Source organism: Manis pentadactyla, chromosome 2 (assembly GCF_030020395.1).
Source record: "Manis pentadactyla isolate mManPen7 chromosome 2, mManPen7.hap1, whole genome shotgun sequence".
Lineage (NCBI taxonomy): Eukaryota > Metazoa > Chordata > Mammalia > Pholidota > Manidae > Manis > Manis pentadactyla.
In genome coordinates this window covers 21,085,979-21,158,067 of record NC_080020.1, presented here as the reverse complement: position 1 = coordinate 21,158,067, position 72,089 = coordinate 21,085,979, and the positions used below count along the sequence as shown (strand labels likewise).

General features: G+C 40.4%; 1 protein-coding gene across 2 annotated transcripts; it reads right to left on the bottom strand.

The window, feature by feature from the left end:
* Positions 1-24,500: 24,500 nt before the first annotated feature.
* Positions 24,501-45,730, bottom strand: NMUR2 (neuromedin U receptor 2). Of its 2 annotated transcripts, none has more exons than XM_036879117.2 (4): positions 44,837-45,730; positions 39,955-40,039; positions 37,880-38,005; positions 24,501-24,692 (listed from the first exon to the last, which is right to left on the bottom strand). In XM_036879117.2, exons 1-4 carry the CDS (start codon positions 45,551-45,553, stop codon positions 24,610-24,612), a joined length of 1,011 nt encoding a protein of 336 aa, XP_036735012.2. In that variant the 5' UTR covers positions 45,554-45,730; the 3' UTR covers positions 24,501-24,609. The 2 variants fall into 2 exon arrangements, with proteins under 2 accessions (XP_036735012.2, XP_036735010.2); XM_036879115.2 differs by lacking the exon at positions 24,501-24,692 and adding an exon at positions 33,385-34,902.
* Between the last annotated feature and the right edge of the window lie 26,359 nt (positions 45,731-72,089).

The following is a 72,089-nucleotide window of genomic DNA, read 5'->3' as shown; positions in this document are numbered from 1 at the left end:
TTTTGCTTTTACATTTTATGATCTGTTTTTAGTTGATTATTGTGTAAGGTGTAAGGTTTGTGAGTAGGTTCATTGTTTTTCATGTATGTATCCAATTGTTCTGGCATTTGTTGGAAAGACTACCCATTCCCCACTGAAATGCCTTTGTGTCTTTGTCAAAAGTCAAAAAACAGTATTTGTCTGGCTTTATAACTGGGCACTTTATTTAATGTTCCATTGATATACGTTTCTGTTCTTTTACAAACAGCCCACTATCTTGATTACCATAGTTTACAAGTCTTGAAACCAGGTAGTGTGATGAAACTTCTTCAGTATTGTTTTGGCTGTTTTAGGTCTGCTGCTTTTCCCTGTAAACTTTAGACTTAGTTTGTTGATTACTATAAAGTAGTTTGCACAATTTTTTTTTTTTATTACAGGGCTTCTCGGAACCACTAGTATACTAATGTGAATCACGAATATCTGAGAAGGACATATATTTTGCAGCATTTCCCAAACTTATTTGACTTTAGTATCCTCTTTTTTCCCCTTGAACCTGTACTGCATGACCCCAAAGATAATTCCCTTCTTTTGACAAAAGAAAACACCGAAACTCACAGATGAGGTGTGTTGCTCTTGGCTAGTTAATAATTTTATTAGGAACAAGGCTTGGATTAGAAACATATTTCTTTATTTTGTGGCTATAATTATTTTTTGGTCACATCCATACATGGTATATGTCTCCACTTTCAGATAATTTTATAATTAGTATAAAAGCTCAGAAAAGCATGATGTAGTCTCTTGAAAATATCAGTGATTTGTGGTAGATGAATGGCTTTTCATCCAACTTATTTTCAAATAATAGTGAATGATTAAATGTGATTTTATTTATTATATATAGTATTTTTTCATATTCTGGTGATGTAAAATAATATAATTTAATATTAGAGATGATAATAGCATAGATCTCATTTCCCATGCTTCCAAAATCCATTGACACCCATCCAATCAATAGAGTGGAGTTGGGACACACATTGAAAACTGTAAAGGCAGTGGACTGAAAATACTAAAGCAGGTCTGAAACCTGTCAACCTCACTGAGCCTTGGTTGGCTTAAAAATTCATTCCCTTGGCTCTTCTACCTCTTCTAAGGGTAATGTTTTGTTCCCTTGTTCACTTAAATAGAGCTCTGCTAATTAGTGATTCTGAAAGGTTTCTGAGGAGGGTTAATATTATTGGCTCTTCATTAAATGTTGCTTTTCTTCTGAAGCTCCGTCAGCCTATTCAAGCGCTTCTGAGGGGTCACTGAGGTCATCTTCATGGTGTCTGGGCTAGGCAGTTTACAGAAATGGCAAGGTGTGTGCCTCGCTAATACCTCAGCTCTCTGCTTAGTTTCTGTCTTTTTAGTTAATGTTTTGGAGGTGTTAAAGAACAAAATTCAGTTAAGTAAATTTGAAGATCTATTCAGTTTTATTAAGTCATTCACAAATGGGGCAGCATCCCATCTAGCAAGTAGAGATGCTCCAAGGAGTTGTACTGAGTGGAAGGTTTTTATGGACAGGAGGTTGGGGCAAAAAGTTATTAACATAAGAAGAGATTGGGGATGTTTCAAGGAAGGTCACCCTCTCAGGAGGGGCAAGATATTTTACGCAGATGACCTCACTATGAAGTTCCAAATTGACTGGTTTAAAAAATTCCACTGCTGGTAGAGGCTGAAACTGCAGTTAGGTTGGGCATTAAGCCCCATTTGGTGGCTTGGCCTGGGAGAAGCTACCTGATGTTGGGCCTGTGTTTTTCTTTTTAACAGGGGCAAATTCAAGGGCAGTACCAATGGTTGGTTCTGTTGGTGGACTTGTAATGCTATTTATATAACCTGATTAACAGTACCTATGACCAAGCCTTCTGTAGTGAGTGTAATGGTAGCTTCCTGTAATGGTAGCTTCCTAAAAAAGTTATGTCCAAGTCTAAGCACTTGGCGCCTATGAATGTGACCTTATTTGTAAAAAGGACTTTTACAGATGTCATTAAATTAAGGACCTCAAGAGAGACCAGTTATCAAGGTGGGCCCTAAATACAATAACAGGTGTCCTTAGGAGAGAAGAAGACAGAAGAAGTGGAGACCATCTGTAGTTGAAGGCGGAGGCTAGATCTATATTTCTGTAAGCCGAGGAATGGCTGGAGCCAACAGAAGCTGAAAGAGGCAAAGAAGGATTCTCCCTTAGAGGCTCAGCAGAGAGCTCGGCCCTGCTGACACCGGGATTTTAGACTTTGAGGATTTTGGTCTTCTAGAACTGTAAGGGAATAATTTCTCATATTTTAAACCACCAAATTTGTTGCAGTTTATTATAGCAGTAACAGGAAACTAATGCACCCTCTCTTCCATGTTTTGCAACTTAAGCTTTGGAATATCCAGGGCGTCTTTCAGGCCGGTTAAGGTCTGTCTACCCAGAAGGGTCACGGTGGGACTCAGAGCTCTGGGAGGGCAAGGGCCACATCTGCTCGAACTCGCCATCATGGCCACACACTGAACTGCCCCTGCTGCGATCATAGGTGCCATACCGTGGTTTCTAAGAAATATATATTTGGTCTTTGTCCGTGGTTCCTGACTCACAGCTCCTAAAACCCTCAGAATTTCCTGTGATAAGACTGATAAAGGTTTTTTCCTGCGTTATGAGGTGACTTTTGGAAAGCTCTTAGGAAACCTATGGGGGGTGCCAGCTGCTGGGAGAACCACCCGTGTGGTCACAGGGCTGGAACTTTCCGTCTCTCTGCCCCCAGGAGAGGGTCTGGAGATGAAGTTCATTTACCAATGGCAGAAGATTTAATCGATCAAAGCTTATGTAATGAAGCCTCCAGAGAAACCAGTGGACTGGGTTCAGAGAACTGGGTTGGAGAGCACAGGGAGGTGCTGGAAGGCATGCAAGCTCCGCGCCCTTTCACTGCGCCTTGCCTATGCAGCTCTTCTGTTTGGCTGTTCTTTTTATAATAAACTGGTAATCTAGTAAGTAAACTATTTTTCTGAGTTCTGTGAGTCACTAGCAAATTAAATGAACCTAAAGAAGAGGTTTGGGAACCTCTGATTTATAGCCAGTCTGTCATCGTAACAGTCTGTAACAACCTGGGCTTGCGACTGGTGCCTGAAGTCTAAGGAGGAGGTAGTGGGAACCTCTAATCTGGAGCTGGTGGGTCAGAAACACAGGCAATAACCTGGGCTTGCAGCTGGCATCTAAAATGTATGTGTTTTGGGGGCAGTCTTGTAGGACTGAACCCTTGACCTGTGGAACCTGATGCTGTCTTCAGGTAATGTCAGAATTAAGAATTGTAGGACACCCAGCTGTGTCTCAAGAATTGGGACTTATGTAATAGGTGCTCAGTAAGTATTTGTTGAATGAATGTGTTGGAGATGAAAACTTGTCCTCTGCCCTTCAAGGTTCTTTCAGCTGCTCTAAGGATTCAATTGACATTAGACATATTAACAGGAGAAAAAAAAACAAAGTTTAATTACATGCACATGGAGACCGAAAAATAAAACTTGAGACCCCAGAAGAAGGCAGGCAGCTTTTATATGTCATAAACAAAGAAACAATAAATCTGTGAGGAATTAACAGGACAAAGAAAGCTTATGTTTGGGAGCTTCAGTTGGTAAGGAATTCTAAACAGAATTTCAGCTTGGGTAGTAAATTAGTAAAAGTAACAAGGTTTGTTTATACAGCCTGTAGGCTCTGAATTCCTTCTCTGGCCATAGATGTCTCTTCACCTCATCTTTACAGGGAGAGTACCTTTCACATGCAAGATTTATTTCCTGTTTTTTGGAAACAGTGGCAATGTGGGTGGTGAGAGGACCGTCAGAGTGTCCTTTAGCTGACTCTTAAGTAACTTTTGATTCAAAATCATCAGTATGCCAGAGTGGCCCATTTTGGGGTTGATGGGAAGATAGAGTTCCTGAAAAGGAAAGTGACTTACCTATATATTTTTAACTTACTTACTCATGTTGTTGCCAGGCAATCCCGACTGGCAAGGTCTCTCCTGTCCACTGGGTGAACCCTCAACTCAAATGGGGGAGGGCTCTTGACTCTGATTGGGAAAAAATTCTTGAATAGGTCTGATGAGTGCAGGTAAGAAAGGAATTCATTGAAGTGAGGTAGGAGTGAGTGTCAGAGTTGCTCGGTGTTAGGAAAAGTGGTTCTTTTATTTGTGCAGCCATGCAGACAGTAGGGAGCATAGAAGAACAGAGGGAGGAAAGGGAAGTTCATCAAACTCCTGTTGAGTGTAGGGCAAGTCCCTTACCAGCCCCCAGAGTCAGGGTCACCTGGCGTCCAGGGTCTGCTTGAATCCACACACTGTGGGAACTATGTCCCTACCACCCCAGGATTTGGGGGAGCTGCGGAGCGCTGGATGGAGTGAGATTATATTTAGAGAACTTCTCAAAGCAAAAAAAGGAGACTTTTCAGGCAGGCTGCTAAAGAGCATAGTACAGCTGCAGTCCCGTCCGGGTCACCCAGGCCATGGGAATTTGCAAGCCCAAATTTAGATCTCAGGAGCCACTTCTTTATTTGTCTGAAGAAAAACAGAGGGAGAGAAGAGACTTGTGCTTAAGACTAGAAAATCGAATGAAATAGCAAAGTAGCAAAGACACTTACCGGTGATGGATGCTGGTGGGCTCTTGTCTTTGTTGCAAGAAAGAATTCAGAGACAAAGCAGAGTGGCGTAGGCAGCAGAAAGTTTATTTAAAGACAGAGTACACATTCAGACGGGTGCAAGTGACCTCAGAAGGGAGGCACACTTAAAGGTTTAGGATTTGGGTTTTCAAGGATTTCAAGAATGGGGTAAGGAGCCGGGGGAGCACAGGCCAACATGCATTTTCACGACGACTGTCTCTGGTGGCAGAGAGGTTGTGTCACCATCCATGATCAGTCCTTCAGATGTTCTGTAAGATAAACTTAACAATGAATTTATTAGTCCTGCTCTTCTTCAAGGTAACGGTTACCCTCAGATAATGAAGGCATATTATTTAAAACCGTTCTGCCTCAGGATAGGGTTGCTTGTTGGCTAATCATGATAAAATATGTTAGGAATCTTACCTCCTAACTCCCTGATTTTGAAATGGAGTCTTAGCCTTAAGACAGAGTCTCTCCTGTTCTTACTATGCTGTTTATATCTTGGCATTTTTCATCATAGGAAGGAAACATTAGTCATGATGCTTGTCCCATGCAACTCCACCTCAGTGTTGCCTGATTTACAGGGGTTTATTTTGAATTTGATCATCTTGGCAACGGTGAGTAGCTCATGGATGATAAAATACCTATGTCTATAAGTGGCTAATGGTAGGTTTTAATTGTATATGTGAAATGTGTTTTTTTCTTTTTTTACATATTACTGTCATTTAAAATGCTTACCCCTAGCACTTTGGAAAGAGACTTAAGCTCTGTTGATTAAGTCTCAGAGGCTGAAAACTCTAAAATCGTAAGAAAATATTGTGGTTTCGTAAGCATGCCACTGAAGTACAAAAACAACATTAGGTTTTCTTCATTATTTTCTTCATGATACCATAACCTGCACTGTTGTAATAACCTAGCGATGGTTTCCCTTTTCTAATCTACTTTCTACAAGCTGTTCTACAATATAGACAGTTGAATCTTCATGAATGTCAGCTTTGATCATGTATTCCCCCACTTTCAATGCTTTATCTGGTCTTGAAATGTTTACAAAATGAAACTCAAAGGGCTTGACCTGGCCCTGGCTATTCCTTCCAGCTTTATTCTTACCCCCTGCTTATTAAACATGTATAGAGACCCTCCCAACCCCTAGAAAAGTGCTTCTCAAACTTTAATGCACATATGTGTCACTGGGGGGGTCTTGCTACAATGCAGATTCTGATTTATTAAGTCCAGGCTGAGAACCTGGCTTCTTGCCTTTATAACAAGTGCTAATGTGATGCTGATAAAACTAGTCCAGGAACCACACTTTGAGTAGCAAAGCCCTGACAGTTTATGCCCCCCTCCTATAGGCATTCATCACATTTCACCGTCACGTGTTTATGACTGTCTCACTGAGTATATGTTCCAAAGGACCATAGCAGATCTTTTGGTTTCACTGTTAAATCCCTTGGCACCTATTAAAATGAATTTGAGATTCTTAATCCTCTAGCTTTGGGCAGGACCTAATCTAACCCCTCCTCTCAAGCTACAGGCAGTGAGTTGAATCCAGAGGGGAAAGTGACTTCTCCAGGGTGATACCCTGAGTTATGAAAGAGCTGGGACTACCAACTGGTCTCTGAAATAAATATCTACTGTAACACAAAAGTTCAAGTAAAGTTGTTAGGACAAATAGCCACCAGGTATTTGATACTTAACAGAATTCTCATTGCAAGCCCTTGGGCAAATTGCAAAAATTTGAGAAAAGACAAGAAATATTTCTGGGGTATTTCTCAGAGTCCTGGGAGGCTCCACATTTATACTAACAGATCATAAGATATCTAGAGTGTAGCCAATTGAGAAGGATTGACCTAATTATTCCTTTTTAATTACCTTAATTTATGCATCAGGTATTAATTGAATGACTTAGTGATTACACAGGCTTTCTCTTTCTCCAGCCTGGAATGAAAACAAGTTGCATCAGAAGCACAGGTGGGAGGAAGAGAAGAGATTAGGGCATGGGCCACCTGATAGGAGTCAGCATGGACCCCACACAATAGTAAAAAAACCACTTAATCATTTATATCTGAGTGATGTATTTGTCTGTCTAGTAGTGGGGGAATAGAGGGAATGCCCCCAAATAGCTTCTAGGGCTAGATCAGGGTTTCTTAATTTAGGCACTGTTGACTTTTTGGGTCAGATTATTTGCAGGAGCTGTCCTGTCCACAGCAGGATGTTTAGCAGCATCCTTGGTCTCTATTCACCAGATGCCAGTGGCATCCCCCTCCCCCAAGTTATGGAAACAAAAACTATTTCCAGACATTGCCAACTGTCTCCTGGGGCAGAAAGGGAGAAAAATCATTCCAGCCAAGAACAACTGGACTAGATCGTGGTTAGGCTGAGTATGTCTACAAGGTTGCTGTATATAGTTAGTTACACAAGCTGTGCAGTAACAATTCCATGGAGCTCCATTCTCATAGATTTCAATAATGTTTAGGGCAACTTATTTCAGATTTTGGTAATATCTGCAACCCAAGGCATCAGCCTTTAATAATGAACCTTCGTGGGATAAGAGCTTCCCCCATTTGAATATAATATGAAGAATTTGCAAAAGTGTGTACCCATCAGAATGTCTGGCAATGATAGTATCCAAGAAGATGATCACTGGTCACCTTAATCTCTACTGATATTCTTGTCTTTGACCCCATCTCATCCTAGACTTGGTATCATCAGGAACTGTATCACCCCTGAACTATTCAAGTCTCTTTCTCTCCAATCAGTGACCCGTATGCTTCTGACTTGATTAATCATCTAATCCTTGCACAATATTTTGACCACAGCTTGTTCTTCAGTGCACTGGTCTCCCCATTCTCACAACTGACCGTCCCCCTCTTATCTGTATTTGCCACTTTACTCACTTGTCCCTCATGGTCATCACTCCCTTGTAGAAATCTTCAATAACCTTGCCTGACTAACCCTATGATATAGTTGCCTGGCTAAACCCAATGCAGATTGAATCTCTTTATTTACTTTGTTTGTATCTGTATCTAAACAGATAAACATCTGCACCTTTTGGGAAAAGACACATAAGTATAATGACTAATCCATTGCAGTTTAAATTTAAGGCCACAAACCTCAAATGGGCAGTCACACTGCCTAAATCCCCATCCTGCTAAGCTTGTTTTCTCTTCTCTGGGACAACCCTTTCGAGCTTCACTCCCTCAGATGTCTTAACGCTCCTGTTAACTCACTCTTATCTGATAAGTTTGCCTGAAAAATAGAAGCAAGTTGTTCCCATTGCTTATAAATATACTCTAGTTTCTCATGTCTTACATTACCCTCTCCTGATCTGAATTCTACGTCTTCTACCATGATATTTCTCTCCTCTTTTACAGTAAATCTTGAAGGATTGGTTTACAGTCACTGGATCTGAGTCCTTATCACTCACTATTTAATTCACTTTGGTTTGGCTTTTACTATCATTACTTCTCTAAAACCATTCCTCTTTATTATGTTGCCAAAATGAAAGGTACTTCTTGGAACTTCTTACTCACTATTTACTGTGACCACCCTCTTCTTGAAACTCTTCTCTTGGTACCTAGGACACCACCCTCTCATAATGTTTTTCTTGCACGTCTCTGTATTTTTTGCCCATGATTTCTCCTTAATCCTACCACTAATTATTAGCATTTTCCATTTACTGGTCCTGGACCAATTCTCTGCCTACACATCTATCTACAGTGATCTTATCCACTCCATGCCTTTAAATTCCAAATGGATGAAGACAGCTCCCAACCCTACATTCACATATCCTGTTTCTTTCCTGTGTTCCACATTTATAGATCCATCTGACTTTTTATTACTTATAATCAGATGTACAATACGCATGTCAAATAAGCATTTTCAAAACAGAGTTTTTGAATTTTTCCTACCTCCCCTTTTGTGCTCTCAGATCAAGTGGCACCTTCACCCACCTAATCCCACTCAGATCTCTCTCTTCCTACTTGGAATCCACTCAGGCAAAAACCCCAGGTGTCAGCCTTGATTTGTTCCTTACTTGCATTCCCTACTTAGAATCCTTTATCATGAAGTTTGTGGGTAAAATTGCAATATTTCCAGAATCTCTTGCATGGCCTTAGTGCATCTCCATATCAATAGGTATTTCCAAGAGGTGGAGAGTAGTCATCCATCTCCATAGTAATAGGTGACTACAAGGGTTGGGGGGCAGCAAGTGCATATCTGGACAGGAGAGGTTTGGTGGGGTCCCTTTTTAGCTGGGTTGTGAGAGACACAGGCAAGCAGAAGTGGATGACTGCTTGTAAGCAATAAATGGGTTTCTCTGACTTTATTTCTCCCTTTGACTGATTTTGGTTTCAAAGGTAATTTGCCCCAGGCTGGGAACTTATTTTCCTCCTGGAGTTACATTTTTATCATGATATTTCATTCTATTTCTAAAATATATCTTCTTTCCCTGGTCAAAGAACAACAGTACCAAAAACTTGTTAAAGGTGGCAAGACCGATTTTATTCAGACAACTGCGGTAGGGGAGAGAAACTCCTGTAAAAACTGAATTCTACTCCATCTAAGACAAAGGTAACAGATTTTAAAAGGGAAAACAGAGTAAACAAAAAAGGGGCTATGGGGAAGTGAAAAAGAAGAAGAAAAAGGGATGGGGTGGGGGAAGTGCCTGGGGAAATGGAAAATTACAGGGAGGAGTAAGTGGAGAATTACCAAAAGTGATTTGGCAGTGTGAAGTGGAACAGTGCACACTTTGTGGTTTGGCAGCATTCCATTTTCTTGAGCAAAGACTTGTGGTCACCTTTAGGGACCACATTGCACAGGTGGAAGCCAGGCTAAAATTTAGTCAAGTTTCTTAGCAGTGTTTGCCTGAGCCCTTTTGTCACGTGATTGTTCGTGGTTTACACTCTCTTTGCTGCTACCACCTCGTCTGTCATTTATCGTGTGGACTTCTGAAAGAGCCTCTCCAGTTGTCTTTAGCGTACATTCTTGTCTAGCATCAATTAAATCATGTGTTCATCAGTCATTAGAGAAATGCAAGTCCAAACCACAATGATATACCATTTCATACCCATTGGGATGGCTGTAACAAAAAAAGATAGACAATAAAGAGTGTTGTTAAGGATACAAAGAAATTATAATGTTCTTTCATTGCTGGTAAGAATGTAAAAGGGTGCAGCCATTTTGGAAAACAGTTTGGCAGTTTCCTAAGATATTAAACATTGAGTTACCACATGATCGAGCAACTCCGTTCCTAGATTTGTACCTAAGAGAAATGAAAACATATGCCCACATCTCCACTACAGCTCAGCAGAGGGACTCTGCTTACTGAAGTCACTCAGGGAACCTAGGATGATGAAGCAGCCGCCATTCCTACCAGCAATTGTTAGTTTTTATTTCAGAGGGGAAACATAACTCCTGCAGATCTTGTATCAGCAATTAAGTGACACACAGTACTTCTCACAATTTAGAAGCTAGAATTAATCACAAGTCCCCATCTAACATAAGAACAAGGAAGTGTAATCATTTATGTGTCTGGGTGGTGGAGAACCAGAAATGGCTGGCAAAGGTCCTAAGGACTCCTGCGCCTGTGCCCTGCTGTTCCCTTCATCACCAGGCAGATATGGCTCCTTCTCATCCGTAAGTTCTCAGGCTTCCCTGAGAGGACTTCTGTGATGGGTCTGTCCCCAGCACTGCCTCTCCCTCTTGCGTGATCCCTTTGAGCTCTCTAGCCCATTCTCCAATGTGTTGTGGCCATGAGGCTTACTTCATGATCTGAAATTGTTTGGTGTATTTCTTTGCTTATTTTCTTACTGACTAACTCTTCCCACTAGAACATAAACTTTTTGAAGCTGTAATTTGTGTTCTTCTCTATTTCATTCATTACTGAATCCCAGCATTTAGATCAATGCCTAGCAAGCTCATAATAGAAAATCAATACATATTCATTAAAGGAATGAATGAACATGCTCTCTTAGCTCTGTAGCATTTTTCATGCTATTTCTTTTTCTTCTTTCAAATAAAATACTATGTATTCTCTAACATTCGGCTTAATGTCTCCTTCTTCATAAAGCCTATGCCTAGTCAGAGGTAGTTTCTAACTCAACTGTGCTCTAATGAATTTTTACTTATCCCTTTTCTTATATCAGATATTCTGTCTTATTTCTTTGCAGCTGTATGCATGACTCTCCATCGTTTCCTAGCCTATATTTTGGATTCGACTTACAGAGCTGTAAAGGCTAAATACTGCATCTTATAAATGTCTTATATCCCAATATCCAGCCGATTCAACAAATATTTACTCAACATCTGTGGTCCAGGCAGTGTGCCACATGCTGGGGATAGAGGAGTAAACACAGACGAGTCCCTGCCCTCACGAGACTTATTTTTTATTGGAGCAGACGGACTGACCAACAAATGAACATATGACGTAATTAGGGTGTGATAAGCCCTTTGCAGAAAATGAAAGTAGAATGAGTTGGGTAGACAGTGAAGAGGGAGTGTTGGGCAGGAAAAGCTTTTCAGACATGTGATATTTGAACAGAGGTCTGCGTGAAGTGAAAATGCAAGCCACCCAGGCATCTTGGAGACGGATGCTACAGGCGGCAGGATGGCCAGCAGAGGCCATGAGGTGGGGATGAGCCTTTTGTAATGTGGGTGGAGTGGGATTGGGAGCCAGCCCTGGAGATATTGGGACCACATTTTATGCAGGGCCTGTAGGCCATGTAGTAGTTTTGGGTTTTGTTCTAAGTGTGTTGGCATTTCATTAGTAGATTTTGAACAGAACAAGATTTTTTTTTTTTTTTTTTATTGAAGGGTAATTGACAACAGTATTACATTACATTAGTTTCAGGTGTACAACACAGTGATTCAACATTTATATACATGATAATTCTAGGTACCAGGTATCACCATACCAAGTTGTTACAATATTTTGACTATATTCCTTATGCTATACATTACATCCCGGTTACTTATTTTACAATTGGAAGTGTGTTTATATATGTATATATATATATATATATTTTTTGTGAGGGCATCTCTCATATTTATTGATCAAATAGTTGTTAACCACAATAAATTTCTGTATAGGGGGGTCAATACTCAATGCACAATCATTAATCCACCCCAAGCCTAATTTTCGTCAGTCTCCAATCTTCTGATACATAACGAACAAATTCTTACATGGAGAACAAATTCTTACATAGTGAATAAGTTACATGGTGAACAGTGCAAGGGCAGTCATCACAGAAGCTTTCGGTTTTGTTCATGCATTATGAACTATACACAGTCAGTTCAAATATGAATATTCATTTGATTTTTAAACTTGATTTATATGTGGATACCACATTTCTCTATTATTATTATTTTTAATAAAATGCTGAAGTGTTAGGTAGATACGAGATAAAGGTAGAAAACAGAGTTTAGTGTTGTAAGAGAGCAAATGTAGATGATCAGGTGTGTGCCTGTAGACTGTGTGAATCCGAGCTAGACGAGGGCAATAAACATCCATGTATGCAGAAGATTTCTCTCAGAACATGAGGGGGGAGGTTCTAAGCCTCACCTCTGTTGATCCCCATTTTCTCACCAGATGGCCCCCTGTGACTGTGCCTGTCTTAGGTTGTTCCTTCCTTGAGGAATCTTACCCGTCTCTGGCTAACCAGTCATCTTCCGGGGCCATACAGGGAAATGTAGAGTTGGTAAGTGAGAGAGAAGCCTTATTGTTTGAAAAGGTTAGCTTTTTACTTCTTTGCATATTTATGCCCTGTAGCTTCTATGCCCAGCATTTGTCTTGAGGTGTCTTTACCACTTGGAAGAATTATGATACTCGGTAAATTCGACATGTGGCACGAGTTCTATTTAAAGGTTGTGATTAGGTAGGAAGAAGAAAAGCTATAGAAGTAGCAGACAGAAGAAAACCTGGGAAGATTGATTATTTCTTTGACATATCTTCTTGTAGAGTAACTTCAGCATGGATAGGTTTTAAACTACTAATTAAATTGTGCACACACATTAACATAATAGGAATATAGTTACCTAACCAAAGCATGCCTGTAATTACCAGCCATCTCCAGTGAAACCAAGAAAACCTGTTAGGCACCTTAGGCATTTGTGAAAACTTATCTATGATATGGTGGATATTGTCCAACTGAACTTAAACAGTCTGAGAGAATTCAGATAAACTAGAACAACCCATTCCTGGGACTGTTCATATCACATATGTTCTTTTAACGATAAATAGTCTGTGGTTGTAAGATTTTGGAGTGCTACAATTTGCACTTCTCCTAATTCTTGGTTGAGTTCCAACAGTATAGATCCAGTCAAATTTGTTGTTTTACTGTATGCACAGGCCAGCTTAGATATCTTCTTCCTCCTTCCCATGGCAAGTCCAGGAACTGGTGGGATGAGTGCATCTACAGCTGTAGCAGTGCGTGGATCTTTGTTGGAGTTTTTTTTTTGCTGATCATCTTCTGTCATGAGTCTTCCCGAGAGTGCTGATGTTGGAAGTTCTCTTTCATATCGTATCTTAGTTCATTTTCGGGGTAGCCAAATTAGGCTTTGATCCTCTGTATAAACACAAACAGACCCTTTGCCTACACTTTTATATGCCCTTTATATCATTGTGTAGAACTCATTAGAGGTCACCACATAGGAACTGCTTTTTTTTTTTTTTTTTTTTAATCATTAATCTACACTTACATGACGAATACTTTGTTTACTAGGCTCTCCCCTATACCAGGTCCCCCCTATATACTCCTTTACAGTCACTGTCCATCAGCGTAGCAAACTGTTGTAGAATCACTACTTGTCTTCTCTGTGTTGTACAGCCCTCCCCTTTCTCCCACCCCACTATGGATGCTAATCTTAATACCCCTCTTTTTCTGCCCCCCCTTATCCCTCCCTACCCACCCATCCTCCCCAGTCCCTTTCCCTTTGGTACCTGTTAGTCCATTCTTGAGTTCTGTGATTCTGTTGCTGTTTTGTTCCTTCAGTTTTTCCTTTGCTCTTATATTCCACAGATGAGTGAAATCATTTGGTATTTCTCTTTCTCCGCTTGGCTTGTTTCACTGAACATAATACCCTCCAGCTCCATCCATGTTGCTGCAAATGGTTGGATTTGCCCTTTTCTTATGGCTGAGTAGTATTCCATTGTGTACATGTACCACATCTTCTTTATCCATTCATCTATCGATGGACATTTAGGTTGCTTCCAATTCTTGGCTATTGTAAATAGTGCTGCGATAAACATAGGGGTACATTGGTCTTTCTCATACTTGATTGCTGCATTCTTAGGGTAAATTCCTAGGAGTGCAATTCCTGGGTCAAATGGTATGTCTGTTTTGAGCATTTTGATGTACCTCCATACTGCTTTCCACAATGGTTGAACAAGTTTACATTCCCACCAGCAGTGTAGGAGGGTTCCCCTTTCTCCACAGCCTCGCCAACATTTGTTGTTGTTTGTCTTCTGGATGGCAGCCATCCTTACTGGTGTGAGGTGATACCTCATTGTAGTTTTAATTTGCATTTCTCTGATAATTAGCTATGTGGAGCATCTTTTCATGTGTCTGTTGGCCATCTGTATTTCTTTTTTGGAGAACCGTCTGTTCAGTTCCTCTGCCCATTTTTTAATTGGGTTATTTGTTTTCTGTTTGTTGAGGCGTGTGAGCTCCTTATATATTCTGGACGTCAAGCCTTTATCGGATGTGTCATTTTCAAAGATATTCTCCCATACTGTAGGGTTCCTTTTTGTTCTATTGATGGTGTCTTTTGCTGTACAGAAGCTTTTCAGCTTAATATAGTCCCACTTGTTCATTTTTGCTGTTGTTTTCCTTGCCCGGGGAGATATGTTCAAGAAGAGGCCACTCATGTTTATGTCTAAGAGGTTTTCGCCTATGTTTTCTTCCAAGAGTTTAATGGTTTCATGGCTTACATTCAGGTCTTTGATCCATTTTGAGTTTACTTTTCTATATGGGGTTAGACAATGGTCCAGTTTCATTCTCCTACATGTAGCTGTCCACTTTTGCCAGCACCATCTGTTGAAGAGACTGTCATTTCGCCATTGTATGTCCATGGCTCCTTTATCAAATATTAATTGACCATATATGTCTGGGTTAATGTCTGGATTGTCTAGTCTGTTCCATTGGTCTGTGGCTCTGTTCTTGTGCCAGTACCAAATTGTCTTGATTACTATGGCTTTATAATAGAGCTTGAAGTTGGGGAGTGAGATCCCCCCTACTTTATTCTTCTTTCTCAGGATTGCTTTGGCTATTTGGGGTCTTTGGTGGTTCCATATGAATTTTTGAATTATTTGTTCCAGTTCATTGAAGAATGTTGCTGGTAGTTTCATAGGGATTGCATCAAATCTGTATATTGCTTTGGGCAGGATGGCCATTTTGACGATATTAATTCTTCCTAGCCATGAGCATGGGATGCGTTTCCATCTGTTAGTGTCCCCTTTAATTTCTTTTAAGAGTGACTTGTAATTTTCAGAATATAAGTCTTTCACTTCTTTGGTTAGGTTTTTTCCTAGGTATTTTATTTTTTTTGATGCAATTGTGAATGGAGTTGTTTTCGTGATTTCTCTTTCTGTTGGTTCATTGTTGGTATATAGGAAAGCCACAGATTTCTGTGTGTTGATTTTGTATCCTGCAACTTTGCTGTATTCCGATATCAGTTCTAGTAGTTCTGGGGTGGAGTCTTTAGGGTTTTTTATGTACAGTATCATGTCATCTGCAAATAGTGACAGTTTAACTTCTTCTTTGCCAATCTGGATTCCTTGTATTTTTTTGTTTTGTCTGATTGCCGTGGCTAGGACCTCCAGTACTATGTTAAATAACAGTGGGGAGAGTGGGCATCCCTGTCTAGTTCCCGATCTCAGCGGAAATGCTTTCAGCTTCTCGCTATTCAATATAATGTTGGCTGTGGGTTTTTCATAGATGGCCTTTATTATGTTGAGGTACTTGCCCTCTATTCCCATTTTGCTGAGAGTTTTTATCATGAATGGATGCTGAACTTTGTCAAATGCTTTTTCAGCATCTATGGAGATGATCATGTGGTTTTTGTCTTTCTTTTTGTTGATGTGGTGGATGATATTGGTGGACTTTCGAATGTTGTGCCATCCTTGCATCCCTGGGATGAATCCCACTTGGTCATGGTGTACGATGGTTTTGATGTATTTTTGAATTCGGTTTGCTAAAATTTTGTTGAGTATTTTTGCGTCTACGTTCATCAGGGATATTGGTCTGTAGTTTTCTTTTTTGGTGGTGTCTTTGCCTGGTTTTGGTATTAGGGTGATGTTAGCTTCATAGAATGAGTTTGGGAGTATCCCCTCCTCTTCTATTTCTTGGAAAACTTTAAGGAGAATGGGTATTATGTCTTCCCTGTATGTCTGATAAAATTCCGAGGTAAATCCATCTGGCCCGGGGGTTTTGTTCTTTGGTAGTTTTTTGATTACCGCTTCAATTTCGTTGCTGGTAATTGGTCTGTTTAGATTTTCTGTTTCTTTCTGGGTCAGTCTTGGAAGGTTGTATTTTTCTAGGAAGTTGTCCATTTCTCCTAGGTTTCCCAGCTTGTTAGCATATAGGTTTTCATAGTAGTCTCTAATAATTCTTTGTATTTCTGCGGGGTCCGTCGTGATTTTTCCTTTCTCATTTCTGATACTGTTGATTTGTGTTGACTCTCTTTTCCTCTTAATAAGTCTGGCTAGAGGCTTATCTATTTTGTTTATTTTCTTGAAGAACCAGCTCTTGGTTTCATTGATTTTTGCTATTGTTTTATTCTTCTCAATTTTATTTATTTCTTCTCTGATCTTTATTATGTCCCTCCTTCTGCTGACCTTAGGCCTCATTTGTTCTTCTTTTTCCAATTTTGATAGTTGTGACATTAGACCGTTCATTTGGGATTGCTCTTCCTTTTTTAAATATGCTTGGATTGCTATATACTTTCCTCTTAAGACTGCTTTTGCTGTGTCCCACAGAAGTTGGGGCTTAGTGTTGTTGTTGTCATTTGTTTCCATATATTGCTGGATCTCCATTTTGATTTGGTCATTGATCCATTGATTATTTAGGAGCGTGTTGTTTAGCTTCCATGTGTTTGTGAGCCTTTTTGCTTTCTTTGAACAGTTTATTTCTAGTTTAATGCCTTTGTGGTCTGAAAAGTTGGTTGGTAGGGTTTCAATCTTTTGGAATTTACTGAGGCTCTTTTTGTGTCCTAGTATGTGGTCTATTCTGGAGAATGTTCCATGTGCCCTTGAGAAGAATGTGTATCCTGTTGCTTTTGGATGTAGAGTTCTGTAGATGTCTATTAGGTCCATCTGTTCTAGTGTGTTGTTCAGTGCCTCTGTGTCCTTACTTATTTTCTGTCTGGTGGATCTGTCCTTTGGAGTGAGTGGTGTGTTGAAGTCTCCTAGAATGAATGCATTGCATTCTATTTCCTCCTTTAGTTCTATTAATATTTGTTTCAGGTATGTTGGTGCTCCTGTATTGGGTGCATATATATTTATAATGGTTATATCCTCTTGATGGACTGAGCCCTTTATCATTATGTAATGTCCTTCTTTGTCTTTTGTTACTTTCTTTATTTTGAAGTCTGTTTTGTCTGATACCAGAATTGCAACACCTGCTTTCTTCTCTCTGTTGTTTGCTTGAAATATCTTTTTCCATCCCTTGACTTTAAGTCTGTGCGCATCTTTGGGTTTGAGGTGAGTCTCTTGTAAGCAGCATATGGATGGATCTTGCTTTTTTATCCATTCTATTACTCTGTGTCTTTTGATTGGTGCATTCAGTCCATTTACATTTAGGGTGATTATTGAAAGGTATGAATTTATTGCCATTGCAGGCTTTAAGTTGGTGGTTACCAAAGGTTTAGGGTTAGCTTCTTTACTATCTTACTGTCTAACTTAACTCGCTTGTTGAGCTATTATAAACACAGTCTGATGATTCTTTATTTCTCTCCCTTCTTATTCCTCCTCCTCCCTTCTTCATATGTTGGGTGTTCTGTTGTGTGCTCTTTTTAGGAGTGCTCCCATCTAGAGCAGTCCCTGTAGGATGCCCTGTAGAGGTGGTTTGTGGGAGGCAAATTCCGTCAACTTTTGCTTGTCTGGGAATTGTTTAATCCCTCCTTTATATTTAAATGATATTCGTGCTGGATACAGTAGACTTGGTTCGAGGCCCTTCTGTTTCATTGCATTAAGTATATCATGCCATTCTCTTCTGGCCTGTAGGGTTTCTGTTGAGAAGTCTGATGATAGCCTGATGGGTTTTCCTTTGTAAGTAACCTTTTTTTTCTCTCTGGCTGCCTGTAATACTTTGTCCTTGTCTTTGATCTTTGCCATTTTAATTATTATGTGTCTTGGTGTTGCCCTCCTTGGATCCCTTGTCATGGGAGTTCTGTGTACCTCTGTGGTCTGAGAGGCCATTTCTTCCCCTAGTTTGGGGAAATTTCCAGCAATTATTTCTTCAAAGACATTTTCTATCCCCTTTTCTCTCTCTACTTCTTCTGGAATACCTATGATTCTTATATTGTTCCTTTTAGATTTGTCACTCAGCTCTCTTAAAATTCTTTCATTCCTGGAGATCCTTTTATCTCTCTCTGCATCAGCTTCTCTGCGTTCCTGTTCTCTGTTTTCTAGTCCATTAATGGTCTCTTGCATCTCGTCCATTCTGTTTTGAAGTCCTTCCAGAGCTTGTTTTATTTCTGAATTCTCCTTCCTTAGTTCTTGCATATTTCTCTGCAAGTCCATCAGCATGGTTATGACTTTTGTTTTGAATTCTTTTTCAAGAAGACTGGCTAAATCTATCTCCCCAGATACCTTCTCAGGGGAAGATGTAGCAGATGCCGAAGCTGTCTGGGTTAGTCTTGTCTGGATCATATTTTTTTGCCTTTTCATGTTGACAGGTGCTATTGACTGTCAGCTGGGAGGGCCAAAATTTTCACTTGCTACTGGCCTTTCTTTACTGGGACAACTGCGACCCCTAGTGGCTTGTGTTGGGTAATTGCGTGTAGAGTGGGTCTTTGTGTCTTGCCTGGCCGGAAGGGAGAAATTTCCCTTTCTGTGGGCGGAATTTGTCTCAGGCTGCTTCTCTGCTTTCGCAGCGCCCGGTGGGGTAATGGATGGGGGGGCTGCTTGACTGTTTGCCTCCGTGAGGGGTCTCAGAGCTGTTGCCCAGGGGGTTAGTGCACCCGGTTTTCCCTGTAATTTCCAGCTGCTGTACTGTGACCTGGGTTGTTTCCGTCAAGCTGTTAAGTCCCTGTCCCTTTAAGACTTTCAAAAAGCCCCCGCTTTTCTTTGTCACAGGGGCATCAGCTTCAGCACCCGCTCAGAGGTCTTACTTCCTGTTCCCCCAGTATCCAGGGCCCCCTGGGCACGTACTGTGTCTGCGCTCTGGCCCGGATGGCTGGGGCTGGGTGTTTAGCAGTCCTGGGCTCCGTCTCCCTCCCGCTCTGCCTATTCTTCTCCCGCCAGGAGCTGGGGGGAGGGGCGCTCGGGTCCCGCCGGGCCGGGGCTTGTATCTCACCCCTTTCACCAGGCACTGGGTTCTCGCTGGTGTAGCTGCAGCCTGGCCACTGTCCTGCGTCTTCTGGTCTCTCTTTTAGGGCTAGTTGTGTTTGTTGTATTTTCAAAAGTATATATGTTTTTGGGAGGAGATTCCCACTGTCCTACTCACGCTGCCATGTTGGCTCCGCCTCTGAGAACAAGATTTTTTAATTCATCAAATTAACTATCCATCTGCTGTGTAGAGAATAGTCTGTGGGGGCCAAAAAGTGGAATCAAGAGAAGTAGTTAAGAAGCTATCTGATAGATCAGATATGAGAGCAGGGCTTGGATTAGAGTGGTAGTGAAGAAAGGTTTGATAAGTGGCTGGAAGGTGCATGTAGTGTCTAGGGAACCACGTGAAGAAAGTGTTTCAATAAGGAGGAGGATCAAATAAAACAGTGCTGTGGAGAGGCTCAGCAAAAGGGCTTAGGAACTGCCACCTGGAGTCATCGGTGAGCTTGATGAGTGTGGTTTCCCTGGAGGAGTCGGGGGAACAGTGTGACTGGAGTGATTCCAAGGGAAGGGGGAAGATGAGCAAGTGGAGGCAGAGAGTATATAGACTCCGGTGGAGCTTTGCTATAAAAGAGAAGCAGTTAAATGGAAGGGAAGTGTATAGTGTTCATAAAAAATGATTATTTAATGGATCAAAATGTTCAAAAACACTCGGAAGGAAAAGCAGAGAGGAGTGGCCTTTAGAGTTCCTGGTCACTGTCTGTGACAGTCAATGGAAGCTCGAGTCTGTCCTCTCCCTTTGCCCTCTCTCCATCCCAGAGAGGAGAAGGACCTCCCCTGTGGGCCAGGGATGAAGCGGACTCCACGGATCAGCGAGGCCCCCTTGGCGATGGTAGCGGTTCCCAGAGGAGCATAAAGGGAGACGCTGTGTGTACACACGGGGTAAGGCTCCCTGGGCCCTTGCAGGATCGCTCCCTCTTGTTCCAATCATTTTTTGGCTATGATTTTCTTCTCTCTCATTAGAGTTTCTGTCCAGTTCTTTTAAATTTCACTTTCCAGAAAGCAAGATGTCCTGGCCAGATCTCTTAATTGCAGATATAAAGAGAGAGAGGGAGAGGCAGACAGAAAAATCAGAACAAAAAAAAAAAACAAAGCAAAAACTAACTGTAATTGGTTTGGTTAAAACAATGAATCAATTTTTTTTCTTCTTCTCCAATATTGTTCCTCATCAGGGAAATAAAAACTCAGGTTGTGGACCTAGGAGAAAAGGTAAAAAAAAAATCATTTGACTGTTTATACTAGGGTCAGCAAGTTAATAACCCACAGGTCAAACCTGGCTCACTACCTACTTTTGTGAATACAGTTTTATTGGCTCACAGCCTGTATGTTGCTTCATTTACATATGACTGATGGCTGCTTTCACGCTACAGTGGCAGTGTTGGGTAGTTGTGCAAGAGAGTGCACGGCTGTGAAAAGCTTGAAGTATTTACTATCTGGCCCTTACGGAAAAAGTTTGCTGATTCCCTAGTTTATGCTAACAGTTCCTGAATGTGACATTACCTCAATGGGATACAATGAACACTCAGTCTTGTGGCCTCCACAGTAAATGAGGTTAAGCATATTTCTTCACTGCAGGGCTTTACAGAGGCTTTAATATGCTACTATGGATGTGAGTCTCTAAAAGGGCAATAAAATGGGCCTTGCAGGTTTAAGGATGAAATTTTAGGGGCATTAGGATGGTATGGTTCTGATTCTTAAAAATGCCCAAATTCTGGCATGAAAGACACCTCGTTTTTCCATAGGGTCACTGGACAAGTAATATATATAAGGAAAAATGGAGTGAGAACAAAATGCCACTTTATTAATAGCCACTCAAGTGTCTGATACTCAAATGCAGCCTCCTGTAAATGGCTCTATTGAAACACAGTAATTTATAACTTGAGGCACAAGGAGCTTTCTATTTTCCCTGTGATTTAAATCTTGAAATATCACCTTCTCCTGCCAGGCTCGTGGATAAAGGAAGCTGAAGGGGACGGTTGGGGAGCAATGTGACAGGTTTGCAGAGCAGGCATTAGCTGAGCTTCTGTGTTTGGTGGAGGTGGGAAGAGGAGAAACAGTCCCAGCTTCATCCACACAGAAGCAGCAGTTTCTAAACTGATAAGCTGGGTGGAGGGGAGCTTGTGTTTGTGCTTGTAAGGCCCAGTAATTGTATTGATAATAACAATGGTCTAGTCAGGGTTACAGGACTCTGAACAGTCTGTCTGCAACAGCTCCCTATACACAGCTCCTCTTCCTTTGCTGGTGGTGGGGATGCTTAAAAAGGATGGGCAGCTGGGGACAACTAAAAATGCACTGGCACAGTAAGGCGATGTTGTAGGTATCCTTTCCCTCTAATTTGCTGATTTTTCTTAACTTGTCTGACTTCAGTATCCTTTTGTATTGCACAGAATTCATAGTGAGACCAATTTTCCAGCAATACCCTTGGAGAATGTTGGTTTAAAACCAGTGGTCCTTAAACTTTAGTGGGCATAAGAATTCTTGGAGATTCTTAATAATAATTCATATTTTTATACTCTACCTCAGAGATTCTATTTCAGCAGGTTCTGGAGGCTGCATTGTCTTAAAAAACTTCCCAAGTGGGAACGATTCAGGTAGTCCACTGGATAGTGTGAGGAACAACAGTCTTGACATTAGCTGGAGAAGGAAAAGGAGTCTTTTTTTAAAGTGGTTGCCCTAGAGTTTATGTTATACATTTCTGAGTCTACTTTCACCCTTTTTATTCCTTACTTTGCAGTCTGGTTTGTCTGTCTGAAATTAATATAGTAACTGCTTTCTTCTGATTGGTGTTGGCATGGTGTATTTTTCTCTATCCATTACTTTAAATCTACATGGGTCTTTATGTTTAACAGTTTTCTCGTAGACAATATAGTCGGGCCATGTTGTTCACTCCACTCTGACCATCTCTGCCTTTTAATTGGTGCATTCAGACCATTGACATTCAGTGTGATCTTTAACATAGATCTCTGCCAGCCTGTCCCTCACTGTCTTCTATTTGTTGCCCTTTTGTCTTCTTTCTTTTTTTGTTTTTTTTAATTTGTTATTATTTTATATATTTTTATTACCATATCATTGATATACAATCTTAAAAAGGTTTCACATGAGCAACATTGTGGTTATTACATTCACCCATATTATCATGTCCCCCCACCACACCTCATTGCAGTCACTGCCCATCAGTGTAGTAAGATCTGTAGAGTCACAACTTATCTTCTCTATGCTTTACTGCCTTCCCCATGACCTCCGTACATATGTGTACTGATCATAATGCCCCTCAATCCCCTTCTCCCTCCCTCTCCTCCCACCTTCCCCACCCCCTTCCCTTTGGTTACTGCTAGTCCCTTCTTGGAGTCTGTGAGTCTGCTGCTGTTTTGTTTCTTCAGTTTTGCTTCATTGTTTTACTCCACAAAGAGTGAAGTCATTTGGTACTTGTCTTTCTCCACCTGGCTTATTTCACTGAGCATAATACCCTCTAGCTCCATCCATGTTGTTGCAAATGGTAGGATTTGTTTTCTTCTTATGGCTGAATAATATCCCACTGTGTATATGTACCACATCTTCTTCATCCATTTATCTACTGATGGACACTTAGCTTGGCTATTGTGAATAGTGCTGTGATAAACGTAGGGGTACATAAGTCTTTTTGAATCAGGGATCTTGTTTTCTTCAGGTAAATTCCTAGGAGTGGAATTCCTGGGTCAAATGGTATTTCTGTTTTTAGTTTTTTGAGGACCCACCATATTGCTTTCCACAATGGTTGAACTAATTGACATTCCCACCAGCAGGGTAGGGGGGGTCCCCTTCCTCTGTATCCTCACCAGCATTTGCTGTTCCTAGTCTTTTTGATGCTGGCTATCCTAACTGGTGTGAGGAGATATCTCATTTTGGTTTTATTTGCATTTCCCTGATGATTAGCGATGTGGAGTATCTTTTCATGTGCCTGTTGGCCATCTGAATTTCTTCTTTGGAGAAGTGTCTGTTCAGATTGTCTGCTGCTTTTTGTGGTTTTAGTTGAGCATTTTCTATGATACATTTTCTCTCCTTTCTTAGCATATCAATTATACTTTTTTACTTTTTTTAGTGATTGAAAAAGAAATCCTAGGCTGACCTGTAATTCTGCCCAGGTCAGCAGAGACAGTTGGAGTAAAACTCCAGGCTGGTAAATGCCCGAGTTTCACTTCCAAAATCACCTATCTTTTTGGGAAACTTCTGACACAGATAGGCAGTTGGTTTAGGCTTTTAGCTTGAAATTTTGGCAAACTGAAGTCTCAGAGACATGATTAACAAATTGGATGTAGGAAAATTTGAGACTCTTAAGACTAGGGGTTCTTTGTATGATAGGAATGGGTCAGCCATTTTTCCAAAGGAAGCAATATCTGGAAGGGTTTTTAGGGTTAAGTTCTTAAGACTCCAGACAGGTTAAAACCCAGTTCTCTAGGTTATTTGAATATGCTTTCTGGAGAGTTATAGCATCTCCTTTGCAGGAAGTCACGAAGAACATTCAGAACAGTGTAGATGACATGTAAGATCTTGCATGGTTTACAGACAGTTTGCAGGAGAAACAAAGACTTACTAGAACAACTAAAATGGAGTTGTCTGCAAAGATAATGAGTTGCTGTGGTAGACTGCAAACTTACATAAGTAAAAGTGTACAAGCAAAAGATAGATTGTAGAGGAGATCAAATATCTCACCAGTTCTGGGTTCTAAATTTTTAAGTTCTAAATTTTAAAACCTCACCAGCTCTGAGATCCAGAGTGTGATGTGTATTTGTTGCATACCATTTTTTTGTTGGAAGACAATGCCAATTTTACATTTTTTTCTGTGAAAACAACTTATATGTCCAGTTGGGGGTAGTAAAGTATTTTTTTAGTGTCTCTAGGGAGTCTTCAGTATTTCCTCTGCAAATACATTAGATGTGAGTGAAAACAGTACCAACTAGATTTAGTTTTATTTCTTTTATTTTGTAAGTGACAGTTTCTTCTAGTTTATAAGTAAACACAGCAGGAATTATGGAAAAACACAGATTTCATTTCCTTTTTTTTCCTTTAATGTGCAAAGAGTTAAAAATATGCAAATTAAAATGTTTTATCAGCAATGAATATGCCTAGAGGCTGAATGACATTTGAGTTAATTTTATAATGGTCTCATCATATTCAATTCAATAACAGTCCCCAAATGGTCTGAAAATGCCTGGGTTGTAAAGATATGCTAACACTTGGCTTATTTGCCCCCTTTTAAACAATTTCAAAATTTTTGCACCCTTACTGTAGTAACAGTAACATAACAAATTACTCTGAAATTTAGCGACTTAAAATAACGCGTCTTTATTATCTCGCGGGTTGTGTGGGTTAAGAACCTGGGTGCCGGTAGCTGGGTCCTCTGGCTCAGGATTTCTCATGAGGCTGCTGCCGGAGTATCGACAGGCCTGCAGTCGCTTCAGGGCTTGACCGGCAGAGGGTCTGCTTCCAAGTTCACTGGCATCTGGCTTCTCCAGAGGAAGCTGTGTAAGAGAGGGACAGCTGCCCGGGAGAAAAGCCAGAGAAGTTCTGAAACCTAACCTTGGCAGTGACATCCTGTCATTTCTGTTATATTCTGTTTGTTAGAAAAGCAAGGCATTAAAGCATAGTCCACATGCAAGGGCTGGGGATTACATAGGACATGTGCATGAGTGCCAGGAGGGAGGTGGGGATCACTGTGGGGGTCCATTGTATTGGCTGCCCAACACAGACACAGATATTACAACTCTTAGGCAAAAAAAGAGGCATGAGTGGGTGGACGGAGAGTAAGGCCAGTAAAGCCAACTAGATGGACACACAGTTAGCCAGACAAAACCAGAGAGCCAGAAAGGCCTCACAGAGCCCTTTGCAATGTGAGTTCGTTTCACATGGCCTGAATCTGGGCTGACCTTGAGACTTGCTCTAGGTAATGCAAGTGAGAGGGCAGAGACACGGCACAAGCATCATTAATTTTACCCCCCAAAATGCTAAGATATGAATAGCATAAAAAGAATAGGAGGGATTTATCTTAAGGCAAGGCAAGCAGTCTTAACTGGTATGTTCCCAGTGCTTGGGGGTAGCCACTGTCTTGGAGAGGAATGGGAAGTTTATCCTACAGAATTATCTGGAGGACTGCCTGTATTAATGACATTGTCTCTCACCAGAGACAGACATCATGAGACCACATGACAAACCTATGCCCTCTGACCCTTTACCTTTATCCCATTCTTGAAAATCCTGAAAGACAGAAACCCAGCTTTTAAGTGTACCTCTTCTCTGAGGTTGCCCATAGTCCCCTTTCTTCAAATGTGTACTCTTGAATAAAGCTCAGCTTACTGCATTTTGTCTCTGGCCTCTTCCAGTGGTAAGTGTCTTTGTTACTTTGCTATTTCATTCTATTCTCTAGTCTTAAGCACAAGCCTTCACTCTGTTTCTGTCTTACTTCAGATAAGTTTGGAGGGGCTGCTGAGAGCTCTGATTTGGGCTTGCAAGTTCCCAATGCCTGCGTGACCCAGATGGCACCACAGCTCTCAGTCATGCTCTTTAGTAGCCTGCCTGAAAACCTTTCTTTGCTTTGGGAAGTTCTCAGAAAATAATCTCACTCCATCCAGTGCTCTGTGGCTCCCCCAAATCCTGGGGTGGTAGGGACTTAGTTCCCATGCTGTGCAGATCCAAGTGGACACTGGATATCAGGTGACACTGGCTTTAGGAGCTGACTGGGAGGTTCCCTATGCTGAGCATTTCAATGAACTTCTCTTATCTCTCTGTTCTTCCTTATTCTCTGCTGCCTGCAAGGCAGCTGCCATTCCTTCCTACTCTCGCTTTAATGAATTCCTTCTTCACCTTGTACTCTGACTTCCCTGCATCTCCAAACTGACTATATGATTTTAAATTATTACTCTTTTGAAAAATTACTAAGACAGTGCTCAGTGGTTAATCAGAATTCTGTTTTATGGGTGGGGCAGCTGGAACCTCCTTGCATGGGGGTCAGTGGACACGGGCTCTGCTCCCCCCTTGCTCCGGCCTGCTGCAGCCCCTCCAGCTCTCTGCCTAAGCTCTGAAGCTGTTTCCCTGTCACCCAGGAAGAGCCCTTTTGACGATATGCTTTAAGATCCCTTCTAGTTTGGGCACTGTTTTCCAACAACAAATTCTGTCCTGAAGGAGTCGGAACTGTTTGCCTTCAGACGAGTTTCTCCACCTTGGCACTGTTGACGTTTTGGGTCAGGTGACTCTTCACTGTTGGTGGGGAATCTGTCATGGGCATTGAAGGATGTTGCATGGCATCCTTGGCCTCTACTTACTAGAAGTCTGGAGCAGCCTGCTATTTGCCCCAATAAAAAAAATTCTCCAGAGATTCAGGACCACAGATCTAGGTAGGGCTATACTTAATCTAACATACAGAAATGATTTCCTTTTCTGTGTAAATTTTTTCTAATAAGAAAAAATCCATAAAAGAATTCACAAGTTCTACTAACTTACAAGTATTCATAATTTAAAAGAGAACTGATCTTTTGAGAGAGAAATTCAAGGCCTAGAGATGAAAAGGTATTTCTCATGACTATGCTGGGAGTAAGTGGAGATGAAATGTTAGACATACTGAGCATGAATGATACTTATTCCACAGAAAAAAATGAAGCTGCCAAAAAAATTAAATTATTTCCAGGAGTCACAGAAGTGATTGTATGAAAGTACACGTGAGTCCTATTGGTTAATTACATGTGTCAACTTGACTGGGTCACCAGATGCCCAAACAGTTGGTCAAACAGTGCTGTGGGTGTGTCTATGAGGGTTTTTATGGGCGAGATAAACATTTGAGTCCATTTGAATTAGTAGGCTCAGTAAAGCAAATTGCCCTCTCTAATGTGGGTTGGCCTCATTCAGTGAACTAAAGACTTGAGTAGAATAAAAAGGCTATGAAGGAACTTTGCCTGTTTGATTAAGCCAGGCCACTGGTCTTCTGACCTCTGAAAACTGGGCCATTGGCTGGGCTCTCCTCCTCCTCAGGACGGCAGACTTAGACGGGAGCTGCACCGCCTTCCTCCCTGGGCCTCCAGCTTGCTCACTGGGATCCTGGGGCTTCTCGGCCTTCTTGACCCCATGAGGCAATTCGTTATGCTAAATCTGTGTGTGTGTGTGTGTGTGTGGTGTGGTATCCTCTGGGTTCTTTTTCTCTGGAGAATGCTAATAAAAGACCTGAGGAAATATACAGTAAGAGAAAAGATGGTTCGGAAAGGACTTCTAGGGGAAAAGAGTTGTGAAGGGGATGATGAATGGGAGAATCTTAGCTACATCACAACTTTTCTCAGCATGATACTCCAGGGCCCAGCACTGTGTAAGGCTCGGGAAGCTTCTCCACCTGCCACGGGTTCCCCCTGATGCCATCCTCAGCACCCAAACACTACTGACAAGGAGTCACTCCTGGACCGAACTCTAGTCAGGCTTCTTCAAGCCCGTCTGTTGATGAATCCTCTCCTTGGCCCTCATCTTTGGTCTGTTTGAATCCAGTTTTAGCAAACAACATTGCTAAGCCAGTTTATAGAGCATCTTCTTGCCATTGATATCCAATCAAGCTCTTTTCCTCTGTCCGTTATCTAATCAAGTTCCTCTTAGTAATTTTACATCCACTTCCTCACCCCAACCACTGACCATAAATCCCCACTTAGTCCTGTTGCATTTGAGTTGAGTTCAGTCTTTCTCCTGTGTGGCATTAATCTCCATCCTTTATTACAATAGTCTTGAATAAAGTCTTTCTTGCAATTTTTAACATTTGCCTTGTGCAATTTTTATTTAATTTTATACCACAATGTGATGACTGCCTTAGTAAGTAAAAATTACTGGGAACAAATTAAGGTTAGATTCTTAGACATTATTTCAATTACAGCCAAAGTGTGATTTTAGGGGTTTGGCTTTTTATTCGTAGTGTGAACCACGGAACAGTTACCGCTGCATGTTTCAAAGCTATATTCTTCTGTTAAGAATTGTTCTGTACATATGGAACACACACTAATTTTATAGGTAATCAAAGAGACACAAACCTATTGATGAAATTGTCTTTAAAGGGATCCAAAGACCCATGTTATATGTTTTTAAGAATTATGCTTTTTTACGTTATAAATTATTTTCTGAATTATCCAGGCTGTAGGTTCTCTTTGTTCATTCAAATGTAGTGAGATATGGAAGGAGCCATGGATGGGAGTTGGTGAAATCTGTCCTGATCTCAACCCAGCTACTCTGTTTGTCTCAGACAGGTCACCTTTCCTTTTTGGGCTCTAGGCAGGTGATATAGACCTCTGAGCTTGAGGTCTAGCTTTAAAACTGACTGAGTTAAACCTTGTCTTCTATTTATTAGCTTTGTGACCTTGGGCAAGTCACTTAACTTCTCTGTTTCAATGTATTTTTCTTCTGTGACATGAGGACTATAAGAGTGCCCATTTCTTAGCATTGTTGGTAAGGTGAAATTAGATGATAAATATAGAGCTCCTGATACAGTACCTGGAAGTCTCAATAAATATTATTGCTATTCATTGGGCTAGATAATAAACTTCTATAAATTTTGTAAGTTATATAGAAGTTCAGAATAGGCTGCATGCCTCCATTCAGTCAGGGCCAGAGTTAAGAATAGTAATAAAAGAATGAATATAAGTTTCCTTTCAGTCTGTAAATGTTAATACCCACTGATCCAATAGATTGAGGGTAAGGACATATTTGTTATTCATTTTCTGTATTTTTAGATTTAGGTCAGTGTCTGCTACTTGGTGTAATTTTAGTATTTACTGGAGATGGGGAGTAAATAGAATATAGCATGTATAACAGCAAAGCACAGGGTCTAGGTCAGACTTCCTGGCCCTGTCACTTATTTATTTGTATGAATGGCGACTCAGTTATCTCTTCAAGCTGCAATTAACTCATCTGTCAAATGGGGATTGTTATAAGGTTTACTTCATGAATATGTCAAGAACATAGCCCAGTATCTGCCTCATAGTAAGAGTTCAGTAAATAGCCATATGTGACATAAATTTAATATGAGGCTCAGGGATGTGATGCAGCTGCATATCCATTTCCATATATCCTGGAAATAGTGTAACAGTTAATACCTCCAAGGCTTGTCTCCTTATTATTCATCTCTGAGCAAGGTGTCTATGCCAGGCTGATCACGTTAGTGGGATCCTTAGTTCCCTGTCTTCTAATTCTGAGAGTCAAAAATGAGACATTTAATTCCCCGGATGAAGACAGGACAAAGGCCTTCAGAAACAATTAATATAGTTGGCTGTCCTCAGCAGCCTGCATGCCTGTAGTTTGGGTGACTGCCCAATCATAGAATTGATTAATCATACATGCAACAGAGATGCAATCTTTAATACATATTCTTGCCCTCATTATTAATGAAATCCTAGCAGTTGATGATGGAATCTCAGGCAGCTTGTATATCTGGTGGAAATAAATATAGAAAAAGTCTGACACATTTCCTGGTATAGAGCTCATCTAAGTCATCTTACATATGAAAGGTGCCAAGGAGAGCAACATGCTCTAAAAACTGTAAACAAAGTGAAATGGTAATAAAAAACATATCTTCATGAAACAGTAAATGCTCCCATTCCTATTGATCATTTTCCCCCTAACACTTGCCATAGCATTTCTCAGGTGTCAGGCATGTCCTGTGAGTGTTAGGAATAGCATTCATCCTCACGTAATCACTACCATACTGGATACTGTTATTATGCCCACTTTCTAGAGGGGAAACTGGGCTATAGAGAGATTGATTAGGTTACCTGCCCAAGGTCACACAACTAATCATGTTATAGCCAGGATTTGAACCTATGCATCTGGCTCTAGTGTCCATGTTCTTGACTGCTGTGTTTTTTCTTTGATCTTTATTGATTTAGTGGGAAATAAATGAAAAGGTAATAGTTGGGAATGACATTAAACTGAGAGGCTTTTTCAGTGGTGTCAATGAAATAGAGTCCCATGCAGAATCAGGGTAGCATAATGGGGAAGTTCAGACACTGGAGTCAGTCCTGTACCACTTACTAGGTGTGTGTCCTCAGTCCTGATACATCATTACCTCTGGTAGTATTATACATTCCCCCTTGGTGGGGTGATGGCCTCATAGTGAGGAAGTGTATTTCTGGGTCCCTAATTTGGAGATTGTTCCTGTGACTTGCTTACCACGCATACTCCAGGTGGCCATCATGTCTCCTTTTTGGGGTGAAGTGGAGCCACCCCAGCTTACCGCCAGGTATACAGGTGACAAAAATACTATTGTTGTAGGTCTCACCCAGAATTTTTGCTTCCTTGTCTGTTTTCCCAAGTGTAAAATAAATCTTATTTTGTCAACTGTAAAGGGGAGATAATAATATCTTCCTCTTAGCAAAGCTGTGAGAACTTGGAGAGCTAATAGTGCTATGAAGTAAAACTTTTTTTCAGTTTCTAAGTTAGGATCCATACTAACATTTTCAACATTATAAAGGGAAACATGAAATTATGGTAAGATATTCCTTCTGTTGAAATAATATTCAAAAAGCTTGCCTAGTAAAGACCTATTTTCAAATATCTATTTACCCACAAATCACTCTTATCTATGCATAGGCTCCTTAACATAGATTATTTCATGTCTTTGAAATAATGAATTGTTTTTCTTTTTAAATAGTGCTTAATTTTTTTTTTTTACTGATGCAGTCTAGCCATTATAGCTTACTAAATTCACAGTATGTATTTTTTCCAAAGCATATATTTCACTGAAAATAGTGTAGTTTAGCTATATGCAATAATTTCTAGGCCATGTATAGATGAGTTAAAACTTCCAAACACCGACATTACTTAGAAAAATGTTTCTGAAGTATTGCATATATGTATATCTAATTTAAAGTTTAAATGAGATTTAATGATTTAAAGGAGATTGAAAAAAAAGGAATAGATTGAACTGAATCTTTGTTTGGCTTGCATAAGTCAGTAAACCTCAAGTTTCCTTATAATGTTTATATAGTACAATTCCACATATCTAAAAAATGAGGTCTCCTGCCAAGTAGAGAGAATGTGGAAATTTTGCATGTTTTTACAATGAATCCTGTGGGATGTTTCAAAACAGATGCACAGTGAAGATAACACATAGATCTGTTGCTATTTTCTGTACTTATATTAAGAAATAGCATCTAAAGGTAATTTTTTCACTTCAGCTTAATTATAAAGTGCTGATGAGGTTTTCATGGGGTAATTAGCTGCTTTAGCTTATTTTATCTCACACCTATGAGTTCAAATATGGCCCAGTGACTTTTTTTTTTAATTACTTACTCACAACTTTAAGTGGCCTGCAATTATAATGGTGTTATTGGGTGTCTAGTCTACAAACTTATCAGATATATTACAGCAAGAATGTAGGTTGCCAGTATTTTTGATAGTTAGTGGTGTGCTGATAAGCTGGCTCTCTAGGGAAGAAAAAAAGCTTGGATATATTTGCCAATTTCTGTGGTGTAAATACTCCCACTATGGCTGATTTCAAGCTACCCATCATTTGACAGCAGGCTTTTGAAACTCCTAAATATATAACAAACTTTGCAAGACCCCAGTCAGCATGTACCAGCATACCACTGAACAGCTAATACTTTTACATACTAGATTCTTGTGTTGGAATAATGATACTTTTTAATTATACTGCAATGCCTTCATTCAACTACAACTCATCCATAGAAGGTCTGTATATACGATGGTTAAAGGCATTTTACAATAGTGATTATAATAATTCAAGTCATAGACTACTTTGAGGAACTAATCAAAACTATAAGCCTTTCCTAAAAGAAAAAAAGGTACATACTAAGAATCTTTATAGCTGCAAAGGATTCGTGGGCCTCCTGATACTTTTCCATGATTTCCCTCTCACATTAAGAATCTCTTCTGTCTCTCTGGGCTAGACAGACTTTGGGCAAGTAGCATTCTGACTGCCATTAGTGAAATTTACTAAATCTGTAAACTCCTAGAGAGCTGAAAAGTCACTATTTCATTGCAGAAGAGAGTTAAATTACCAATATTTTACTGATCACATTTACTGTCAGCCTCCTTTGTTCTATTAATCTTTTGTGAGGTATTATATTACCTAACTTTAGGACTTGCAACATTTCAATTTTCATTTGGAAATATAAGCTTCTTATAGGTATATGTGTCTATATGTACATATGTGAATATGGACAAACCTCAATGAACACTTTTTTCCTTCTTTTTTAATGTAAGCCTTAATCAAACCTATTGCTTCCTGACTTGAACAAATACCTTTTTTATAGAGTCCCATAGTACTTGTATTTGTATTTTGTAGTACACTTCACAAGTAGATTTAAAGAATTAATTCTGTAATAGTTTTCAAAATTAGTCCTATCTTCTACTAGAATGTAAACTTTCAAGGCCAGGAAATTTTATAACCTAGCATACAGTGCACATCACCTAATGGGTACTAAGTGAAGATTTGTTGAATGAAAGAATTAATTGAGTAAATGATAATGTTTTGCATGTAATATCTTTAAGAGAAGAAAGGTAAATGAAAAGACCAAAAGAGGCAAAAGTTTTAATCAAGCAATCATATCACCAGCTTCAACTTTGGTGTGTCTTTTTTCTGTCCTCCCACCTACAATAGCAGCATTTTTAGTCTTGGCCATTGGGAGTTAAGGATAATGGCCCTACTAGATCTTCACTCATGAATGTCTCTATAAGGCAAGAAGGAAACTAATTTCTCCTCCATTTCTGAGGTTTTGTTTGGCTGAGTCTTTTTAACGTAATCCTCAAACTGTGCTCACCAAAATAAGCCATCAACGGAGAATTCCAAATCATTAAATGTGGCTTGTAATTAGCAAGGAGATTTTTTAAAAAATATGGAATCACTTTGTTCAGTTAGGAAATGATGTCAGAGACCAATACTCCCATTTATCAATATGACAGTTCATTTAAGGGAAAACTCAAAGGCTAAAAGCTTGGACTTGCATGTTTCAGCATCAGTAAACCCTGGGATTGGGAAGGGCCTCCATGTACCACAGGCATAGCAGGCTTGCCATTATAATCGTGACAGATTAAATGGTCAACTGAAGGTCAGATATCCATGTAAGAAACAGAATCTTAGTCTTTTGGCTCTTAACATGGTTCCATTTGGAACTGTTGTTTGGCTCAGTATATTGGAATGTGAAGTCAACTCACCACATGTTTATTGAGCATCTACCACTGTGATAGATATACTGCTAGGATTTCAGCAACAGCAAAAATGAACACAAGATACTTCATGCCTTTGACAAATTTACATTCTGCAAACCAAGTATATAAATCACTGAATACAAAACAGAGTTAAGAGAAAGCTTAAGAGACACAGAGAAGTTACATATCACATCTATTTGAATAACTCAAGCGAAGTTTCATAGAAGAGGTACCACACTGAGAGGGACATTGAAAGATGGGTAGGAGAGCAACAGAGGAAGATCGGAGATAAAGAGGGCATTCGATAAGCAAATGAGTGCAGCTAGGAATACTGGGGCATATTTTCATAAGAAGGGCAAGCAATCTAGTTTGAGTGGAATGTCTATTACTTGTGATGAAATAATAGAAGATGAGTCTGGAAAGTAGACTTTTCCTATATCTTATCTGTGAACAGCATTCTATAAGTAATGAAGGATTAAGTGGGTGAAAAGTCATGGGTTTGAGACCACGAGTTTGACTTTTCTTTTTTCCAAGATAGTAGAACATGCCTCTCTCTAATTATGAAGTAAGACTTCAGAAATACAGGTCTAGCCCAAATTATAAAAGTAATTGAGTTTGTGTTTGGCATAGTTTATGTCCGTCTCCTGCTTCTCATCTCTAAGTGGAACTTGTATCTGACCCCATTCCTGGTGAGGAATGACAGAGTATGACTTGGTGACTGGGATGGTGGGAATAATTGTTCTGAGGAGCATTCCCATGTTATCAAGAGGATGCATAAAGCAAAAGGTTTCAGGACTCTATGGACTCGCATGATAATGGCAGGATATGAGGCAGTAAATAGTTCACTGTGGAAGAACACTGACATGTACCTCTCAGATCAAATAAAGGGTATAGCATCTCTATATCTCCTCTCTGTGTCTACAGGGACCATTGATTGTAGGAGTGACAGCCTGACCCCGAGTGTGGACAACTAAGGACAAACTATCTCCTGCAGTGGAAATCACTTGGAGTGGAAGTGCTACGGTTTGCTGCTCATGCTCTTTACAGGAACCAGTGAAGGGGTGTGACAGAGGTCAGATAAGTGGGAAGACAATGGAAACCTGGGAGGCTCTGGGCTTTAGATCCAGGTTTAAGTAGGTATTTTTATACTTGTTAAAAAAAAACTAGCAATGGGTATATAAGTTCTGAGAGTCATTTTACCTCCCTAATATCATTTAAGAAGGTTTACATAATGGGATGCCCTCCCTGCAGTGTGGAGGCACAGAAGAATGTCAGTTCTCTGGGAGTCCCTTTTGTGGGGCCTGTGTGGTATAGAGGGCTGCAGGGAGGCGAGGGCTGCACGTGGACAACTGACAAGGGAACTGGGGACTGGCATCTTCAGTCAGCTCCACAAGGTGACATTCTGTTGGGAAGATGTTCCGCTGAGTAGGCAGCCCCTGTGGGTGGTGTTGGGAGTGCCACTGTTTGCGGGAAGGAGAGATCACATTCCAGAATGCTGCTCGGAAGCGGCGAGAGAGTACATTATAGATAATGGGGTTGACAGCTGAGCTCAGGTAGAAGAAGACACCTAGAAGGCAGGGCATTAAGAGAGACACGCAAAGGAGAAGTTGAGAGGTGTGGTAGGGAGATGCATAAATATTTAACAAAGGCCTAGAATCCCGGTGACTGCCTCTTTTGGAAGTGATAATGTATACAAGACTCTAACTGAGAATACAAAATGCTCTAACAGATCTACCACCTGTGCACTTCACAATCAAACAACAGAAAGACTGAAGAGTATCAGAAAAATTTAGGCTGGCTGGGGATCTCTCTGAGATGTTTGGCTACTTCCTTTGATCCCCACTTGTTTAATTAAACGATGTGCTTCCATAGCATTAACAAGAGATGCTTAAGTATCAGAGGAAGGAGAGATGTTTTTATTTTATTGGAGTTGTGTTTAAATCTGTAATTTGAAATTGCGAGTAGTGGAGGAATGGTAAATCAGTCTAGGAGTAGTCCCTGCTGAGATTCCTTACAATGCCAAATACCTCTTCAAAGAAACATTCCCAATATTCTTTCCCTACCTAGCTTTTCCTCTGGATGGCTCTTCCCACCTTATTTCTAACCTTACTGAATAATTGTATTTTGCTTTTGTATCTGTGTTCTCCACCAATTCCTTGGCACACTGCCATTTTCTTGTTTGGTATACACTGTTCCTTTATTAACGTGTCCTATTATATTTCCTCAAGACCCAAGATGAGCCTAATATTAAGAATCAGAGGACTTAGTTTCTGGACTTGGCTCTTGCCTGTTCTATGACCTTAGACAGAACTGGCACTTCTGGTTTATTTCTCTGTAAAATGGGAATGATAATGTCATTCTAACCCACCTGTCTGGATTATTGTGTGGATAAAGTTGAGATACTATCCACAGGGGGGCTAAGGATGGCTCAGAATAAAAAATAGATGATAGGTATTGTCATCAATAAACTCATCATTGTCCTCATTTATGTGATTCAGGATGCTGTGTCATATGCCCTGTGTACAGAGTTGGACAGGGAGGAATAAAGGAGACTATTTCCATGAACTGTTAATTTGTTCAATGAATAAATACTAATTGAACTCTTATTATGTGCCAGGAATTTTGAGGCACATTGGAAGGTAGTGGATTTAGAATTTGCTTTCCAAAGATTTGGAAGAGTATTACAGAGGCAAGATCAATGTCTATCTCCAGTAATTAACAACAGCACAATAACAAACACTATTAGTCGAGGGCAAAATATGTGATACCAATAGTCATGCTATGGAAATTCACATAATGGCATAAACAGAAGGATTGTGATAGTCATGATAGAATTAATGGGGATAATGGACACTAGTCAGATTCTGAAATGGGTAAGAAGTAGTTGGGAAGGAGAGGTGAGAGTACTGCAAGTGGAAGGCAGAGCACGTGCAAATGTGCAGAGGCAGGAGTGGTGTCACTACATAGGAATGATGCAGAATAGGTGGAAAGTTCTATCACATAGGCATACTGCAATATGATTAACTAATTAACCAGTTTGATGAGTTTATGGTTTACGAATAGAAATACTATAACTTGAGGATCAAGAGGCAAGTTGGGGACATTTTTTGTAGCATTTAAGAGGTTTAGACTTCATCTGGTTGGCAATGAGGGGAGGGAGGGATGATATTTTAACAGGAAAATATTATTAGAAATGACATAATCTGGAAATCTTAGAATGGTTTTCTTGATGCATCTGGAGAGGTATAATCAACTAGTCAAGTTTCTTGTGATCCTGTAGTGTTTTCCACTTTATTTAAACACTCCCATTTCTCACAGATTAACCACAAAGATAGGAGCTTTAAATATTTTTGAGAGTTTTGTCCAGAATATCTAATAGATTAATATAGGGGAATGTACTAATGTCTAGGTCTAAGCTGTACCCAAGGCCTGCTGTGAGTACAAAAAAGAGGATAGTAGATAATATACATGGTACTCAATATATATATGAACATTGTTTTTGTTGTGTGCTCATCTGGAGCTTAACTTGCCAAATTCATCTTATCTTTCTTCTCTGCTTATGTCTTACAATCTTAAAGAGCCCATAGAGCCAGCCAGTGGCTAGCTTAGCGAAAGGGACAGAGTGGCCCAAATGTGAGCCTACCAGTCACAGTGACTGAGAAAGGGTATCCCTGGGGGGCCATCCTCTGCTCCATTTTATGGGAAAGAACCATGAACTTGAAGTTAGATGACCTGGGCTTCAGTCTTGTTTCTGCTCTTTGCCAGCTTAGTGCCCTTGGGCAAGTCATTTCTTCTTTGGGGCACTGGTTCTTCAACTATATCTATGTAACAACCTTGTTCTGATGATTATAGAAGCCTCTATAGCACTTTACAGCTTGACAAGCTCTTTCTTGGCTATTATTTCATTTGCTTCATACCACAGCCCATGGGTTGTATAGAGCAGGCATTATTGCCATTTCATAGTTAAGAAACTTTGGCCTGAAGGAAGCCACATTCTTCAGATCACGCAGAATGTTAGGGGAGGAACTGAGATACAAATCCAGGTCCTCTGCCTGAGTGATCCTTCCATACTATGGCCAGCATATTCTATGGTATCCCTAATAAGCAGCATTAAAGTAGCCTAAAAGCACACCTTAATGGACTGTGAATATTGTTTGGGTTTCATGAATATCTAACCCTTGCTGAAGATAACATGAGATTTCAGGGACATGGACGTTCAATAAATAAGAACCAATTCAATCACATGGTTACAGGAAACAAAACCAAAGGAGTCACTCCTCAGATTGTTTGCCTGCTATAATCATCATGCTTAGAGCTGGGTCTTCCATAAAGTAGCACCTACAATAGTGGTCTGGGATATTTCTTTTGGACCAGTAACACACCTAAGCCAAATTTGAATAAAATACAAATCAAGCATCTTTGTTACAGTATGGCAGGTCCCATGACAAATCAGTACACTGTGTCCAGATAGCACCTGTTGCTCTAAGATGAAGCAGCTGCAATTACGGACACTTGTGGTACAACAAAACCAGCTGAGATTTTACCTGACACCACATGGATGAGATTGAACACGGCAGCTAGGGATTCAGTCCACTCCTCCACAAAGCTGAAGAAGAGCCGATCAATGTGGAATGGGGTCCAACAGATAGCAAACACTAAGACCAAGACAACTGCAAAAGAATGATGAGTGGGAGGGCTAAAGGGAGTCAAAGCAAGGAGTATACAATGCCCACAGTGAGCCCGTCCATTACTTCTACCATTTTCCCCTCCATCTTTGTTAAACTGTAACTGTAATGGGCCAGTTAGATCCTAAAGAGCCTTTACATAGAATATTCAGACATAAAAATGGATAGTATAGGTTAAGATCACTTTTTCATATAATTGTACATGATTTCTTATGTAAGTTTCATTTGGAACACTTAAAGTCATATTGAATTTATTCAAAGTTCTGAAAACATCCTATTGTGGAAAAGTATGTTGCAAATGGATGGCTGGAACCACATAAACTGGTTATATAAATAAAATGATCGGGTTTAAGGAATTGGTGTACTTTAAAGTCATAGGTTAAAAACATACTATTAAATGTGGTATGAATTTATCTTGTTACTCTTGAAATAATTAGAAGCTTCTCTGAATTCAGTCTTTTAAAATTCTGTAAGGGCAGGAGAAGAGGGAGAAAGAGAACATCTATGAGCATAATATTGTTTTACAAGCATCTTTTAATTGGGGTGGTGATGTGTTTATTACATTATAAATTTCTGGAGTACAGATTTCCTTCCAATTTCTTTTTGTTAGTTTGTTTTTACTTTTTATTTTGAAATAATTATAGATTTACAGAAAGTTGCATCTCCCCATTTCTTATTTTCAGCTTGGCAGAGATACTGCCTCTGTAGTTTCTCTTTGGGGCATTTAATCTCCACAGATATAAATATGTATGTTTTTTTCTCTTCTGAAGTTGTAAAACACTTTCCTGTGACAGGATGCTTAAGATTTGCCTCAAAATATTCTTGAAGAGGTTAGAAGAGAGGCTTATAGATGAAATAAGATTAGTTATGAACTGATAACGTCTGAAGCTGGATGATGGGCACATCAGTGTTCATTTTATAATTCTCTGTATTTGTGAGCACATTTGAAGTTTTCATAGTAAATAGAACATGTGTTTCCTGTTGGCATTAACCATATACAGAGTACTTTGTCTGCCTATGTGGTGTGGTTTCAGGAATTTCTAGAAGCTGCTTCTGAGCTTACCCTCCCGGGTTAAAGTCCCTAATCTGCTCACTACTGCCTATGATTCCTTTGATGACTGTTAGAATCAAAAAGGCAAACTTTCAGTGGTTTCACAGTTTTTTGTTCATGAATTCCCACATGGTTATAATGAGTGTTTCATATACACACTAGCCCAGAGGATTTGTTTTTTCCAAACCATAGTTTTTGACTTGGTATAAAGCCCCTTCCTCTCATCAGTATTTCTTGCAGGCTAGCACTGGATAATATATTTTTATAGCATTCTTTTGGGAGAGTGTGGATCAGTGCCTGGGTATATTTTTAACATCTTATCTCTAATAAAAGTGTATCGTTTTATACAAAATCATACCATGTCATACATGGAATGACTACTCAGAGTTACTCTTGGCCAGATGTTCTTAATCTTGAATTAAAAGATTCCATGGACTCCAAGGATGAGTGTCAGGGGTTCACGATCCCCTGATTTGGATTATTCAATGCTTTGCATATGTGTATTTGTACATTTTCTGGGTGGAGAGTTCACTGCTTTCATCATATTTTGAAAAGCAACTCATAACACAAAATGGGTTAGAAACCTTTTGCTCATTTTAGAGGGTGAAAGAGAGACTCAAAAACTCAGAGTGTCTGTGAGTTACCAAACAGCACAGAGGGTTTTAACATGCATGCAATTTAGTGTGTTGTGTTGAGGGTTAAAAGCTGAAAAAGAAAATAGACAAGGCTTAGAAGCTTGATTAGCCAAGGAAGACCTGACCACAACATTATGTTACAGGAGAATTTTGATCCTGATCCCAGCAGCACATTCTTGGTACCAAATGCAACCACTTTGCTATTATAAACAACAACAAAAAAAGCCACAACAAAATGGAAGACTCACACAGCATTTTGGTGACTGATTTTCTGGAGGGTCTTTGAATATTTGCAGTTACTTCATCTGCCACAAGGGACTGGTCTTTCTTTAGCTGCAAAGCAAGTGGAATGAGATGTTAAGAAAGGGAAATAATTTCTCCTTCAGTTAAGATCTGAGAAGTGTAATTCTAATACTCATTTAGTAGACAAAGAACTGTGACTTAAAGAATTTGTCAAATTTTTAACAATAACTGGAGGTGGAGTTGGATCTGGGTCGCCTAATGAAACTGGATGATGGAATGGCTATGGTCAAGCTGATGTGCAACCATTTATCATATGCTATTCTGTAGGACCCTAGTTATACAGTATGTTAATAGGTATTCCACAAAAAATGTAAAATTCTGAAATTAAAAAAGTTAGATTGGTTCATTCATTCGTTTGTTCATTCATGCAATTATTATTAGATAGCTATTATGGAGGGTATAGACAGCTGCTTTATGGTGGATAGGCAGTAGAAAACAAAACAGGTATTATTTCTCCTTTGTGAAGTTTAGTTTCCATTGCGGATCTTCTCAGAGCCTTCACTATGCTAATAGACATTATGACTCTTCATGGGAGGTAGTGTATCACCCTTCCCCCACCCCACCTCTACCACTCCAGCTTCAAGGGAGACGGTGCCTCTTTGACCAAACTATACCCTCCCCCAACCCCTTTCAGTGGAATACCTAGTACCATCTTGAAAAGCACAATTTGGGAAATTCTACTTTACTAATATGACTAATAGGAGTGCATGTGTTTCTGAGCTTTGATGTTAAAATATACTCATTCTTCAGAAGATATGATGATCCTTGAAGTAGCTTCTGAAAATTTCAAATATTAGCACTGCCTGTGCATGCAGTCTTCCATGCCCTGTTCAAGTCTCACCTACTCCTGGGAGACTTTGCAGGTCATTGTAGCCCACTGTCCTCTCTTTCCTTTGACCTCCCAAAGAACTGAAGATCTACATCATTTATATAGTTATGGAATTTTTTCCTCTTTATTTTACATATATTTTCTGTTTGTGGGAATATTCAGCCAGACAAGAAAGTTTTAAGGATACATTATAAACTGCCATCAAATATTTAGGAGACAGTATGGTATATATTTGCTGATTGGTTCTCGAGCTTTTCTTCTTCTCTTATCAATAGTCCCCTGACTTTCCCTTAGGGATTTACTCCTCCATCATGAGCAAAGTGCTTGGCATCAGTGGGCCACTGTGTGGATTTTAAGGCTAAAATCAACATCATAGAAAGAAGAGTAAAGAAACAGAAATAAAGCTAGGTCCTTGATGATACTGTGTGTTTTGCTGGCTTAATTTTCACCAAGAGCCAGCTCTACCTCTGGACTTTTCAAGTCTCTACTCCCTTTCGTATTTTGCCAGACTGAGTTGGGATTCCCTCATTAGCAGTACAGAAAGTCCTGAGGAACTGATCAAGACCATCCTGTGGCAAGAAAATTCAACTTATTTCACACAGTCTTAGGGTAGCTTAGGATCAATTTATTGGATTAAAGGGAGATGTACTCTGAAGCAATGGAACAAATTGCTCTAAGAATCGGTAAGCTTTCTGGCCTGGCTGGCATTTTGACAGAACATTTTAGAGATGTTTAAAATTAAATAAGCCTTGGAAGAGAGGGTCATGAAAAGTTGCCTCCAAAGTTCAACAAACCAATATTCTACTAAACATGTAAGCTCTTAGAAGTCAGGTTGCTCTCAGGACTACACTAGCCCTAAAGCATCCACTTGGATGAGTAACAAACCTGGCCATCTATCTCTAGAATGTATTGGTGTTCTCTGCATATACCTGTGTCTTCACAAAGTCAGGGATTAAAGTTCCTGTGAGATTTGACCTGTCAGAGTTACCTAGAAATTGGAAAGAAAGAGGAGAGAATATTGTGCATTTATTAAGAACAGATGGGAGGAAACCAAAGGTAGTAAGATATTATTAATATAATAACAAAACAAAATAATGCAGGTAGAGTGCTTATCTCGGTGCCTGGCACATAATACTCAATAAGTTATATATTTTTGTTATTGTTGTGATTCTGATTATTGCCCCAAGTCTATTCAAAAGGCATAATAAAAACTGAATTTTTCTAAGATAAAGTTATTTATTTATACCTATGGGCCATTCATGTGTATTACTGAGTCCCTTCTAGAAATTCTTCTCTTGGTACTCTTCATCCCTAGGCAGTACTTGTGCTGATACAACAAAGCAGCCAGATGGACTGAGAAGGAAACGTTGATGTTTAGGGTCAGAACAATGCATCAAATTACAAATCTTACTCATCGTCTTTAATTAAATTTACCAAAGGTGGTTGTTTCATACCATTAAAAAAAATTGTCATTATTACAAGACAGTTATTCTATTATGTGATTTCAGTCCATAATTAAGGACAATGAAAGAATATTGAGATCTGTTAGTGACTCCTTTGGGTGGGTTTAACAGGTCCCATTGGTACAGTTTCCTTAAGTCACACATAAAGCAAACAGTTCACACAATTATTTTATGAACAGGCTTCCTGTACAACATAGTTTGCACTGAAAAGAAGATCATGTGTTCTAATTATCTTCCTTTTCAGCTTCCTTAGTTTATAGTGATACAACTAGCTAACCAGAGGAAGAGTGAAAAACTGATTACTTATGCATATTATATATTGTTTCAACAGAATTTGAAGAGGTTGACATAGTAGAATAGAATCCAAACCATTTATCTGTCCAATATTAAATGCTGCTTTATTTTAGAATAATTTCATTTCCTTCAGCTGTTCAGCAAAGTAGATATCAATATTAATTACTCCCACCCAGCCCCAAACTTTTATTTTAAAAGTCAAATTACAGAAAGAGGAGTGGAAAGTTTAGAAGCCATCCTACTTCCGTCCCTTTAGCTATGTGAGATAAAAGGTGTAGGGGAGGCCCATGTGACTGATTATCATTCATGTTGATACATTATCCTGATCAGGATGTGATTAAAATCATTTTACCAGTTGTTTATTTATATCATTTCTGGAGACTAAGCTTTAGAATACCAAGATCTAATCATAGTGTTTGTGTGAATATCTCCAAAATATGAACAAAATCTGTTTATTAAAAAATCATTCCAACTCTGGCATGGCCAAATTCTACTGCAATTCATATCCATCCCCTTCAAGCACTAAAGCTGCGTGCAGGAGATGCAAGGGCTCCGTGAGAGCCCCAGCAGAACTTCCTCCCAGGCGGGAAGGAACTTGCCTTGGGATCGCCTTGTCTTGGGATATTAACCCAAGATAAGTGATTGGTGTTAGACAAGATGGTGCTGATGAGTTTGGGGTGGACATTTCTCATAAGGCTCATGACATTTGGAATCATGCAGAGTCCTTCACTCCCTCCATGAGATGCACAGGGCATCCTAAAGACATGAGAGTGAACGAGTTTGGGGTGACATATAGCCTAGGAATACAGGGCCAGCCATCGGAGACTGGCACAGCTCTCTGTCTGATTAGGTTTACTCCTGTGTCCAGACACCTGTGGTACTTAGAATTTTTTCTTCCTACTTAGACTTTGCCGTTCATGTTAGGTACAGTAGGTATTCAAAAGGACCACTTGTGGGGCACTCATTCCTTACAGGGACCTTTCTCAGAGATGCATGTATACGAACAGTCACGTAATACATGCTATCAGAGCCATCCTGAAGCATAGGATGTCAGTGTGATGTCTGCTTTGTTTTCCTCTCATTTGTAACTGACATTGCTCCTGCTTCTAAATTCTTTTTCTCCTTTTTTAAGCAATCACAGACAGCTAGAGCTTCAAGAACCTTAGATATGGTCTGATGTGGCCTTTTCATTTTATTAATGTGAAAACTAATTCCAGGAGAGATTTGTGTGGCTTACCTACAGACAGTTTATATGTGAGCTTCAGACTTGGTAGTCTAAATGTACTCATGACTGTTTCCTACACAAACTACCTCCTTAAATGGTTATAAAACTGTCACAGTTAGATTTTATCTCTGTGAAATACAGAATATACCAGGAGATGAAGTATAGAATCACCCCTATCCTCACCAAAAATAGTTTCTCAACTAATTTAGATTCAGAAAAAAGAAAAAAAAGAAACAAGTCAGTTTATCACCATAAATACAGAAAAGGATTTTATTATAAGACACTTGGCAAACTAAGTCATAATTTTCTGTTAATCCCACCTATCTCTTATTCACACTTTCTTGTACTCTCTCTTATGTACTCGGTTCACCTACCCATCCTTCAATTTCCCTGCTCAAAAGAAGTCCAAGGTGACCTCATTCAGGCCCTATTTTTGCATTTTAACCTGATAATTTCAATGAAAAGGTGAACCAAGGCAACCACAAGGAAGGGTCTGACTTTACAACTGTGGATTTGTCTTGGGTAAAGTACCAAGGATAGTGTGTGCTGTACTCAGACTATGTTGGTGCAGAGGAAGATTTCAGTGCAGGCAGCAGATGGAGGCAGGAAAGAGCCAGCAGGGTATGGGTCTGTCTTGACAGGCAGGCTGGGGGGGCATCTGCACTATTTAAAATGAGACTCCCCTTCCACCTACTGAACTTCCCAAGGGAGGGGCCTGCACATTTGTATCTAGAGTAAGTTTTCTAGGTGATTTGTAGGAACACCTGGGTTTGAGAACCAGAGGTCCAGAGGGATGAAAAATGGAAGGTGAGTTATAAGAAATGATTTATAGTTGTTGTTACTATGTGTCTACCTTGGGACAAGTTGTTTAACTTCTCTTTGCCCTCTGAGCTTACTCAATGTTTCTCTATGCTCCCTTCCAATTCTGAATTTCTCTGATTCTTGTTTCTCTCTGAACTTTGAGTCGGTGGAAAAAGAAGGGACGCTGCCCTAAGCCACCCAGCTGGGATACTCACTCTGAGCCCCATGAGGTAGTAGAGGACGCTGATGACAGTCATGGGAAGGATGTAAAAGAGGAAGGAGGTGACCTGGATGATGAAATTGTAGATCCACATAGGCTTGATGACTGCACAGGTGGCAGAGCCGGGGACCAAGGACCCGTTGGGGAAGTAGTGGAGCTTGATGCCGTGAATGCTGGTGTTGGGCAGGGAGAAGAGCACAGAGAAGCCCCAGACGATGCCGAGGATCCTGAGGGCGCGCCTCCGGGTGCTCTCCAGCTTGGCGCGTAAGGGGTGGAGAATGGCCACGTAGCGCTCCACGCTGACCGTGGTGACGCTGAGGATGGAGGCGAAGCACACGGTCTCAAAGAGGGCCGTCTTGAAGTAGCAGCCCACGGACCCAAACAGGAAGGGGTAGTTGCGCCACATCTCATAGACTTCCAGGGGCATCCCAAGGAGCAGGACAAGGAGGTCGGAGATGGCCAAGCTGAAGAGGTAGTAGTTGGTGGGGGTCTTCATAGCCTGGTGCCGCAGGATCACCAGGCACACCAGGAGATTGCCAACGACTCCCACCGCAAAAATCAGCGCATACACCGCCGTCACTGGGAAGAAGAGGTGGCTGCGTGGAGGCCCACAGAGGAAGGCCAGGTAGTCCTCGGCGCTGTTCAGGTATTTCTTGAATGGATCTTCCAGTTCCTGCTGGGGGATCCAGGAAATATTCTCAGGTTTTTCCATACTGAAATTAAAATCCAGAGGAGACCTGAGCCTCCTCTGGTAAGAGCGTCAGTGCCAAGCTGAGTCAGAAAGGAAAGAAAAAGCTGACGGTAAAGCACAGACAGCGGGGGCGGGGAGAGGGTGAGTAGTTTCAGCAAGATTGGGCTGCTCAGCCCTGGGATCCTTTTAGAAGAACCCCCGAGGCAGAAGCCCCGCCCCTCCAAGGCTGCGGGCCAATGAGTGTGTCAGACGCTCAGCCAGAGGACAGCTGGGTCGTGTGCGCTGGCTTTGCACCGGGAGCAGGAGAGGAGGGGGAGACAGTTCTCTGAGTTGGAAGAAGCTGGGAAACGAGAGCTGACAGCCGATGCTCGGACTTAAAGTGTGGGCACCCCGAGCAGGGCATTTTGCAAAGCTGTGGGAGGCTGGGTGGAAATACAAATTAAAGTTGCAGGGTCATGGGTAGACGATAACAAATTTTCATAGATCCTTGTCACCTGTACAGCATGACAAAAATGGGAGATCCATAGATTGTTCAAGCTATCTTCTTTCACTGGGAATTCAGGCTCTCTGGGGAAAGCATGGTCAATGTGTCTTTTTGTCTGATTGCCTCCAGAGGCTGAGAGAACGCTTGCACGTTATCTAACCCGGCCTGCTGTCTGGCCCTTGGTGGTGGTGCCTTGCTGTAGCAAAAGGCGGTGGGATTTAGAATCAGACACATCCACAGAAACTCTGTCAGACTTTGGGAAAGTTACACAAATTCTTGCATTCTCATTTCCTTATCTGTAAATTGGAGAGTCAGTTATTACATTTTATTCCACAAATTCTTGAGGATTCACTATGTACCACGCAGTGTTCTAGGCTTTGTGGAAACATCAATGAGTAAGTAAGACAAAGTCTTTGCATGTAGGGAGTTTCCTTACAGTAGGGAATTTTGAAAATACACAAGCAAAGTAATAAATTAATAATATGATTTCAGGTAATAATTGATGCGTTTCAGAAACGTCAAGAGGACCAGTATAACTGGAACTTAATGAGTGGATAGGAGACTATGAATAATTAGATTGATGTAACTACCAGGGACTGGATCATATAAATTTTTCAACTGCAGGGACCTTGGATCTGAGTCAAACTGCAGAGAGAAATCTCTGGAGGGTCTGAGCAGAATTCAGGAGGGTGAGGTTTTAACAAAATGTAGGCCAGTACAATCTTCCAAGTAAGAAATCATGGTGGCCTTGATTTCAGTGGGTTTGAGAGATATCTTTGGATTCAGGAATATTTTTGCAAGGAATGATACCTTTTATGGTTTTTGAGAAGATTAAATGAGATTACATATATTGAAGCCCTTATACTTAAGAGATGCTCACCAAATATTGATTCTTCTTTCCCTTTTATTTAACTTAAGTAATGAAACTGAGAGTAAAGAGGTAAAGTGACTTGTTCAAGGATATTCTCTTGGTCAAGGTGGAATAGTTTGTGCTGCTGCAACAAACGCCACCTCATATCTCAGTGGTTTAAAGCAGTAAAGATTTATTTCTCACTCACACTAAAGTTTATCACAGATCAGCTGAAGGGTCTGTCCCGGGCTACACACACTCTGGGACCCCTCGGATGGAGCAGTCACTATCCGGGATTTTTGCCGATCACTGTGCCAGAGAGAAAGAGAACTCTAGAAGGTCTCAAGGGGGTAACTATAAGCTCTAGCCCAATGTGAGTAATACATGTCACCTGTGTTCATAGCTCACAGTGCACTGGCCAGGGCTGATTATGTTTGTCCATTAAACACAACATGGGCAGGAAGTGCTGTCCTAGGATGTGCTCCGAGGATGGAGAACCAGGAAAATTTGCCGCACAGCCTTAACAATGACACAAACAGAAAGTCATGGTCGAGGCAGAATTGGTGTTCTCCCATTAATGGTGAGCTTTGATGTTGTGATCACTTTTAACAAACTTTAATATATATTTCTGATGAAGTAGGAACAAAGTTTAAATTTGGGATGCAATAGCTTACTGAGGTGTAAGAGTCATTAAAAATTTAAGGTTGGACAGTAGCAGATAGTGAATTTGAGGCAGGGAAGATATGTAATACACAGGGCAACAGATTAAAGAATCAAAGATTCACATCTCTACTTTGTGACAAGGTGGTTCTAATGAAATAGAATGATGTCTAACAGGGGATGCAATTACAGGCTCAATATAGGGAGATAGTTTAGGAGTGGTAAAGACATGGACTCTAGTGTGGGCTTGGGGTTGAAATCCTGGTTGTTCCTCTTACTAGCTGTGTGACCAGAAGGGACTTATTTAACCTCCACAAGTCTCAGTTACCCTGTCAATAAAATGAATAAGATAGTAATACAGCCTTATAGGATTGCTAGTGGAGTGAAACAGTTCCTCATGAAACGTTGAAATATGTATTATTGGAAATAGTACAGTATTTTAAGTAAGTATTTAATAATAAGACATAAGATAATTTAATAATGGAAATGTATTTTTACTAGGGTCAAAAAGAGTATTATAAGATTTAAAAACTGGGAGATGAGCTTGGAAGTGTTTATGTGAACAGGACTTCTCGGTTTTAATGAACTGTCAGTGCAGGGGAACAAGTCCAAGCAGCTGCTGTGAAAAGATAAGCCTGGCTAATCCCCAGACCCTCTGGGTTTGGATCTACACTTTCTAGCACTTTCCATGTAAAGACAGTGAGCATGACAAGGGGCTCAGTATCCTGAAGAGAATGTTCAATGCAGGTTGGGAATATTTTGCCTGAAGACTCAGAAGGGTGAAGTGGGGTACAATGTATTTGGATGATGCCCAAAGACAGAGGGGAAACTAATGTGTAGAGAACCTCAGGGAGCCACAATAGGGGGCCAGTTCCACTGGAGGTTCCTGATAATTGAATAGAAAACCTCTCAGAATTGTTACAGAAAGAAAAGAAGTTCAAGTATTTATCCACCAGTTCTTGTCCCTCATTGTTTGAGGGTTACTCCTGGGGGCTGTAACTCCTCTGCATCTCTGGACTGTTCTTATGGGTTAAACAGGCTTCTATGGTATCACAGAAAGTTATGGGATGGAAAAATAGAAATGCAGTGTGAACTTATGGTGTAATTCTATTGGCACAGGTGAGTCTAAGCATGCACAGGGCTACTCTTTGTAGCAGTGGCTTAATCAGGTGGGCCAAGGGGATGTGGCATGGGGATACCAGTAGCATCTACTAAAATATATATATATATATATATACATATATATATATATATATATAAACAATAGCTAATATTTGTGGAGCATTTATTCTTCCCAGGCACTACTGTAAGTATTTTTCATATAGTAGCATATGTCATCTTTACAATAATCCTATGAAGTAGGTTCTTTTTTATCTCTGCATTACAGATAAAAAATACAGGTACATAGAATTATCATGTATATAAATGTTGAATCACTGTGTTGTACACCTGAAACTACTGTAATACTGTGTGTCAACTACCCTTCAATAAAAAATTATTATCTACAAAAAAAAAATTACAGGTACACACTTATGGGACTTGTTGAAGCTCACATAGTGTACCTGTCATTTGGGTTAGGTTATGTTGCAGGAACAAAATTTCCCAGATTTTAGTGGGTTAAAAGAAACAGGGCTTTATTTACTGCTCATTCTCTATGTCCATTGACAGTTGTCTTGTAGCCTATGTTCTACATTGCTCTAACATTGGAGTGAAAGCTCCAACCTGTGCTTCACAATTCTCAAAGGAGGATTCCCAAAGGGGATCCTGGCTCTTAAATTTTCTACCTGAAAATGACAAACATCACCTCCATTCACATTTCATGGGCCAAATCAAATTACATGGCCACTCCTAACCCTAAAGAGGGCAAAAGGAGAACAATTTTACCATGTGCCTAGGAGGAGAAAAACAAAAAATATTTGGTAAACAGAATTAGTAACATACATTTAGCTCCTCTGGATACCAAATATTCAGTTTATATTCATTCTGGCAGACAAAACATACCACCCCATTAGAGAGATTTCAGCACTCCGATCAAGTCAGAGCTTCAAGTTGAAGTCCAGAATCTCTGGGTGGGACATGGTATTCTCTTCATCAGACTCTCTCACATGGCTCCTCTTGACCTGTAAACTGAAAGGACAAGTTATCAGCTCCCCACATGGATCCTTCTGGCCTCTACAACGGTTTTCTCATTGCCCACCATCTGACCCCTGGACTCATGCCATCCATTTCAGTTTTATAGCAATGCTCTACCTCCATATCCAGTTTTGAGTCAGTACATTGGATTAAATTATGCAGAGATAACCCCAAATTCTCAGCAACTTTAAACCACCAAGGTTTATTTCTTTTAGGTGTTATGTACCAATTGTGGCTGGGAGAGAAAGCTTTGTACTACAGTATCTTCCTTCGGGGAAATACAGAGAATTCTGTCTTCCAAAATGCAGCAATAAAATTGTTGGGAAGACATGGCTATGGGATGTTGTCTGCTCCGCTGCCTCCTTCTGAGAGACTTCCTCCCATCCCTTAACATCTAGCATTGTTACAGGCAATTAGAATGTGTTCAGTAAATGGATCATAAAGAACGATGCACTGTAGAAACTAGGTTGGTTATATAGCCATCATTTGTTAAGAAATAATTAGGAAAATTGTGACCATCTTATAAGAAAGTGTTTATTTTTTAGATGCGAAGAATTTATAAACACATTTCCCAGAGACCTCTGTAGTTGGAACAGAAGCTGGTTTAGAGACATTACATTTCCAATTCTCAGCTTTGGCATCCAACAGGTCAGGAAATGCTCATGTGACTTTGGATAACATCAACAAAAAGTATAGTGTCTTAAAACAAGAGAGATTATTGTCAGTTCTGTTGTGTGCTAGTTAAGCCAGACAAAGTGTATTAGCTCGATTTTTGAATCCTGAACTTCAGGAGGGACTTGAAAAAGTTGACAAGACTCTACTGGATGTAACAGGACTGGGAGAGGAAGCTGGAATTATTATCCTAGTAAAGAAATAATTTGTCTTAGACTTGATCATTGCCTTCAACCACTTTAAAGTATATGTATTTTAATGGAAAAAATATTCAAATTCACTTCTTAGAGGAGAACTGAGAACAATGGGTGGCCAATATAAGGAGGAAGATTTTGAACATTTGCACAAACTAAAATAGAGATGGGTCACCCATGTCAGTAAAGGCACTCAACTAAGGCTGTGTGGCCATCCGTTGATATTTTATCAGGTTATGGAAACTGGGATTAGTTTACCTTTGAGGTTACTGTTAACAATAATATTTTTGTTGCATACTTCCTTCTGCTTACTCAGTATCTCCTCTTGGTGTCCCATGGGCATCTTGAACTTGACATGTCTGAAACTGAGTTCATGCATCAACTTCCCACGAAAGCTGCTCTCCTCCTATGTTTTCTGTCCAGGGTGTAGATCATCAGGTACTAGTTGTCCAAGCTAGAGAGCTGTGCATTGTATTGACTCTACCCTGTCATTTACTAATTACCATCTCACCAATATCCAGATCCTACCCATTATATCTCAAAAGAATACACACACACACACACACACACATGCACACATTCTAAATTTTATTTTATTCCATGCACTGTTTTCCATCCTCACTATCATTTTCCTATTCCAGGCCACCGTCATCTCTCCACTGGACTTCTAGAGGGTCCCCCACTTTTACTCTGCTCGCCCTCCAATCCCATCTCATCCTGTAGCTAGAACAATGTTTAATTAACACAGTCTGTGGTACTTTGATATGGCAGCTGTAGTAAACTCATTTTAACTTGATTACCTCTATTAGGATCCTATCTCTAAAAAGGTGACATGTGGAGATGCTGGGGGTTAGGAATTCAACATGTGAGTTTTGAAGTTGACACAGTCAACCTATAACATACTCTTTACAGAAAACCCCTGGTTTGTAGTGCTTTACATCCCCATGTGTCCCAGAGGGCAACACCCCGGCTCTGTTCATGATAGTATGGCTAGTATCTAGCACCACACTTTGGACAGACTCAATATATATGCAATTAGTGATGATTGAGGTGCCACCTTGTGCCCTGACATCTCTTTTTTCTTTTTTTTGGCCACGTCTCTTCTGCTTTACAATTACTGTAAACTGTTTCATGACCATTTCTATATGTCTGAGCATTTTCACTGTGGTCTTGACTCTGTCTTGGGTTATCTGTAAACCCTAGGTAAGTTATTAAGTCTCTCGAAGTGTGAGTTTCCTCATCACTAACATGAGATGTTGGCCACGGTCCTATAAAATACTAATATTCCACATTATTGACGGTATTGGGCTAATATGGTAATCCTTCCACCCTTGATGACCATTTTGTCTTTTGTTTACAAAGCCCAGTGGTCTGCACATTGGCAGATTTATAGGAGAAAAAGGAAAAGAGGCCCTTGGTTTGGACCAATTTTCACAGATGTCTCGCTGGACTCACAGTTTCCTAGAAAGGCAGTGGGGGCTTGTGTGGCCAGAGTTGTCACATATCTGGAAAGAGAATTCTTCTGGCGGTTGATTTCTTTCTGAAGTCTTTGATGGAAATAAAGTCAGTTTCAGCTTCAGTCTTAATGACTTTTATTGATAGGAAACAAAGTGATTAAGGCTATTTAAACCATGAACAGATGGAGACTTTAGTAATCACATCTTTATGAAAACAGATACCTGAGTAGCATCCAGAGTGGACTGTTTTCTCTGCAGATCAGAAGGTGAATCAGTGAAAGTTAGCACCTGACTATGTGAAAGCCCGTATTGGCTAAATGTCCTGTCCCAATAATGTTTAAAATTTTATCATTCCATTAGGCATCTCATATTTCTGCCGAAAGAAGGTCATTACCATCAGCAGCAGCAGCAGCTGAAGTGCCACCTTCCACGATGGAGCGTTAAGCATGTGCCAGGAACTGAGCCGAGTGCTTGTTGGATCACGGAGGCAGGGAGAGGCTGAACGAAGAGACAGGCCACTCCAGACTGGCAGGTGGCCGATTTAATAAGCAAGGATATTTACACACAAAGATTGTCCTGGGTGGCTGTAAGACAAGTAGATATCTCCACCCAGCAGCCAGAACCTGGAAAGTTCATACAGCAGCTGTTAACTGGATTCAGTCACATATGCCATCTAGCTGGTCTCAACAACACCTTGCTTTCTCAAGTCTCTGTCTTAGGAATAGCTCCTGGAGGGGGAATGGTGGGCAGAACAGACATTGCAAGAATGGAAGGGGCTAAAGAGCCTCCAACTGCCTGGGTCCAGCTCATGGGTCAATGGTGGGCACATCCTTTCGATGACTTCCTTCCATAGAGCTTTTTTTGAGTTCTCTAATATAATTCTTGAAACAACCCTGTAAGGAGGTGTTTTTATTCCTCCCATTTTACAGATGAAAAAAGTCCAGGATTTTAAGAGATTAAGTGCCTCACAAACTCACATTGTTAATTATCATCAGTGCCAGAACCTGAATAGAACCTGCCCTTTGTTATCTGAGCACAGGGCTACTGCCCTGAATCATCACCGAGAATTACCTTATGACAAATTCTGTTTCATTTTCATGCGAATTACTGATCCATGCATTTCAGGGATATCTACCTTTAAATGGAATATTTCTGTGGCATAACATACTCCCCTAGAGGTCAGTCCATAGCTGAGATGCACTCAATTGCGGTATTAAGACTTTTTGATCAAACTTAAAAATAAAATTATACGCACCCAACTCAATAGAATATATTAAACTCCTTTTACTGAGAAGCATACCAAGCTTGTTTTGGTATAAATTAGTCCACAGAATAAAGTAAGTGGCAATTTGTCATATTAGTGCTATTTATATATCAGGGATGCCTTAGATGATACCATGTGGAAGGTGTTTCAAATCAAAGTAGATTTTTTTATGACCCAGTTGGAGAAACTGGCTAATCAACTAATCACATAAATAATGTAAAATTAGAGCAGGGTTACACAAGGAAAGTACTTTATTAACAGAGCTACAAAATGTGATCTAGATCTGAAATATGAGAAGAAACTAATATGAAATATTGGGGGTGGAGGTTGGGAAAAGAAAATGTCCTGTGGCATTTGGGAGGGGCAGTCTAGGACCCATGGGGAGAGGTGTAGGGCCCACTGAATCAGGGGGGCATGCTGTGAGATGGGGTCCATGAAGAGACCTGTAGGCCACACCGAGGGCTTTGTTTGGTTTTGTTTCAATTTCCTATTCAAGATGCCACTGAAACATTCTGAGTAGAGGAATGACATGATCTTCAGAAAGATCCCTTTTGCCTACAGTAAGGAAGTGGATGGAGGTGGGGAACAGGAGGGTACACAGACTATTCCAGTAGTCCAAGTGAAGAGATAATGGTCAGTTGGGCTTGGATGGTGGCAGTAGAGATGTGGGACAAGGTGGAGATGTAGGAGGAGATAGACATAGAAAATACAGGTGACGGGACTGCTAAATATCCAGGCCCACCACTTCCTGACTGTGTGACTTTGAGAAGATGTTGAACCTCTCTGAGTCACTATTTCTAGCTCAGTAAAATTGGAACAACAGCACTATCTACTTCAAGGTTATAGCGAGCAAGTTCACATATGTTCCTGGTACCTGCTAAGTGTTCAGTTAAGTGTTAGCTCTTAATAGCATTAGTAGTAGAAGTCATTATTGTCATAATACTCATATCACTAAATTTAGGGTAAATGAGAGTTGGGTGTGATGAAAATATTTCCAATTACTAAATTCATGTAAGTAAAACTCTTGGGTCAAAAGGTAAAGGTTAAAAAGAATTTACCCTAAATGTACTTCTTTGTAACTCCTCTTTGAAAGTGTATGTTAGACCTGAATTCACCTTTCTCTTTCTAGTCCTCCCAAAAAGCTTTTTGAATTTACAGTTCTTTTAAGGTGACTGAGAAGGCATATGCCCCCAAAACCTTGCTGGATATTACAAAGGTTCCCTTTTGTGATGCATACTGTTTGAATTTAACTTAAGTTTTTTGCTGTCTTTTCATGTTTATTGGTCAATTTCCCATTTTGTCTTTGAAATGCCCTTTGACATATTTTCCCAACAGAAGTAATAAATGAATAGCAAACTAGACTTTTGGAACCACCATAGAAGGGGAGACTAAAAGACAATATTCCAGTAAATAGTTGGGATCTTAAGAAGAGTCAGATGAGGGCAGCCATGATGGTAAGGGGATTGGAAATCATTGAAGTGATGGAATCTTCCCTCCGCCCCACCCCGGGAGGGTCCAGCCTCCAGGAAAGAACGCTTGGCTAGGCTCTAACGATGGGGATGATTTGCACATCTCTAAAAGGCTATTGTATGGAGCATGAATGAAATGTTTTCATGTTGCTTCTTTGATCCATATAAAGATGTTAGAAACAGGTGAGTATTGAATAAAATAGGAGGAGATTTCTGATGGTTCTGTGAATTCTCCCAACAAAAATAAAGTAAGCTCTGTGAGAGGCAGGGACCTTCTTAGCAGGGAAGATTTTTAAGGGAGACTGGAGACCTTTCAGAGCTGTGGGACAAGGACGAATGAGCTGCTCGCTGCTAGAAGCGTCTTTTCATAACCAGCAGCATCAGTATCACAGGCAGCTTTCAAGGCAGAATTTAGGGCCCAGCCCAGACCTCTTGAATCACCAGAGTGTGCACTTCACTGGGCAGCCCAGGAGCTTTGTGAGTACAGTAACATGGGAGGAACACAGGGCTACCTGTCTAAAGTTCCCTCAATAAGATGGTGTTGTGAGTCTAGGAGCGATGGTAAGTAGAGGGAACTTGGGCATGGTGTGAGGACAGTGGAAGAGATTCTGGGAGTGGGTAAGATTTGTAGGGCTTTTCAAGCTGCTCCAGTCATTCCCGCATTAGGTTCACAGATATCTGAAGAAGTAGGTGGTGTTTCACACAGAGTGAGTTTTTGAGCTGTTGGCTGTCATAGCTGGAAGAAACCCAGGCATCATCTGGTTTACAACTTTCTTTTGTATCAGCGGAACTGAAGACCAGAGAAGGCAGTGACTTGTCCCAGGTTAAAATAAAAATTGATGACTTATTTATATGGTAATTTCTAACCTGGTTTGTTCTTTTCCCACCTTGCTATCTACTCTCTCTCTCTATCTCCCCTACCCCCTCTGACACACACACACACACACTCCACACACACACTCATGAATATGCACATACTTCTCAAATAATCTGCTTTTTAAATTAATGTAGTGGCTGTCCTCAGGGAAACACCGAGAGCAAGAGGGAGAAATATAATGCCTCAGAAGGAGTCTTTTCAGATATAGCAAAGCTGGCTGTGTAAAGTAATGTAGATGGAAGATGAAGTTGGAAAGAATATAAACCAAGAATGCCAACACTTTTCAGAGTGATATATGCTCTTCCTTAGTTCTCTCTCAGACTCTATAACTGAGGTTTTTCACTGGTTATTTCAATAAACAGTCTTAGGGTTATGATTGAGGTCTGAGAACAAGATGGGGACTAATAGAGTAGGAGTGGACAGAAGTCCTAGTCTCAGCAGCCAGACAAGCTTCATGGAAAACCCAGTTCTACCATCTAAGGGGACTATGCTTGGTATAATGGACCTTTGGGCAAGTCATTTTGTATGTATGTGCTTTGGTATCCTTATGCATAAAAAATATGGATTATTCTTATTTCACCTACAGGGTTGTTGTGAGTTTCAACAGTACTTTGGGAAAACATTTTGAAGTTTACAGAGATGTTTGCAGTTTCTTTAAACTGTCAGGCTTCCCAGTGAAGGTGCTAAGATTAATAATGGCATTGCACTGTTTTATTATTTGCTATTACATCTCCATAGCTAACACAGTTGTCCCACATAAAAAGCATAAAAAATATTCAAGTTTTGTTAAATGGCAGGGAGTAAGGAAGATGGAAAGACAGCAGGTTGGTCACTGCTTTGACATCAGTTTTATTCATGGTAGGTTTCCTGCAGTCTCTTTCTGGTCCGATGTTTCTGTATAGGTTTGGCTCTTTAGTGATGACACTAAACTGGTTAATGGGTGTTGGGCAAAGCAGGGCTCAGTGGTCAGGCTGTCCTAGGTTTAATTTTCTTGCATGAAACTATATGGTATTGGGCAAGTTATATACTCTGCCTAACCATTAGTTTTCTCATCAGTAAATGAGATTAACAATTCCTGACTCATTAGGGTTGTTGTGAAGATTAAGTGGTGAAATGAGTATAAAGAGTTTAGCACAGTTTTTGACATACAGTAAGCATTCAATAAGTGCCATTTTCCTGCACTGAGAATTCAAGGAGGTTGATCTACTAATAACAAGGTTTGATAATGGCTGTTATACTGGTACATGGTAGGTATTCAGTAAATGAGTTGAAGTAGAATGCATAAATGTAATAATGATTTTTGCTTTCAATCACATTTTAGTTGAAGGTGATTTATAAATCTGTGATTATTTTTTCATATGATTAAATTTTAGTTTTTTTAATCTTTTATTTTATAATGTTGATTGTACAACTTCTGCCATTTGAAATAATCGAGTTTTTTCCTTTATTCTTATCTGTGGTTAAGTTTTATAAAGGTTGTATGAAACTTTGGTAGTACATTTTTGATATGAGGTAAAATCAGATCTATATTTATTAATTTCATCTTATAGGCTATATCTGTCAGCTTTCTTTGGTGGAAAGCATTCATACATAGTGCTGCAGGAACATACAGATAAATGAAAATTGGTTTAGTTGTAGCATATGGGTAATTCACAAATTAAAGGATGAGATAAACAGCCTGGCCTCCAGCAGGGAAGGAACCACGTACACTCTAGACAGTCCAACAGCAGATGCTCGTGGTCAGCATCTCTGGGACACCGTCCTCTGATGCTTCATTCCAACTATATTCTCTCTACTTGGATCTCAAATTTCCCCAGAGTAAGAAGGAGATGGGCTTAGCTTAGATTTCTTGTCAGATTCTGTCAAAGACAGTGGAGGGTCATTTTCCACTAGGAGAAGGGTGGAGGGAAACAGGCAAAACAGCAGAGGTTCACCACCTGGCTTCTGAGGGTCACATCTCTGTATCCTCATCTCAGTGCTTCTCTTTGATCACTCAGACCAAGCCCTGATGTATTTAGGACTCAGAAATGAAAATTTGGTCAGCTACCTAAGAGAACATTGCTAGGCTTGGGTGCAGGGAACTCTCCCTAGGTTTGCTCATCTTCAGAGAAAGAGTGTTATGGCTCTTCTCTTACAATTACTATTACCACCATTACCACTGTTTACTGAGTGCTTTATTCATTTATTTATTTGTTTATTGATATTTAGGCTATTAGACACCATAATAGGTATAATTCTGCTCCCATGAGCTTAGAATCTAGTGGCTGGACAGTCGTTCAATCAAATAAACACTTGAATTGATTGTGATTACAACTGGAGTAACTGTGCTGAAAGGGACGTACATGGGCGTAGAAAGCGTCAGAATGGAGACCTGATCCTGTCTGGCAGGTCAAAAACATCTCTGAGTTGGTAGTGCTATTTGAGGATATATAAGAGTTAAGCAAATGAAGGGAGCTCAGGGATAACATTTTAAGCAAGGAGAAGAGTGTGAAAAGAGTCCATTCCTCTAGAAACATGATTTATTTGAGAAGCCAAATGAAATGCAGTGAGGAAGTGGAGTTGGTTGGGTGGGAAGAGAGCCTGCGGAGAATGGTGCAGACCTGCAGGACCTGTGGGTCATTTTAAGTATGCTGGCATTCAGCCAAAGAGCAATATGAAGCTATTGGATCATAAACATGAGAGGGATATGACCGGGTTTACATTTTGAAGCTATACGGCAGATGCTATATGAACAGATTTGAGGGGTGAGAAATAGAGGTAGAGTGTATCGGGAGATAGCAATAGGGGACAGTGAGACATATGAAGGGATGTGGAGCCGAGTAGAGAGGAAGAGAACTGGATGGATTTCAGATATATTTGGAGAGGTAAAGCAAACAAACTTGGTGGTGGATTTAATTTCATAAGAGAGTGTTGGAGAGGAGTGACATCTGTGATTCCTAGGTTTTAGCTGACATAATTGTATTATTTATATAATGGGTATATGAGTATATGGGAATGCATTACTCATCCATTGAATCATCCATAGAATGGATGTTCATCCATTTAATTAAACCAGCCAGGACCCAGGTCCATTCACATTAATAAAGGACATCAGTATGAGTCTGAACTTAGGAGGAAAGATTGTGAGTGTAATTTTAAATGTTCTGACTTGGAAACACCTTTGTAATAGTTACGTATAAAAATCCAGAGGAGGAAAAATCAATGAAACCAAGAGCTGGTTCTTTGAGAAAATAAACAAAATAGATAAGTCTCTAGCCAGACTTATTAAGAGAAAAAGAGAATCAAAACACATCAACAGAATCAGAAACAAAAAAGGAAAAATCACGACGGACCCCACAGAAAAACAAAGAATTATTAGAGAATACCATGAAAACCTACATGCTAACAAGCTGGAAAACCTAGAAGAAATGGACAACTTCTTAGAAAAATACAACCTTCCAAGACTGACCAAGGAAGAAACACAAAATCTCAACAAACCAATTACCAGCAAAGAAATTGAAGCGGTCATCAAAAAACTACCCAGGAACAAAATCCCCAGGCCAGATGGATTTACCTCAGAATTTTATCAGACATACAGAGAAGACATAGTACCCATTCTCCTTAAAGTTTTCCAAAAAATAGAAGAGGACGGAATACTCCCAAACTCATTCTATGAAGCCAGCATTTCCCTAATACCAGGGACTCAAGGATGGTACAACATTCGAAAATCCATCAACGTCATCCACCACATAAACAGAAAGAAAGACAAAAACCACATGATAATCTCCATAGATACTGAAAAAGCATTTGACAAAATTCAACATCCATTCATGATAAAAACTCTCAGCAAAATGGGTATACAGGGAAGTACCTCAACATAATAAAGGCCATATATGATAAACCCACAGCTAACATCATACTGAACAGCGAGAAGCTGAAAGCTTTTCCTCTGAGATGGGGAATAAGACAGGGATGCCCACTCTCTCCAACGTTATTTAACATAGTATTGGAGGTCCTAGCCACAGCAATTAGACAAAACAAAGAAATACAAGGAATCCAGATTGGTAAAGAAGAAGTTAAACTGTCACTATTTGCAGATGACATGATATTGTACATAAAAAACCCTAAAGATTCCACTCCAAAACTACTAGAACTGATATCAGAATACAGCAAAGTTGCAGGATACAAAATTAACACACAGAAATCTGTGGCTTTCCTATACACTAACAATGAACTAATAGGAAGAGAAATCAGGAAAACAATTCAATTCACAATTGCATCAAAAAGAATAAAATACCTAGGAATAAACCTAACCAAGGAAGTAAAAGACCTATACCCTGAAAACTACAAGACACTCTTAAGAGAAATTAAAGAGGACACTAGCAAGTGGAAACTCATCTCATGCTCTTGGCTAGGAAGAAATAATATCGTCAAAATGGCCCTCCTACCCAAAGCAATATATAGATTTGATGTAATCCCTATCAAATTACCAACAACATTCTTCAACGAACTGGAACAAATAGTTCTAAAATTCATATGGAAACACCAAAGACCCTGAATAGCCAAAGCAATCCTGAGAAGGAAGAATAAAGTGGGGGGGATCTTGCTCCCCAACTTCAAGCTCTACTATAAAGCCATAGTAATCAAGACAATTTGGTACTGGCACAGAACAGAGCCACAGACCAGTGGAACAGAATAGAGACTCCAGACATTAACCCAAACATATATGGTCAATTAATATATGATAAAGGGGCCATGGACATACAATGAGAAAATGACTGTCTCTTCAACAGATGGTGCTGGCAAAACTGGACAGCTACATGTAAGAGAATGAAACTGGATCATTGTCTAACCCCATACACAAAAGTAAATTCAAAATGGATCAAAGACCGGAATGTAAGTCATGAAACCATAAAACTCTTAGAAAAAAACATAGGCAAAAATCTCTTAGACATAAACATGAGTGACCTTTTCTTGAACATATCTCCCCAGGCAAGGAAAACAAAAGCAAAAATGAACAAGTGGGACTATATTAAGCTGAAAAGGTTCTGTACAGCAAAAGACACCATCAAAAGAACGAAAAGGTACCCTACAGTATGGGAGAATATATTTGTAAATGACAGATCCGATAAAGGGTTGACATCCAAAATATATAAAGAGCTCACGTACCTCAACAAACAAAAAGCAAATAATCCAATTAAAAAATGGGCAGAGGAACTGAACAGACAGTTCTCCAAAAAAGAAATTCAGATGGCCAACAGACACATGAAAAGATGCTCCACATCGCTAGTTATCAGAGAAATGCAAATTAAAGCCACAATGAGGTATCACCTCACACCAGTAAGGATGGCTACCATGCAAAGGACAAACAACAACAAATGTTGGTGAGGTTGTGGAGAAAGGGGAACCCTCCTACACTCCTGGTGGGAATGTAAATTAGTTCAACCATTGTGGAAAGCAGTATGGAGATTCCTCAAAATGCTCAAAATAGAAATACCATTTGACCCAGGAATTCCACTCCTAGGAATTTACCCTAAGAACGCAGCAATCAAGTTTGAGAAAGGCAGATGCACCCCTATGTTTATTGCAGCACTATTTACAATAGCCAAGAAATGGAAGCAACCTAAATGTTCATCAGTAGATGAATGAATAAAGAAGATGTGGTACATATACACAATGGAATATTACTTAGCCATAAGAAAAAAACAGATCCTACCATTTGCAACAACATGGGTGGAGCTAGAGGGTATTATGCTCAGTGAAATAAGCCAGGCAGAGAAAGACATGGATCAAATAATTTCACTCATATGTGGAGTGTACAAACAAAGAAAAACTGAAGGAACAAAACAGCAGCAGAATCACAGAACCCAAGAATGGACTAACATTTACAAAAGGGAAAGGGACTAGGGAGGATGCGTGGGAAAGGAGGGTTAAGGGCGGGGAATAAGAAAGGGGGTATTAAGATTAGCATGTATAATTAGCATGTAGGAGGGGCATGGGGTGGGCTGTCAGCACAGTGAAGCCAAGTAATGATTCTACAGCATCTTACTATGCTGATGGACAGTGACTGTAATGGGGTGTGTTTGGGGGACTTGGTGAAGGGGGGAGCCTAGTAAACAATGTTCTTCATGTAATTATAGATTAATGATAACGAAATTAAAAAAATTTTTTTTTTAATCCAGAGGAGGTTGGATATAGGGTGTTTAAACTCATAATGAGGCCTTGACTAGCCATAGAAATGTGTGAGACTTGGTTTGTAGAAGATAATTAAAGCTGAGCGAGGTTGACTAGGGGAACAGTACAGTGAGAAAGGATCTAGAATGGATACTGGGGGAATTCTAACATTTAGAATACAGCAAGATAGAACTTCCTCCAAAGAGCCTGAGAAAAGAGTAAAACCAAGACCAAAGTCAAGACGTCAGAGCCTCTAGAAGTAAGATAGAATCATTCATGACTTTGCATGCCTGAAGGGTGTGTAATTATGATGGGGCTGGTGCAGACGGCACAGGATCCATGATTCGGAGGGAGGTGAGGAATGGGTGACTTGTCAATAGGCAGCAATTGTAGAAATTACTTTGAGAAGTTGGCTGAGAAGAAGAAAGAAGAGTGTGAATCATGTCTAGAGGATAATTTTGAGTCAAGGTTTTAATTGGAAGAGACTTATTTAAGAGCAGAGAAGATCTTGTTAAGAGAGAGAAAGGGAAGAAAGGTGGGGGGCCAGGGAAGGCGTGGGGATGCATGCACACACACAGCAGAGCCGGGGAACTCTGTACATGAGGTTCCTGAGAAGACAGGAAAGGGAGCATGTGAGCTGTGCTTGGTAGACTTGGCCTTAGGTATGAGGAAAAGAGAGCTTCTTCATTGTGAAAGAAAGGAGGCATTCCTAGATTTTCTGGCAGGAAGTTTAGGGACTCTGGCCTGTGTTTGGTGACTTCCAGTTTCTTCGTTAAGTACAAGGCATTAAATTCTGATGAGAGTCAGGAACAGGTGACAGGGAGGAGGAGGTGACAGGGAAAGTGAGGGAGCTGGGATGGAGGAAAAATCAGGGGTTGCATGGAGGACCGAGGAGATGGAGACAACTCAAGCTTATCAGCAAGTAGGAAACTGAGTTTGTAAGATTATTGTAGGTATTGAAGGTCCACTTTATGTTGAGCCAGACATTGTTCTGGCACTCAGGATGTAATAGTGAATAAGAGGGAGTTCTCTTCTCTTGAGGAGCCTGCTTATCAGTGACAAGGATGTTGAGTGATATAAGCTTCCACCCATGCATCTGAGAAACACTGACCAGTGCCTACTAAATACAAGGTAGGCTCCATGGCAGGGATATGAAGATAAAGACCACTGTGACTTCCCAGTTGATACTACCCCTCAGCCCCCATCCCAAAGAGTTGAGCTCTTTGATTCTTTCTTATTTACTACAAGTAGAGAAAAGATAGCAGTGAATGCTCCATAAAAATAAAGCTCCTGGGGATCTCGCTCCCCAACTTCAAGCTCTACTACAAAGCCACAGTAATCAAGACAATTTGGTACTGGCACAGAACAGAACCACAGACCAGTGGAACAGAATAGAGACTCCAGACATTAACCCAAACATATATGGTCAATTAATATATGATAAAGGGGCCATGGACATACAATGAGAAAATGACTGTCTCTTCAACAGATGGTGCTGGCAAAACTGGACAGCTACATGTAAGAGAATGAAACTGGATCACTGTCTAACCCCATACACAAAAGTAAATTCGATTCAAAATGGATCAAACACCTGAATGTAAGTCATGAAACCATAAAACTCTTAGAAAAAAACATAGGCAAAAATCTCTTGGACATAAACATGAGCAACTTCTTCATGAACATATCTCCCCAGGCAAGGGAAACAAACGCAAAAAATGAACAAGTGGGACTATATCAAGCTGAAAAGCTTCTGTACAGCAAAGGACACCATCAATAGAACAAAAAGTTACCCTACAGTATGGGCGAGTATATTCATAAATGACAGATCCAACAAAGGGCTGACATCCAAAATATATAAAGAGCTCACACACCTCAACAAACAAAAAGCAAACAATCCAATTAAAAAATGGGCAGAGGAGCTGAACAGACAGTTCTCTAAAGAAGAAATTCAGATGGCCAACAGACACATGAAAAGATACTCCACATCACTAGTCATCAGAGAAATGCAAATTAAAACCACAATGAGATATCACCTCACACCAGTTAGGATGGCCAACATCCAAAAGACAAACCAACAAATGTTGGCGAGGTTGTGGAGAAAAGGGAACCCTCGTACACTGCTGGTGGGAATGTAAATTAGTTCAACCATTGTGGAAAGCAGTATGGAGATTCCTCAAAATGCTCAAAATAGAAATACCATTTGACCCAGGAATTCCACTTCTAGGGATTTACCCTAAGAATGCAGCAGCCCAGTTTGAAAAAGACAGATGCACCCCTATGTTTATCGCAGCACTATTTACAACAGCCAAGAAATGGAAGCAACCTAAATGTCCATCAGTAGATGAATGGATAAAGAAGCTGTGGTACATACACACAATGGAATATTATTCAGTCATAAGAAGAAAATAAATCCTACCATTTACAACAACATGGATTCAGCTAGAGGGTATTATGCTCAGTGAAATAAGCCAGGCAGAGAAAGACAAGTATCAAATGATTTCACTAACCTCTGGAGAAGGAGAACCAAGAGAAACTGAATGAGCAAAACAGCACCAGATTCACAGAACCCAGGAATGGACTAACAGTTACCAAAGGGAAAGGGACTGGGGTGGATGGGTGGATAGGGAGGGATAAGGGGAGAGGGAAAGAAAGCGGGCATTACGATTAGCATGTATAATGTGGGAGTGGGGTCACAGGGAGGGCTGTACAACACAGAGAGGACAAGTAGGGTTTCTACAGCATCTTACTATGCTGATGGACAGTGACTGTAGTGGGGTTTGTGGGGGGGACTTGGTGAAGGGGGGAGCCTAGTAAACATAATGTTCTTCATGTAATTGTAGATTAATGATACCAAAAAAATATATGTATATAAAATTGAAAAAAATAGCTCCACTGGCAGAGGTCTGCAAACCACTAAATGAGTTCCCACATGCTGGCACATTTAAACTATGAGTGGGAAACACATTTAGACGATCAGGTTGTAGTTTACGGTAGATCACAGGGGCCAAGCCTTGGTGAGGATGTCACAAGTCAGCAACAAAATGTCTGTAACATTCAACTGTAAGCCTTGCCATAAGAACTGTGTATAATCCATTTCCCTCTCCCAGGGAAGCCCTTCTGATGAGGCTCAGGGGTCAATATCACTTGTTCCTTCCCCTCTACCCTCCAGAGGTTCTGACCTTATTTATGCCCAGCTCATTATGCAGCAGCTGTTTTCATTACCATCTCATTTTTTACTGATAGGAAAATGTTGCCATGGTGATGCTGCAGTGTAGGTCTGAACACAAGCCAAAACAAATTTATCTCAAGTTCGAGGCAGTGGAGCACTAAGGAGTCCTGAACCCATCTCCTTTCTTCCTCATGTGTGTGCTCCTTCCGTGGGGGGTAGAGGAGTTAAGGGAGAGGGCCCTTAACAGTAAATGGGATGGGAGCAGGTCCTCCCTTAGATATAGCATTTTATTGTAGTTAGCCTGTTTCTCATAAACGTATTCATGAAGATTCCCAGGTTGGCAAAGAGGTATAGCTCAGTTCTTTGGAGAACTGAGAAGTTTGTCTTCTCTGTTCTGCTGCACAATCATAGGATATATCCCAAGTGTCACAACTATGCACCACTGGTAAAGAATGGAATTGGGAAGTCCATGGACGGCTTCCTGTAAGCCCTTTACTACTTCTAGAAAAGCTCAAATTCATAAGCCATTGAGAGTAATTAATTTTGTGTTCATATACAAGACCACAGGCTATTAGAGCTGAAGAACACTTAGAAATAATCTCAGCTGATTGTTCACCTATGGATGAGGAAATGAGGCCTAAAGATGGGATGAGCCTCTTTAAGAGATACTAGGTGGTTTGAGCTGGAATGAGAAGCATTTTTTCCCTGTCTTTTGGGTATGTTCTCCCACTAAATTCTGCTTCCAGGGGCTTTCAAAGACCAAACCTTTTCTTCTTCAGTAAAAAGGAAATTGATGGAGATTAAAGTAAATCCTGAGATCCCTCCCTCTCCAAACATTAAACTTGATTTAGACATTTAAAGCCACTGACCTGAGCCTCCTAATAAAGTCTGGCTCACTTTGGAGAGAATTATTAATGGACCTGAGGCCTTGAGGAGGTGAATGTGCAGAGCTGACTTCTTAGCACACGTCCCAGTCTAGCCAACAGCTGGACCTCTTCCCCTTCTATCTCTGTTTTCTTAGTCTCTAAACCTATTAACATGAGACATGATTTGATATATTTCTGTCTGTCCTTCCTAGAGCTCAAGTGCTATTTACAATGAGTCTTGGTGATTTTACATCATAGGATGATATCAGAGTATCATTGTGACACTGAGTTAGTTATTATTTGAACTAAGTTTGTGGGTACCCTGGAGACATTGGTAAATCTTGGCAGAAATGTACATAATTTCCTTAGTAGGGTAGTTTGGGACTTTATACTACTTTATTTTATTTATTTTATTTATTTATTTGTTTGTTTTGTTATCATTAATCTACAATTACATGAAGAACATTATGTTTTACTAGGCTCCCCCCTTCACCAAGTCCCCCCCACACACCCCATTACAGTCACTGTCCATCAGCATAGTAAGATGCTGTAAGATCACTACTTGTCTTCTCTGTGTTGCACAGCCCTCCCTGTGCCCCCCCACATTATACATGCTAATCATAAGGCCCCCTTTCTATTTCCCCGCCCTTTTCCCTCCCTTCCCACCCATCCTCCCCAGTCCCTTTCCCTTTGGTAACTTAGTCCTTTCTTTGGTTCTGTGATTCTGCTGCTGTTTTGTTTTTTACTCACAGTCAAACGCTGAAGATCTTAAGAGATTCCTGCTTGGGATGAGACTTAATAAGAATTATATTTAATTGAGATTTGGGTTAGACACTAGGAGTCTTAGAAACAAACACTAACTCTCTATTGATGGAGAAGTCGTTTTAACCTCTCTCAGCCTCAGTTTCCTTGCATGTAAGTCAAGCTCAGAATTATATATCTTGTCAGAATTGTTTGAAGAAGAGAGGAGAAAATGCAGGAGAACTGGGTAAGGGGCAGCCGCCCCCTCCGGCCTTTACCAAGCATGCTGTGTGTGTTGGCATGCTGAAGAAAGGTAGGAGGTGCTTCCTTGCTCTTGGGGTTGGTTGGGCTCTGATTGCTTCTTCAAAGGGGTTTTATATTCATCAGCTCCCTTGACATTTCCAATGACGATGTGAGGTAAACATGGAAGAGAAAACTGACTTATTCAAGATCACCATTCATGGAATTGGGGGTTTCTGAGTTTTAGTCTTGCTGAGTTTACTGTGCCTTGTCTGATCTTGAGGAAGTGATTTTCATAAAATGCAAAAAGCACCGTGCCATTCCCTAACTTGAAATCCTCCTTTATCTTTACTTTGCTGTCAGAACGAATTCCAATATATTCATGTTCAGCAAGGTCCCACATCATTTGTTCCCCCAACTTCTCCTTCCTCTTTTTTCTGTTCTCACTCCTACCCAATACATTTCAATAACAGAAGACTTCAGTTCCTCTGACATACCTTCCTTTCCTGCCTCAGGGTCTTTGCATATGGAACTACTTCGGCCTGGAATGCCCTTTTCCCTGGGGCCTTTCAAAACTGCCTCTTTCTCAGATTTCAGTTCTCAGCTTAAATGTCACTTGCTCAGAAACTTCCCCTGAATACCCTATCTACAGCAAATACACTCATTATTTTTTATTATAGTCTTCAGTTTGTTACCTTCAAGTAATCTCAATTGGTAATTTTTTTCTGAATAATTATTTTATTGTGTTTACTTGATTTATCTTGTTTGGTCTGTCTGGAATGTAAGCTTCGAGAAAGTAGGGACTATCTCTGTTTCATTGAGAGCTGTACCTAGCACAATGACTGACACTTGGAAAACAATAAAATTTGCTGTGTGAACAGATGAATTAATAGATACACTATTCTCTGAGTGTTAGGCTCATCGTAGATAAAAATGCGGTATAACAGGATCTATCCTACGGTTCTCTTAGCTGCAAATATGAGAAATATGCCTCTTTCCTTCTGCAGTTTTCACTTCCTTTTCTCCATCAGACATGTGTTTTCTCCTTCGTTTTTACTTTTGCATTTTTCCTCTGCTTGCCATGAGCTACTGGTATGTAAAATTTACTAAACTAAAAGTTCTGGTGATGAGAACATTGAATTGGAGGTCAGGAGATCTGAGTTCTAGACTTAGATAATTCTGCTCACAGTATGATCTTGCACAAGTTAGATGTCTACTTTGGACTTCTTTTCTCCTAGGTTTATAATGAGGTAATTGAAACACATGAGCCATAGAGACCTCTTCAATCTGCAGTATTATCTAGTTTAGGTTGTTTGTTTCCCTCCCATCAATCAAACTTGGCAGTCTCTTTTAAAAATACTTTCAAAATGGCAATGGTCTTCTGGATTCATGTTTAGGTATATTGGTTAAAAACAGGGGTCCATTAATTAATTTTTATTTATGCTATAAAATTTGTAATTCCTGAGGAGAAACCAAGTTTTGAAAACATCTAAGCCAATGAGCAAAATATTTTGTGCCCTTGATGCATGTTGGCTGCAGTGCACTGGGAGCCAAAAGCGCTGGTGAGACAGAAGGGAATGGTATTATGTCCTCATGTTCTCCATCTGCCATATTGGGCACGTCTGCCAGAATCTTCCCGGCATGACTCCTTCAAGTTCTCCTTTCATCCCAGATCACACACACCTCAGCCCTGGCAGCAAGGGCCTCATTTAGAGCCAGTTTTGGAAGTAGTGGAAATGTTTGACATACATTCCATTTTTAGTGTTCATTACCCTGCATCCAGCAGCAAAATGGAGGGGGAATGATATTAAAGTTAAGAGATTAAACTGTGGAACTAGAAGCCTAGATTTGAATTCGATGTGACCGTCAGTAATGCTTACCCATTCTACGATGATTTTGTTGGTTTATGAGAGAAGCAGGTAACAGCAACAAGCTCATAAGTTGTTGACAGGGTTAAATGAAATAATAATGTAAAATACTTAGCATATTCCTGCCTCATGGTAATAAGCACTCAGTGCACATTACTTTCTGCTTTTATTTCTTTTATTATCTGAGTAAAAACTGGAGAATTCCAACCTAGATTGAAAGACTCGTTGTTTTATATTAAGTCCAATATATTGCCCTTCTGCGTCATCACCTAAAAGCTGATGTTTGGGCTGTGGTCTTTTAGATCCCCTCCTGCCTGAAATACTAACGTGAATAGAATGAGGCATATTTGGCATTATAAGAGAGTAAACAACAGACATTTTAGATGTTCTAAATTATCTAAGAACTCAAGTGCTGATCATCACATAGTATCTAAAAATAGCTGTGACTTTCTCCGTTATAATACAGAAACCAGAGTGTCAGTGAACAGTAAAATATGAAGTAGGTGACATTTTGGGCAAATCTAGACCTTCCCAGTGTTCATTTTCCTCAGATGTCTTTTCTGCTCATCCTAGCCTTTTTCTTATGCTCTACTTTCTCCTCTCCCTGCTTTCCCTAATCTCTGAATTCTGTGTCTTACCTCTAACTATAAAATGAAAGTTCTTGTTTTCTATTACATGAATCTGAGCTCTGAGAAGCACTAAGGAGGCATATTTCACCCAGGTTCTGTGATTGGAACACGACTTCCAGGGTCCTGATATAATGCCTGATTGGTGGTTACTATTTTCTTGTGTTTGACAGATCAGAGAATCATGGCGCCCCTCCTGCAGCAGGGATGTGACCGGCCCTTTAATCTCCCTACAGCACTGGTTCTGGCTTGAGCCACTGACCAATAATACATCTTATTCTCAGGGGTGGGTGCTTAGAGTTTCTCTCTCATACTTAAACTATCTTAGAACTTCTCTAACTCTAACCTTCTCACTTTACTGATGAGAAATGGAGGCCCAGAGAGATGAAATTATTTGCTTTATTTCCCCCCAGCTAATAAATGACAAAGCTTTCTGTAATAATACCAGAAATACCATTGCGTGATAATGTTCCTTGGAGTCTCACTGCTTTTGGATTAGTTGTTTTGTTTTTAATAAGAGCCTCTATTAAATTTGGATTTCTCTAGGACACAGAACATGCTAAATTGGACATAATTAACATTCCTCAGGTTAGTTGAGAATCACTTGTTAGTGAGGTCAGGACAGGACCCAACAAAATCCCTGGGGCCAAAAGAACCGCAGGGAAGAAGCGCAGAGCACAGATTGGAGCCGGGAACTGGCTCCGGACCTGGCAGGACAGGGTTTGTCGCTGACTCTGGTGACAGTGGAGGGAGGGAATCTGCCCAAAGCGGGTTGAAAAGAGAAGAGGATCTGAGGGAGTGAAGGAGACTAATAGGCCATGGAATTTTTCTCTCAATGTGGGGGGAGAAATGAAGTCGCTGGAGAGAGACATGAGGCCAATGGAGGGATCTTTTAAAAACGTAGCTGACATTGTAGCATATTTGTATGCTGTTGGGAAGGATCCCATATTTAGGGGAAAACTGATGATGAGGAAATCGAAATGGTCTTAAGGGCAAAGTCCTGGGTCGGTGAGAGGGGATGTGACCTAAGGCACAAATAGAGAGCTTGGCTGTACATAGGTGTGAACACAGTTGATGCATGGGGAAGCAGGGAGCTTGAGAGATTTGGCGGTGGAAAGATGCCATAGTTCCCTTTTAGCTGTTTTCATTTTCTCAGTGAAATAAAAAATAAGTCAAGAATTGATAATAAGGAGAGGGAGAAAGTGTTGACAATTTCAGAGGAGATGAGAATGTCTGGCATCCATCTGAGAGGAAGGAAGAGTGAGTGAGTCAGGGAGACACAGTGAATTTGCCAGGGACTACTACAGGCTCGTAGAGAGGTTGGTGGCTGTACATTTAGAGAGACACGTTAGACCTGAAGACCTGCAGTAAGGTTTCCCCAGCCCCCTTCAGCTGGTTGAGTATACTTGCAGAATAGGTGGAGGACTGAGTTAAGTTAAACTAGGCTAAAGGAGGAAAGAAAAGCCAGAGATTTGGGGGTTATATGGAGGGAATGGTTATAGAGATTGGCAACAGAATCTGAGAATAAGGGAGTAACTGAGGGCATGAGACAGGTAATGGATGGTGAAACATGGGCTGGATGCCCACAAGGGGTTTAAAGCATTTGTAGAGGAGGATAGGAAGATTATAAAGTCAAGTTATCTGCAAAAATAACAGCAGGTGTTTGAAGAATTACATCATAAGCAGTGCAATTATTAGTAACAACGAGGTCCGGCGTATGGCCGTGGCAGTGGGTGGCTGCAGGGGCTGAGGCGAAAACTGGAGGTCAGGTGGTAAAGGGTGAAGAACATGGGTTGGGTGGTGCCCATGCCTGGGCATGGAAGAGGGCGAGAATGCTGACAGAGTAGTGGGGGAGGTGAGGAGTAGTGATCAGGCAGTGAGTTAGTGCTGTAGGGGGATGAAGAATAAGTCGTCGGTGATTAAGGAAGCTGCTGAGAATGGCAGGTGACTGAAACAAGGCAGGGTAATGGATGGTCAAGCTTGGTAGCACATGCCTCTACAGCAGGATTTTTGAGGGGAAAAAGAGGAGTTAATTGACTATAAGTGATGGTGTGGAATGTGGAGCACACCTAGACTTACCCCCAGGCTCTGTGCAGTGTGGGATGTGGAAGGAAAAGTGAAATTTTCCTTCCCTCTGACCCTTTTGCAAGGGAGATTTTCCTCCTTTTTCAATCTTCATGTGGGAGGCTGCCAAGGACATTAGTCTCCACAGGAAGGAGCCAGGTTTCATAATTACCACACAACTCATTTTGTGATGCAAAAGCTAAAAAGAAGTTTGAAGGCATGTTCTGTGCCAGAAAAATCTAGAGCACCCAATGGAAGGGCCGAGATGGGTGGTAGCCATTAATAATGGCTGTGAAATCATGTTAGAGGATGCGCAAAGCTTGTCTTAGTAATGTAGATGACCTAGAGTATACGTCTCCAACTCTAACATGCATGCAAATCTCCTTGACATCTTGGGAAAATTCAGGTTGAACAGGTCGTGTGGGGACAAGTGGGCAAGGGACTGAGGTGTGGTCTTTCTAATATGCTCCAAGGGAGCCCTGGTACACCGGTTGGAGGATCACACTTGGAGAAGCAAGGCTCTGTAGGCTTGGATGAGTGTAAGTCATGTCAAAATTGAGACTTGGGGAGGGATGCTGAAGATGCATTTGAGGAAGAGCATTTGGAGGTCTGGAGCCTCCTTTATTCCAGGAATATTTAATAGTTGCCATCATTTTTGGAGATTGGTTTTTATACATGCAATCCTCTTCTTTCCTTCTCTCAATCTGAAGCACCTTTGTTTAATATATATTTGCACCACTAAATGTATTGTCTTTTTTTCATAGATGTGT

Coding starts and splice junctions, on each gene's coding strand:
- NMUR2 (XM_036879115.2), bottom strand. CDS start 45,553: ATGGAAAAACCTGAGAATATTTCCTGGATCCCCCAGCAGGAACTGGAA. Junction 40,040..44,836: donor ACTACCTCATGGGGCTCAGA/GTGAGTATCCCA, acceptor CTTGCTTTGCAG/CTAAAGAAAGACCAGTCCCT. Junction 34,903..37,879: donor TCTCATCCATGTGGTGTCAG/GTAAAATCTCAG, acceptor CCTGCCTTCTAG/GTGTCTTCTTCTACCTGAGC.